The following is a 72,089-nucleotide window of genomic DNA, read 5'->3' as shown; positions in this document are numbered from 1 at the left end:
GAAGCAGAGAACGTGAAGATCATTGCTGAGAGAGATCATTATATTGCTGAGAGAGATCATTATATTGCTGAGAAAGATCATTATCTTGCTGAGAGGGATCATTACTTCCGACAGATGAAGATTCACCAGAAGGAGGTGGGGAGATTGCAGCAGGAGAACACCGAGCTCAGGTTCGCCGCGAAGTTTACCAGGATGGTTGATGATGTAGGGCCCTCTGTGGGACCTTCGTCAGTTTAGACCTTTCTTATTTGTGTTGGATTACCGTCAGGCATGTTGACGGAATTCACTTGCTTGTATTTCCTTTCTGTTTTTGGAGAATTGTAATTTGATTTGTATCAGACTTGATGTATGACTCTCGCACATATTGTGCACTTTTGGTATACAGTGGTTATTTTCATTCAGTGATCGATCTTCAAGCTTTATTTGCTTTGCCATTGCTTCACTCACACAACACACACATGGTTGGGTGATATCTTTGCTAAATCATAATTCTCTGCTTTGAATGGCAAAATCAGATGATTGATGTCAGAATGTTGCTGTCAGATTATTATCTGTCTCGATGAAATCAGGATCGAAAGACAGAGGGTTCCTCATATGGATAGACATTGCATTCATGCATAATGATAACTTGTCTTCTATTTTGCAGGTGTCGGTTTCTAACGTGCTTGATTGTTTCAGGAATCATTGCTCGCGCACGTAGAATCATTCCTTTGCACGCAGCACATCCGCACAGATATCCTACTAGACGCAACACATCCAGGCTGATGGATCTACCCAACGCAGATATTCTTGAGCTGAAGGAGAAGATGAATGAACTGATCAATGTTATGCAAGGGTTTGCCGTGGGGCAAAAAGCACTTGCTGATAAAGTGGAGAAGCTCGAGCGGGCTTCAGCTGCTAATAGTGGTGTCAATTTAGAAGGTGTCTCCAACCACGGTCTTGGTGGTTCTAGGGATGGAGAAGATCCCAGAAAAAAACAACTGCTGGTGTGGTGGTTAATAATGGGGGTGGTTTTGGTGTTGCCACAGGCGGTGGACCGGGTCCGATGGGCAACAATTTGAAGGACAGTCTGTTTCCTCCTTTCTTCGGGACCGAGGAAGATAGAGAAGAAGATCAGTTCTCCGTGCTTAATGAACAGTTCGGTCAATATGGTGTCCAACCACCAAACAAAGAGATTCAGGTGCTGGCGGAGAAAATTAGGGCTCTTGAGAGTTATGCTACTCTGGAGGTTGTTAACATGTCGAACATGGGGCTGGTTGAGGGGATTGTGATCCCGCAAAAGTTTAAAGCGCCTGCGTTTGACAAATACAATGGGAGTTCTTGCCCGGAAACTCATCTCCAGGCCTTCGTTCGAAAGATTTCTTGTTATACAATGGACCAGAAGCTGTGGATGTACTTCTTCCAGAACAGTCTGTCTGGGGGGTCTTTGGAGTGGTACACCAAATTGAAATCTTCGGATATCAAAAGCTGGCAGGATCTTGGGGACGCTTTCTTTAAACAATACCAATTTAATGCTGATATGGCTCCTAGCCGTACCCAATTGCAGGGTATGTCTCAGAAGCCTAATGAGGGGTTTAAAGAATATGCGCATAGGTGGAGGGAGCTGGCTGCCCGAGTCCAACCTCCGTTGGTAGACCGAGAAATGTCAGATTTGTTTATGGGTACCCTTCAAGGGACATTTGCTGAAAGAATGGTTGGATGCCCGGTTACTAACTTTGCTGATATTATGGTGGCCGGAGAAAGAATAGAGAGCTGGTTAAAGATGGGAAAGATTCAGGGTAGTGCTTCGTCATCTGGATCGAAGAAGCCCTTTGGGAATGGTCAGAGGAAGAAGGAGGGTGACACCAGTGCAGTGTATGCTCAGAGGGGGCAGAGCAGGGATCGTTACTACCAGCACACTGCTGCGGTAACTATTCCTGCTGATAATCAACAACAGCAACAGCAACAACCGCAACAACAACGACAGCCATTTCAACAGAGACCGCAGAGGGCCGGGTATCAAGTAAGAGGACGAATGACTGATCGTCAATTTGATAGGCCACCTGTGACCTATTCATTCTTGTTGAAAAAGTTGAAGGACTTAGGGTTGGTTCAGCTGAGGACCTTGGCTCCAGTGAGACCCGATCAGAGGCCTCCTAGCTATGATGAGAACGCCAAGTGCGAATTCCACTCAGGTGCCCCTGGACACAATATGGAAAATTGTAAAGCTTTTAAGCATGTGGTCCAGGACTTGGTGGATTCTAAAGCTATCAACTTTGCACCATCTCCAAATGTTAATGCTAATCCCATGCCTGCGCATGGTCAAATGGGGGTGAATGCAATTTCTGAAGAGGGCAGAATCGGGCTGATGAATGTGGACCAGTTGAAGACTCCGTTGGCTGAGGTCAAAAGACAATTGTTGAAGAATGGGGTCTTCCCGGGCTGTGATGATTGTTGTGCTGCATGCACCGTTGTTCCCAATGGGTGTGTATTGTTGAGGGAGGTTGTCCAGAGGCTGATGGATGAGGGAAGCCTCAGATTTGAAAAGATTGATTTGGTGAAGGAAGATGTCTCCACCATCACCATTTACTTCGACCCGGTTGATTTGTCAACGCTGGCAGATGCGGCTCCAGTTACTATCACGGTACCTGGGCCAATTCCTTATGACAAAGATGAAGCCGTGCCGTGGCATTATGGTGGAGAAGTATATTGTAATGAGGAGAAGTTGAAGGATCAGGCTGCAAGTGAAACCACCGTTTCAAAGGTGGATAATGCCGGACCCAATGGTTTCACTCGCAGTGGAAGGTTGTTTGCACCTGGTGCTTTGAGGAATGGGGATGGAGAGAAAGAAAAGAAAGAAAAGGTCGAGGCTTTAGCCAGGGCGAGAGGGAAACAAGCGGTAAATGAGGGTACTCCTGTGGTGACACCGGCGCCTGTGGGGTCGGAGAAAGAACTTGATGATGAAGCTGAAGAATTTTTGAGAATCATCAAGAAGTCAGAGTACAAGCTTGTTGACCATCTGCAACAAACGCCATCCAAGATCTCAATTCTGTCATTATTGCTGAGCTCCGAGGGGCATAGAGAGGCTTTGCTGAAATTCCTGAAGAGAGCCTATGTTCCTCAGGAGATAACAATCAATCAGTTAGAGACGGTGGTGTCAAATGTCAATGCCAGCAATGGGCTGGGTTTCACTGATCTTGATCTGACTGTGGATGGGCGGAATCATAATAGGGCATTACACATTGCTATGGAGTGTAAAGGAGTCGTGCTCTCGCAGTGTTGGTTGATACCGGCTCATCCTTAAATGTGTTGCCAAAGAAAGCCCTTGCGAAGCTAGACTGTGATGGGTTAGTGCTGAGGCCTACAGATTTGGTGGTGAGAGCTTTCGACGGTTCAAAGCGGGCTGTGTTTGGGGAAGTGGAGCTCCCTGTGAAGATCGGGCCCGAGGTGTTCAAGTCGGTATTTTATGTCATGGATATTCAGCCGGCATACAGTTGCTTGTTGGGTAGGCCGTGGATTCATGCTGCTGGGGCAGTGACTTCGACTTTGCACCAGAAATTGAAGTACATCTGGGACGGGCAGGTCGTCACAGTTTGTGGAGAGGAAGACATCTTCGTCAGCCATCTATCATCGTTCAAATACGTGGAAATGGACGGTGAAATTGTTGAAACACCAAGTCAAGCATTCGAAACCGTCAAGGTGGAGAATGCTCTTTTTGCCAAAGAAGAGGAAAAGCCGTCCATTTCTTCGCATAAACAGGCTGCTGAGGTGGTGAAGAATGGAGAAGCTCCAGGTTGGGGGAAGATGATGGACATCTCCGCCAAGAAAGACCGATTTGGGGTTGGTTATCAGCCGGGCCGAGGCTCGTCTGGACAGGGCAGAGGACGTCGTACGTCATTCACGTTCACCAGTGCTGGAATGCTGGATCCAGATCACATCTGCATGGTGGGTGAAGAAGATGACAGTGACTGTGAGATAGATCAATGGATAAAGCCGTGCGTACCAGGGATGGAAGTCCAGAACTGGAAGGCCGAAAAGATCATCACTGTCACTCTACTTGAAGAGTAATATTTCCTGTTTTTCAATTCTATTTGCATGGAAGCCATACGTTTTGCCCGAAACGTAATGGTTCATTGTAAGGGCCACCTCATGTTTCATTTTGCAATTTTTTGCATCATAAATAAAAGGATGTTTTTCAATTAAAAGCGGTGTTCCCTGTCTTTCATTTATTTTTGCAGTTTAATAAAAACAAAAACAAAAATGGCAATGTTTGTTTTCATTCTTCTTTGAAATTGTTTCACTCCGGTTCTAAAGCAGTGCATGAATCAACATTCATGCAGATGCGATCTTTCTCCGGATCTCATTGATAACAATCCTGTTACACCCTCATATGACTTCGACAATCCGATCTATCATGCCGAAGAAGAAGGCGAAGAAGATTGTGAACTGCTGGAGGAATTAGCCAGGTTGTTGAAACAAGAGGAGAAGGTGATTCAACCGCACGAGGAGCAAGTTGAGGTTGTGAATCTGGGTACCGAGGAGGTCAGAAAGGAAGTGAAAGTTGGGGCTGCTTTGGAGGAAAGTGTCAAGAGCAGAATGGTAGCCCTGTTGAAAGAGTATGTTGATATCTTCGCCTGGTCTTATCAAGATATGCCAGGGTTGGATACCGATATTGTTGTGCACAAGCTACCATTGAGAGCAGATTGTCCTCCAGTGAAGCAGAAGTTGCACAGAACTCGACCCGAGATGGCCATGAAAATTAAAGAGGAGGTTCAGAATCAGTTGGATGTTGGTTTCCTCGCTGTCACTAATTATCCGCCTTGGGTCGCAAATATTGTGCCAGTGCCGAAGAAGGATGGGAAGGTGAGAATGTGTGTGGACTACCGGGATTTGAACAGAGCTAGCCCGAAGGATGATTTCCCGTTACCTCACATTGATGTGTTGGTAGATAATACAACTCAGTTCTCGGTGTTTTCCTTCATGGATGGCTTTTCTAGCTATAATCAAATCAAAATGTCGCCAGATGATATGGAGAAAACAACGTTCATCACACCATGGGGTACTTTCTGCTATAAGGTGATGCCATTCGGTCTCAAGAACGCCGGTGCTACTTATCAGAGGGCTATGGTGACTTTGTTTCATGATATGATTCATCATGAAATCGAATGCTATGTTGATGACATGATAGCAAAGTCCCAAACAGAAGAGGGGCATTTGGTAGATCTGGCCAAGTTGTTTGACCGGTTGAGACAATTCAGACTGAGGTTGAATCCGAATAAGTGCACTTTCGGAGTACGGTCCGGTAAATTGCTGGGGTTTATCGTAAGTGAAAGAGGAATCGAGGTTGATCCTGCTAAAGTAAAAGCAATACGAGAAATGCCTGAGCCGAGAACAAAAAAAGAGGTTCGTGGTTTCTTAGGTAGATTGAACTACATTTCGCGGTACATATCTCATTTAACAGCCACGTGCGAACCTATATTCAAATTGTTGAGAAAAGATCAAACGGTCAGGTGGAATAATGATTGCCAAGCGGCATTTGAAAAGATAAAAGAGTATTTGCAGGAGCCTCCGATTCTGATGCCTCCTGTGGAGGGACGACCGTTAATTCTGTACTTGACAGTCCTCGAGGGGTCTATGGGGTGTGTACTGGGGCAGCATGACGAGTCTGGTCGAAAAGAGCATGCCATATACTACCTTAGCAAAAAGTTTACCGACTGTGAAACAAGATATTCACTGCTCGAGAAAACTTGCTGTGCTTTGGTTTGGGCTGCTCGCCGACTGAGACAGTATATGCTGGTTCATACCACTTTATTGATTTCCAAGATGGATCCAATCAAGTATATTTTTGAGAAGCCAGCATTGACCGGACGGGTTGCGAGATGGCAAATGATTTTGACCGAATATGATATACAGTATACCTCTCAGAAAGCAATCAAGGGGAGTGTATTGTCTGATTACCTCGCCCAGCAACCCATTGAGGATTATCAACCGATGAAGTTTGAATTCCCTGATGAGGACATCATGTTTCTCAAATCGAAAGATTGTGAGGAACCAATCCCGGAGGAGGGGCCTGACCCTGAATCCGAATGGATTTTGATGTTTGATGGGGCCGTTAACGTGAATGGTAGCGGAGTTGGTGCTGTTTTGGTTACGCCGAAAGGGTCCCACATTCCTTTTGCTGCCCGGCTAACATTTGAGTGCACCAACAACGCGGCTGAATACGAAGCTTGTATCTTGGGGATTGAAGAGGCGATTGATTTGCGGATCAAGAACCTTGTTATTTATGGAGATTCAGCTTTGGTTGTGAATCAGGTTAACGGGAAATGGTATACGCATCAATCTCATTTAATTCCATATCGGGATTATACGAGGAGATTGTTGACGTTTTTCACCAAGGTAGTGTTGCATCATGTGCCTAGAGAAGAGAATCCTTTGGCAGATGCTTTGGCTACTCTGGCCGCCTTGATTAAGGTGCAGTGGTGGAATCAGTTCCCCAATGTTGAGGTGGGACGTCTGGATAGACCGGCTTATGTGTTTGCTGTTGACACAGCGCCTGATGATGAGAAGTCGTGGTATTACGATATCAAGCGCTATTTGGAAACCCAAGAGTATCCTGAGGGAGCATCCAAGAAGGACCGAAAGACTCTGCGGAGGTTGGCCATGGTGTTCTACTTGAATAAGGATGGGGTTTTGTACAAGAGAAATTTCGATTGGGTTTTGCTCAGATGTGTTGATGATAAAGAAGCAAGCCAATTGATGAAAGAGGTTCACGAGGGGTTGTTCGGTACCCATGCCAGTGGGAATGCAATGGTGAAGAAGCTGCTGAGGGCAGGTTATTATTGGATGACAATGGAGGCTCAATGTTTCAATTTTGTGCGGAAGTGTCATAAATGCCAGATTTATGCCGACAAGGTGCACGTGCCTCCAAATCCATTGAGCTTGATGTCGTCTCCGTGGCCGTTTGCTATGTGGGGCATTGATATGATTGGGAAGATTGAGCCTACGACTTCGAATGGGCACCGGTTCATATTAGTGGCTATTGATTACTTCACCAAGTGGGTGGAAGCAGCCTCTTACGCAAATGTGACGAAACAGGTCGTTGCCAGATTCCTGAAGAGAGACATCATTTGCAGATATGGGGTTCCCGAAAGAATCATTACTGATAATGGTTCTAATCTCAACAATAAGATGATGGCAGAACTGTGCCGGGAATTCAAGATTGAGCATCACAATTCTTCTCCTTATCGTCCGAAGATGAATGGGGCGGTCGAGGCAGCCAATAAGAATATCAAGAAGATTGTGCAGAAGATGGTCGTGACCTACAAGGATTGGCACGAGATGTTGCCATTTGCATTGCATAAGTATCGAACCTCGGTGCGCACGTCTACTGGGGCAACGCCTTTCTCGCTTGTGTATGGAATGGAAGTCGTGCTACCGGTTGAGGTTCAAATTCCTTCTTTGAGAGTCCTGATGGACGTAAAATTGCAAGAGGCTGAATGGGTAAGGACTCGGTATGAAGAGTTGAGCCTGATCGAGGAAAAGAGGCTGGCGGCCATCTATCATGGGCAGTTGTACCAGCAGCGGATGAAGCGTGCTTTTGACCGAAAGGTGCGACCTCGTGTGTATCACGTAGGAGATCTGGTGCTGAAAAGGATCCTTCCTCCTCAAAAAGATCGTAGGGGCAAGTGGACACCTAATTATGAAGGTCCATTCGTGGTGAAGAAGGTTTTCTCTGGCGGAGCCTTGTTGTTAACGACCATGGATGGCGAGGATTTTCCATCCCTTGTGAATGCAGACGCAGTTAAAAAATACTTCGTATAAAGAGACCCGCTGGACGAAAAGAATAAAATAGTCCAGGCAAAAATGGGCATCCCGGCGAACCGAAAAAAAAATGAAAAAGGTTCGGGCAAAAATTAGGGATTAAAAGGAAAAAACTGTACACCCGGCAAGTCGAAAACCTGAAAAGGCGGCTTGGGCAAAAAAGGGTATCCCGGTGGACTGAAAACCCGAAAGGGAGGTCCAGGCAAAAGAGGGATTGAAACGAACAACTGCGTCTGGCATGATCGTTTACGCTTTGGTTATGACACCTGGATAATCCCTGGCAGGGATCAGTCGGAAACGTCTTGTTCAGAAGGCGGAAAGTGCGGAGAGTCTGAGGACATATGGGGTGTAACCGAGTTGGAACTCGATGAGATCACGGTTTCACATTGCCATTAGGATAGATTTTCCTTTTGTGCGCAATTACCTTTTTTAGGAATTGCTTCCTTTGTATTGCTCGGTTTTGAGCCACCTTTTTCAATCAATAAAATGCATATTCAGTCAAATAATTTTTGTTTTTGTTTTCATTTCCGCTTTGATTACAAAAACATCCGTTTATTGTGATAAAGAATCTTTGCATTTTAAGACATACAGGTTCCTTCCGATGCATGTTTATAAGATTGAAAACCTGAAATCTTATTTGGAAGGTTGAGTGACTCAGGTGTTGAAATCTTGGCACGCCTGGGGCACGTTTTTGTCTAACGATCTCTTTTGCAGGTGCTGTTAGATTAGTTTCACTCACTTGCAGGTTGCGATGTGAGGTTTTTTGACAAAAGATCCCCGTAGAGTCCAATCAGGGACAAGGGATTGAGGAATGGTGAAAAGACGATGGAAGACGTGCGACGATCCTTGAGAATTAATCAAGAAGACTCTTCAAAGTCTGAGGACTGGAAAGTTTGTTTGAATCCAGGGAGTGCGATCTCCGTGGAGTACGGAGAAGTCGAGAATACAAGGTGATGAATCAGAAAAGTCCAGACGAGTCTGGGAGCTCTCAAAAGTGGAAAGCTGATACTGTGGTTAGATGGTGAATACCGGGGTTCGGCGAGTCGACGGGTGTTCTGTGCCAGACTTTCCTGGTTTCCCCAAGCAGAGGCGGAATTGTTATCTCCCCAGCAGATTCAAGGTCTGAGTCTTCCCTAGCAGGGTCGGGATGGTTATCTCCCCAGCAGGTTTTAGATCGATGTTTCCTCAGCAGCCAGGCCTGAAGGTTGCTGTTTCCCCAGCGGAGGTGTCCGTTGCTGGCATTTCCCCAGCAAGTCAGAGACTGTTGTTTTCCCCGCAGAGTGCGGTGGTGGTTTCTTCCCCAGCGAAATCCCCAAGCGGGTCGGGTTCAGTGGAGGTCATCCCTGGCAAGGGTGGTCTCTTTCCCCAGCAGCGGTGCTATTCCCCAGCAGGGTGGAGATTAGAGTGTTAGCGGGTTCCTCAGCAGAGTGCCTTGAGCTCCCCAGAAGAGTCCCTTGAGAGGGATACTTTTTATGCATTCATCATTTAGATAAGCATATCATATTGCATACCTAATTGCGTAGCATTTCCATAATTATGGAGCATTACGCTGTAAAAAAAATCATCATGCATCATCATTGCAAGCATAAGCTAGTCTAAAGCCGTGGTTACCGTTTGAGATTCGGTTTCGCCGGTTGGTGAAGATGCTACTCAAGCCATGGTTACCGTTTGAGAAGTGGTTTCGCTGGTTGGAAGATTAGCCTCAGCATTGCAAGCATCAGACTCAAGTCGTGGTTACCGTTTGAGATTTGATTTCGCCGGGTGGTGGAGATGTTACTCCAAGGAGTTCAGCATCATGACGTTGGATAAACTAGACTCAAGCCGTGGTTACCGTTTGAGATTTGATTTCGCCGGGTGGTGGAGATGTTACTCCGAGGAGTTCAGCATCGTGACGTTGGGTCAACGGTATTCACCAGTAGTGCGATACTGGAGGAGATTTCTGTCGTGCGAGATGGAAGTTGGAAGATGTTACTCTGAGGAGTTTGGCATCGTGATTTTGAATTAACAAGTATTCCCCAGTAGTGCGATATTGGAGGAAGAGTTTCTGTCAGGCGGAGATGGAAATGATAATCAAAGAAGTTTTGGGGTTCAAAAAAGGCAAAAAAAAAGAGAAAGAGAATAATCCTCAGCTGAGCGCAAATTGTTCGTTTGCTAGGGTTGAATAGAGGATAGCATTCTCATGGCTCGTTATCCCCAGCATGGGTCGTTGGCACGCGTGCCGCCTCATTTATCACTGTCCCTTATTTCTGCCGATGCTGACAGGCATGGCTAGTTTTTTCGGGTATTCAGACCGATGCGGCATTCAGGCCAGGTTTCCGGTGTTCAGGCCGAGGTGGGTATTCAGACCAGTTTCCGATTTTCAGATCGAAGAAGCTTCCGAAGTTCAGATCGATGCAGCTTGCGGCATTCAGGCCAGGTTTCCGGTGTTCAGACCGAGGTGGGTGTTCAGACCAGATTTTCCGATTTTCAGATCGAAGAAGTTTCCGACGATCAGGTTGAAGTACTTGTGGCATTCAGGCCAATTTCCCGGTATCCAGACCGAATTGGTATTCAGACCGAAGTGGCATTCAGGCCAGTTTTCCGGTGTCCAGACCGAAGTGGTATCCAGACCGAAGTGGTATCCAGACCGAAGTGGCGTTCAGGCCAGTTTTTCAGGCATGCAGGCCAATCTCTCGGTGTTCAGACCGACGTTAATACTCTCATGTTCCGATGCTCAGTATTCAGACTGACGAGCGGCGTTCAGGCCATGGGTATTCCTGTGTTGCCATTTATTTTGGTATCCAGGTCAACGTTTCTTTTCGGTATTCATCCGACTTTCTCCGTACCAGACGGATTCTTCTTTTGAGATTGCTTCTTTGCCGATTCTGACGGGCATTGTTAATTATTTCCCATCAGAGCGCAAATTGTTCGTCTGTTCTTGGTATTCAATCACTCTTCACCCTGATCATCTAAAAGCCGAGGTTGTTCATATCGACAGGTTCACAGTGGATTGAATAGGGGCAGCTGTAACACCTCAAAATTTGCCCTCCTCTCTTGGGACTAGCTTAGCATATTGCATTTCATTTTTTAGGGCATTAGGCATTTGCATATTGCATATCATGTGGAATAGATAAGTCATCCCCTAAAATTCTTTCTCAGAAGATAGAGAGGTTAAGAGATGCAAGCCTGAGGGTCTCATAAATTGATCACTAATCATCTGAGGGTTTGTGCTTCAATTAGGGTTTCTTGTTCCTTCAAGGAGTTTGAGCATTATCTTATTGGCAAGGGTACATCATCATCATGGTTGTGTCATCCTCAAGGGGCTCATTGTTCATGCTCAGATTCTTTGGGATTAGGGTTTAGACTTTTGGTCAACCCTAATCAGTTGCATTCTACCAGTCAGGGTTTTTCAAGGAGATGAGGTCTTTATTGAGATGGAGATCATAATATGATTTTATTGAGCTTGTATAAGCTAGGGTTTCATTTTGGAGTTATTTCATCAAGTGGTTGAGGCTCAAAATCATCTGTGCATGTTCAAGTCATCTGTCAACCATAAAAGTCAACAGAAAGTCAACTCAGGGCTAGGAGGTGGAGAAATGAGTTTCAACATCTCATTCATGTTCAAAGGGGGCTTATTCATCATGTCAAATGCATATCTTGAAGAATTTGAGGCCAGATCAAAAGTTTCCAAAAATGGAAAGTGGCCTGTAATTGGAAGTTTCCAAAAATGGAAAGTTTTTGGTTCAAATTCAACTTGATCTTGCATCATCAAATAAGCTTCAAATGAAATTTTGTCCAACATGAAAGTTGAAGATCTCTCTCTCCTATTTCCAAAAAGTCCAGGATCATGAATTTATGATGAATGGTTGAGGAGATATGGTCCAATCATTACCAAGGATGCATGGAACTTCAAAAGGCCATAACTTTTGATTCATAACTCCAAATTTGGTGGTTCTTTTTGCAAAATGCTTGTCATGACATGAAGTTTCCAAAACATCCATCACATTGCATGAATTTCCAACATATGATCATTTGTGCTTTCAAGTCAATTTTGGAGGGAAATTGCAAAATTTAAAATTGATGCATCATGGGAACAAATGACCATTGCTAATATGTGCATGGAGTGTTTTTAAGTGCATTTGATCATTGGTTTGGTACTGTTCACGTCCATTTATTACATGCACCATGCAAATTTCCAATTTTTGCCATGCACCCTTATTTTGCTTAATCTCTAATTAACTTTGATTAATTTTAATTAAAATAGGATTAGGACATGGTATATATAGATAATTGTAACAAATTTGAAGAGGTTAATCACAATTCACCATTTCTAGATCTAAGAATTTTTTCCCTCCAAAATTTTCTTCCAATCTTAATTCAAATTTTTCTCACATAAGCCTTGAATCTTCTTCCATATTCTGGTTCTCTAGTGTTGATTTAGCAGAGATCAAGCCTTGGATCATCAAGTTTGGACCAGAATTGTGCATGTGAAGTTCAAGAACTCAAAAATGGCAAATGAAAATTGAGCTAGATCTACACGTTTCCAAGCCTCAATTTCATCATCAAACTTCATAACAAGTGATTTGGAGTGGATTTGCATGCTTGCTTGGCCTTGGATCTGCAGAATTCGCCAACTATTCTTCAAGAGGTCACATTTTTTATCCTCTTAATTCTCTGTTTTATGTACATAATCTTGTAGATCTTGTTGTGGTGAGAATTCTGATATAAATTTTGTGGAATTTGGATGAAAATTGAGTGAGATATAATGATTTCAAGTTTAGATCTAGAAACTTCTTTGCTTCGATTCAGAAAATCCATGGAGATTTAGGCTTAGATAATATGATATTTGAACTCTACATTGAAAGAGCTTTCCAACGATATATAATTTGTAAAATTCTGAGCAATTCTGGAAAATCTGGAAATTTGTGATGAACTTCATCACTGTTCTTCATCGCCTTCGTGAGGAAGATGAAGATCTTCACTTTACGTCGGTTTTGCTTCGCTTTGCGTCGGTTTGGACCGTCGCTAGCTTGAGGCTAGGGTTCGCTGCAAAACGGCGCCGTTTCATTGAGGCGCGCTCATATTCAAATTCGGACCAAGTTCGAATCCTGGTGGCAACATTAATTCAAATTAATTCCTATTTCCCTCCAATTTCATGTATGCTTCATTTTCTTTTCAAATTTTTTTATGCTAACTTCCAAAATTCATAACAAATTGAAAAAAGCCTCAAATAATTCCAAATGTTTTGCTACTTGTTCCTTAGAATGTCTAGTTTTTTATGATGATGAATTTTGAAGTTGTGCATGGCTGGATTTCTGTTTGTGTTAGAATGATTGAACATATGTGCATTTGTGACCTTGCTCCACTCTTTCTATTGTGAAATGCTTGATTTTAATCCAATGGACATGAAATTTTGCATGATGATTCTAGACACATTGCTGGATGTTTTAGGCTTGGTTTGGTATTTTTCTAATTTACCATTTCTGTTTTATGCACATGTTTGTGAGGTGTGACAATTTGTGTCACACATTTGGTTGATCAACTTATGCAATTTAATTTCCATTTCAAATGACCTCTAATGCTTCTGAATTTTTGTATTATGATCATGTTGGAGGTGTAGAATGCTCATGATTTTTTCCAGAATTATTGGAATCATTTCTGTTTTGATTTGGATTTTTCATTCTCAATGTCCATTTGTGAGCCTTAAAATTGTCTTTGACTTCCTTTGCTTATTACATGGCCTTGCTTGATGATTTTGACTTGGTCCTTTTTATGACATGTTAATATGTGTTTTAAGTTGCATTGTGTTGAATTTCAGCTCCTGTTTTGAATTTTTTCTTCACCTTTGACCCTAGGCTTTGACCTAGTGGTTTGTTACTTACATGTGAGCTTTGAATTTCAGGATCAAGCACTTAATCTCCATGGTTGATGATGCTTCATCATTTAAATGTTGATATTTGCTATTGATTGCTAACATTTGCTGTTTTGTAGGTTGATGATAACTCACTTGAGTTTGCCTTAGGGTTTATTTGTTGTACATTGGGATTGCCTGTTTGATATTGACTGTTGTCTGTTTGTCTGAATTCTGTACTGATTGGTTTAGTTGTTTACACAGGTACTTTAGCCGCTTTAACTCATTATTTGAGTTGCTTTGCTTTGCTTGTGGTTGGCATACCACTTAGGTAACTTCCTTGATCTCCATGTAGTCTGGAAGACCTGTCATGTTATTTTGGCAGGCACCTGTCTGAAGCCCTCCTTAAGAGGCAATGTTTGTGCTTGTTTATCTTTGTGCCTTGTACATATAAAGACCTCCTAAGTGAAGAGGCATTGGCAGATAGAAGGGATGTGCAATCCATCCCCTGCTATTCAGTTGTGTCATGCATCCTGCTCACACCATGTGTTGATGCACTTTGAATAAGAACCCAAGATCTTGTTGTGTCAGTCATGTGGAGAAGAGTTCCTACATTCTGAACTCCCACACTTTCTAGTTGATTCAAGCTCTCCCAGGCCAGGGATAAGAGCTATGAGGCATAACCCTCATCTCCATTTCATCTGCTTCACCCTAACTCTCAATGTTAGGGTTAAGAGCTAAAAACACCCCATTCCAGTTGGCTTGTTTCTACAGCCTAGCCTTGTGTGAGCCACTTGTTTGCATATAGTGTGTGTGCTTGCTCTCTTGTGAATGCTTGTTTGCTGTTTATTTGCTGTTTCAACTTGCTGCCTGTGCGAGTTAGGTTCTGTTTAGATGCCTCAACCTAGGACTATTGTGGATTGCATGACAACTATTAGGCTCGAGTCAGCCTCCCTTTTAGTTTGTTATTTCCCGGTCTCTGGTTAGGAGAGAGTTTCTCCCCTGTTAAGGGGAACTACGTTGCCCTGATCCTCATACCAGATGAGGTACGTAGGCAGGAGATCGTGCGAGATCTCTCCGGGCACCCTTTTCCTTTTTTGTGTGTGTTTGCTTGACAGATAGCAGGCTCGAGTACCAGACTCCCTGTTAGCTTGTTTGTTCACCTTTTTTGTTGTTTTTGACGACTCAGCGTCCGGTTAACCTCTTGTTTGCTTGGAGTCTGACGTAAGTCCAGCGATTGGTAGTCGGTTTCCTGTGTTTGTTTGTGTGGAGTCTGACGTAAGTCCAGCGATTGGCAGTCGGTTTCCTGTGTTTGTTTGTGTGGAGTCTGGCGTAAGTCCAGCGATTGGCGGTCGGTTTCCTGTGGGTGTTTGTGTGCTTGGAGTCTGATGTAAGTCCAGCGATTGGCATTCGGTTTCCTTGTTTGTGTTTGTTGTTTGGAGTCGGACGTAAGACCAGCCATTGGCAGTCTGTTTCCATTTGCGTGTTTGCTTTGACGTCTCAGCGTCTTGGTATGGTGTTTGTTGCGGCGTGCGTTAGCCGAACTACGGTAGCTCTAATTCTCATTCCAGATGAGATACGTAGGCATAGGATGCGATATCCTAGCGAGCCCGTTCCCATTTTCCCCGAACTACGTCGACTCTGATGTTTGTTTCTGACAAACTACGTAGGCCCAGGATGCGACATCCTGCCGAGTCTCCTTCCTCCATCTTCTTCCGCCTGTTTTATTATTCCAGTGTGTGTGCATTCTTTGAGCAGTTTATCAGCAACCTTATCCTATTCTTCTGAGCGTGGATCCCGTCGAGTACGACGGACGTGAGGGGTGCTAATACCTTCCCCTTGCGTAACCGACTCCCGATCCTTGCATCTCCGGTCGTAAGACCATTTCCTTTCCAGGTTTACTTCGAGCGTTTCCTTTCCCTCCTTTGGGATAAATAACGCACGGTGGCGGCTCTGTTTGTTTGCTTTTTCCCACCGGTTGTTTTTCGCGGATGCGACAGTCGGTTCTCGGAGAACATTGTTACAAGACGTAAGCAAGTCGGATCTGATCACATAGTGACTCTACTCTAGTATATGAATAAGTCGGAAACGGTCTCTGGAAGGGTGTCAGGGGGCAACATGATGTTGGTGTAAGCCCTAGAGGCCAATACTTTTGGTACTTGTATCGAATTATTTATTAATAATAAAAGGCATTTTCTTTATTATGGTTGATTAATAAAGTCCCTGGAATAGATAGTCCGTTTAATGTATTAAGTGTGACTTAATCATGAGAGCACATTAAACATAAGGACACTATTCTTAAAGTATCCGTAGTCGAGCTTTATTATGAAGTGGGATAACATTAAAGCATTGAGACTATTACATTTGTAGACTGGTGATCACATCTCATGGATCATGGATAAAAAGTTATCAAGTCTTAAACATAGGTATGAATATTAAGAGTAATATTTATACCGGATTGACCCGCTATGAGAATACTATATAGAAAGTTATGCAAAGTGTCATAAGTAATTCTCATGGTGATAATGGTGTATACCACTCTATATTGACATCATTTTTATCACATATAACTATGCCAAATCCTCTGCTAAGTCTGCGAGGCCAGAAAATTCTTGCTTTAACTTCAGGAAATAAAAATGTTTTATCCCCTCCCATAGCTGATTGTGAAGGAAGTATTTTCAAGTTCGAGCCGCAAAACTCGTCTCCATCCAGCTCAACGGCTCTTTTGGCAGCATCAGGGGACAAAAATGTTATCTTGCCCCACTTTTCTCTATCTGGAGGATCCTTCCCCATTCCTTGGAACTTGTACACAGCACATATAGAACCTGAGGTATTCTTTTCAAAAAACATCAGGAGCTCCTTGTCATCAATTGCATTTATGTTTGAGTGATACACATCAACACTCAGGGAATGCTTCTCGAGTTCCAGATGCTTTATCTCAGCACCAGACCCAAACAAAGCCATAGGTGATGCAAAACCAGACCCGTGATACAAACATTTTTCCATACATTCTGTGCGTAACCTCTTTTTCTCGTATTCTAAAACATCACTCACCAACATAGTAGCTGTATTCATATCGTGTGAAGCGGCATATAACTGGATGAGATTCTCGTCAACTTTCACTTCAACAAAGATTCTTTCATCCAAACAAGCTTTCCTAATACGTGAAACATGACCAAGCAAATTACTGTTGGATTTCCCACAAAATCTTTTGAGAAGAATAGTGCCAAAACCAGTCAATGTCTTAGTTTGCAACTTCCGTTCTTCCATCTTGGATACATCAAACGAGGGAGGGGGTTGAAGGTCGTATAATGATTGAAACTCAACAGCACTAACACAGACCAGATATTCATTAGACACTGAGAGAAGGTCACCGAAAACCACCCAACTAGGCTTCTGAGCAAACACGAGCAAGGAAGAAGATGGATGCAGTTGAACATGTTGTCCAGTTTGCGCTACTTCATAACCAAGTTGATTGCGTCCAGAAAACATGGCTACATTTTCAGAAAGTGAGGCCAGTATAACCTTTTTCATATTCTTATCATGAACAGAAGGTGTATGAGGATCCCAACGCCGGTAACTTGGAACAACAAAGCCATGTTCACGCTCTAGAAATGATTCTAACTCGAAAACTGTGTCTTGGCATCTCCTCATAGATTTAGCATTGATGCTATTTTCCCAACACCACTTATTCCTCCTCTCTTGAGGCAGAGCCTCCCATTCTTTGTACACAGAGAGAAGTGTAAAAAGGTCACCATCAGAATGGCAAAATTGCACTTTGAGACAATCAGATCTTTGCTTATCACCTCATCAATGTAGTTTCTTAGAGCCTTGAGATGAAAACCCCATACTGCAGAATTTATAAATTCTCATTTATCATAGACTCCATCCCACTACAGCACAAAAAACAATAAAAAAAACATGAGTATTACATATCAAAACAGGGGAATAGAACACCATACTATAACAGGTCTCATTTATTCTTCTCAATTCTTACTCTTTTTATCCCTATGTTTCTTAAATTACATTAAGATATCTCACTATACTGCTGCAAATCATCCTTTGTCCCGTTCATAAAGAGCATTAGAATTTATAAACCACCTTAAGCTCTTAATAAGAGTTTGGTATAAAACATCAAAATGATACAATTGTCACTCCTATGATTCTATGAACCTAACAATAACAACAAAACAAAACAAAAAAAGTTATAACCATGAAATAGAAACTATAAACTTAGAAATAATCAATTGATCTTTTTGTTCATATGCTTCACAAGCTGACCCATCTGAAACCTCCAATACACAAAATACACCATGCCAAATCCAATCATCACATAAAGCCAAACATTCTCTCCCTCACTCTCCTTTGGTGACATAATCTCCTCAATTCTAAAACCCTCCCTCTCTGAATTCCCCAAAAGACCCTCAAAAAATACCCATACAACACATACATCTTATCCCTCCCTCTCGAAACAACCGAAGTAGGGTACCCTTCACTCTCAAGGTCAATTTTGTCATAAACCACACCCTCCCCCCATCCATTATTACTCTTCAGAAGCCACAACTTATTCGCTTGCGGTGAAACCACCAAAACGACACTGTCACTTCTAAAAACGACGCCATCAGGATGCGTGAGATCCTCGTTGAGAAGTACGTGCCTGGCTGTACCGTCGTCCGCATCAACCTTGAAAACCTTACCTGTATTGGATTGCACCACCAAGAGATAATCCCCGTCGCTGACGTAAGCAATACCGTTGAGCCCGATGTAACTATACGGTGTGTCGCGGTCCACCGGATGTTCGGTGAACCTCGGCGATTTTGAGAAGATTGAAGCTTCTCCTTTCACGTTGACTTTCCAGATGTAGTTGCCGATGGAGTTCGTGACGTAAGCGTTGCCGTTGTAATCAACAGCGACGTCGTTTGCGAGGGCTTATTCATCGGTGGGGAGAGGGGAGAGGAAGAGGCGGTTGCCGGATTTTAGGCCGTAGGCGGCGAGAGCGTTGAAAGGAGGAAGAGGTTTGACGGCGTGGATTACAGCGAGGACGCGGTTGTTGCGTGAATCGACTGTTATACCTACAACGATGACGTTTTCGGGGAGAGAGGTATCGGAGATAAGGGTTTCGGTTATGCCAGCGTCGGAGGTTGATGAGATGGTGCGGTGACAGAGGGATCCGACGAGGAAGTGTTGTTTTAAAGGGTCCACGCTAGGGATTCTGGATAGAGGTTTGGTGATTGGAAATTGATGACGTGGGAGTTTTCGGCGAGGGCTTTGATTATCGGAGTTGAACTTTGGAGGAAGAGGAGGAGGACGACGACGACGATGGTGTATGAAGTAAGGGAGTGATTGGATGAGTGAATTGGCATGGTGAGGTTTTGAGAGCTGTGTTTTTGGGTTTGAAACTTTATTCCAAGTAGCGGCTGAAGTTAAGTGTATGGGTCTTCATCTCATGATGATCTATCTATAAAATTATACTATATTCTTTAATCGGAGAGGATTTTGAATCTTTAGAGTTTGAAAAAGAGAAATTAAAGGTCAGATTGTTTTGCTTTTAAAAAATGATTTTTATACTATTTATTTTTTTAAAAAAATTGTAAATAAAAAAATTATAAAAAATTACTTTTAATAATTATTCTAAAAATATTATTTTAGATATTTAATTATTTTATTTAAAAAAATTAGATATTAAATATTTTTAAATTATTTAATTTTGAAACTATTTTTCAAATAGTATTTTATAAAAATCATTTTTGAGATATAACTTTTTAATACATTGTATTTCGATTATATTTTGATCTTCAATAATTATGTTTATATTATTATACATCTTAGAATTCTCAAAGACCGAGCTTTTCTAGGTCGAGTATAAAAAGGCGAACAAGTCGGATTGCATAAATCGTTAGTAGGTCGGTTCTCGGAGAACATTGTTACAAGACGTAAGCAAGTCGGATCTAATCACATAGTGACTCTACTCTAGTATATGAATAAGTCGGAAACGGTCTCTGGAAGGGTGTCAGGGGGCAACATGATGTTGGTGTAAGCCCTAGAGGCCAATACTTTTGGTACTTGTATCGAATTATTTACTAATAATAAAAGGCATTTTCTTTATTATGGTTGATTAATAAAGTCCCTGGAATAGATAGTCCGTTTAATGTATTAAGTGTGACTTAATCATGAGAGCACATTAAACATAAGGACATTATTCTTAAAGTATTCGTAGTCGAGCTTTATTGTGAAGTGGGATAACATTAAAGCATTGAGACTATTATGTTTGTAGACTGGTGATCACATCTCATGGATCATGGATAAAAAGTTATCAAGTCTTAAACATAGGTATGAATATTAAGAGTAATATTTATACCGGATTGACCCGCTATGAGAATACTATATAGAAAGTTATGCAAAGTGTCATAAGTTATTCTCATGGTGATAATGGTGTATACCACTCTATATTGACATCATTTTTATCACATATAACTATGCCAAATCCTCTGCTAAGTCTGCGAGGCCAGAAAATTCTTGCTTTAACTTCAGGAAATAAAAATGTTTTATCCCCTCCCATAGCTGATTGTGAAGGAAGTATTTTCAAGTTCGAGCCGCAAAACTCGTCTCCATCCAGCTCAACGGCTCTTTTGGCAGCATCAGGGGACAAAAATGTTATCTTGCCCCACTTTTCTCTATCTGGAGGATCCTTCCCCATTCCTTGGAACTTGTACACAACACATATAGAACCTGAGGTATTCTTTTCAAAAAACATCAGGAGCTCATTGTCATCAATTGCATTTATGTTTGAGTGATACACATCAACACTCAGGGAATGCTTCTCGAGTTCCAGATGCTTTATCTCAGCACCAGACCCAAACAAAGCCATAGGTGATGCAGAACCAGACCCGTGATACAAACATTTTTCCATACATTCTGTGCGTAACCTCTTTTTCCCGTATTCTAAAACATCACTCACCAACATAGTAGTTGTATTCATATCGTGTGAAGCGGCATATAACTGGATGAGATTCTCGTCAACTTTCACTTCAACAAAGATTCTTTCATCCAAACAAGCTTTCCTAATACGTGAAACATGACCAAGCAAATTACTGTTGGATTTCCCACAAAATCTTTTGAGAAGAATAGTGCCAAAACCAGTCAATGTCTTAGTTTGCAACTTCCGTTCTTCCATCTTGGATACATCAAACGAGGGAGGGGGTTGAAGGTCGTATAATGATTGAAACTCAACAACACTAACACAGACCAGATATTCATTAGACACTGAGAGAAGGTCACCGAAAACCACCCAACTAGGCTTTTGAGCAAACACGAGCAAGGAAGAAGATGGATGCAGTTGAACATGTTGTCCAGTTTGCGCTACTTCATAACCAAGTTGATTGCGTCCACAAAACATGGCTACATTTTCAGAAAGTGAGGCCAGTATAACCTTTTTCATATTCTTATCATGAACAGAAGGTGTATGAGGATCCCAACGCCGGTAACTTGGAACAACAAAGCCATGTTCACGCTCTAGAAATGATTCTAACTCGAAAACTGTGTCTTGGCATCTCCTCATAGATTTAGCATTGATGCTATTTTCCCAACACCACTTATTCCTCCTCTCTTGAGGCAGAGCCTCCCATTCTTTGTACACAGAGAGAAGTGTAAAAAGGTCACCATCAGAATGGAAAAATTGCACTTTGAGACAATCAGATCTTTGCTTATCACCTCATCAATGTAGTTTCTTAGAGCCTTGAGATGAAAACCCCATACTGCAGAATTTATAAATTCTCATTTATCATAGACTCCATCCCACTACAGCACAAAAAACAATAAAAAAAACATGAGTATTACATATCAAAACAGGGGAATAGAACACCATACTATAACAGGTCTCATTTATTCTTCTCAATTCTTACTCTTTTTATCCCTATGTTTCTTAAATTACATTAAGATATCTCACTATACTGCTGCAAATCATCCTTTGTCCCGTTCATAAAGAGCATTAGAATTTATAAACCACCTTAAGCTCTTAATAAGAGTTTGGTATAAAACATCAAAATGATACAATTGTCACTCCTATGATTCTATGAACCTAACAATAACAACAAAACAAAACAAAAAAAGTTATAACCATGAAATAGAAACTATAAACTTAGAAATAATCATATGATCTTTTTGTTCATATGCTTCACAAGCTGACCCATCTGAAACCTCCAATACACAAAATACACCATGCCAAATCCAATCATCACATAAAGCCAAACATTCTCTCCCTCACTCTCCTTTGGTGACATAATCTCCTCAATTCTAAAACCCTCCCTCTCTGAATTCCCCAAAAGACCCTCAAAAAATACCCATACAACACATACATCTTATCCCTCCCTCTCGAAACAACCGAAGTAGGGTACCCTTCACTCTCAAGGTCAATTTTGTCATAAACCACACCCTCCCCCCATCCATTATTACTCTTCAGAAGCCACAACTTATTCGCTTGCGGTGAAACCACCAAAACGACACTGTCACTTCTAAAAACGACGCCATCAGGATGCGTGAGATCCTCGTTGAGAAGTACGTGCCTGGCTGTACCGTCGTCCGCATCAACCTTGAAAACCTTACCTGTATTGGATTGCACCACCAAGAGATAATCCCCGTCGCTGACGTAAGCAATACCGTTGAGCCCGATGTAACTATACGGTGTGTCGCGGTCCACCGGATGTTCGGTGAACCTCGGCGATTTTGAGAAGATTGAAGCTTCTCCTTTCACGTTGACTTTCCAGATGTAGTTGCCGATGGAGTTCGTGACGTAAGCGTTGCCGTTGTAATCAACAGCGACGTCGTTTGCGAGGGCTTATTCATCGGTGGGGAGAGGGGAGAGGAAGAGGCGGTTGCCGGATTTTAGGCCGTAGGCGGCGAGAGCGTTGAAAGGAGGAAGAGGTTTGACGGCGTGGATTACAGCGAGGACGCGGTTGTTGCGTGAATCGACTGTTATACCTACAACGATGACGTTTTCGGGGAGAGAGGTATCGGAGATAAGGGTTTCGGTTATGCCAGCGTCGGAGGTTGATGAGATGGTGCGGTGACAGAGGGATCCGACGAGGAAGTGTTGTTTTAAAGGGTCCACGCTAGGGATTCTGGATAGAGGTTTGGTGATTGGAAATTGATGACGTGGGAGTTTTCGGCGAGGGCTTTGATTATCGGAGTTGAACTTTGGAGGAAGAGGAGGAGGACGACGACGACGATGGTGTATGAAGTAAGGGAGTGATTGGATGAGTGAATTGGCATGGTGAGGTTTTGAGAGCTGTGTTTTTGGGTTTGAAACTTTATTCCAAGTAGCGGCTGAAGTTAAGTGTATGGGTCTTCATCTCATGATGATCTATCTATAAAATTATACTATATTCTTTAATCGGAGAGGATTTTGAATCTTTAGAGTTTGAAAAAGAGAAATTAAAGGTCAGATTGTTTTGCTTTTAAAAAATGATTTTTATACTATTTATTTTTTTAAAAAAATTGTAAATAAAAAAATTTATAAAAAATTACTTTTAATAATTATTCTAAAAATATTATTTTAGATATTTAATTATTTTATTTAAAAAAATTAGATATTAAATATTTTTAAATTATTTAATTTTGAAACTATTTTTCAAATAGTATTTTATAAAAATCATTTTTGAGATATAACTTTTTAATACATTGTATTTCGATTATATTTTGATCTTCAATAATTATGTTTATATTATTATACATCTTAGAATTCTCAAAGACCGAGCTTTTCTAGGTCGAGTATAAAAAGGCGAACAAGTCGGATTGCATAAATCGTTAGTAGGTCGGTTCTCGGAGAACATTGTTACAAGACGTAAGCAAGTCGGATCTAATCACATAGTGACTCTACTCTAGTATATGAATAAGTCGGAAACGGTCTCTGGAAGGGTGTCAGGGGGCAACATGATGTTGGTGTAAGCCCTAGAGGCCAATACTTTTGGTACTTGTATCGAATTATTTACTAATAATAAAAGGCATTTTCTTTATTATGGTTGATTAATAAAGTCCCTGGAATAGATAGTCCGTTTAATGTATTAAGTGTGACTTAATCATGAGAGCACATTAAACATAAGGACATTATTCTTAAAGTATCCGTAGTCGAGCTTTATTGTGAAGTGGGATAACATTAAAGCATTGAGACTATTATGTTTGTAGACTGGTGATCACATCTCATGGATCATGGATAAAAAGTTATCAAGTCTTAAACATAGGTATGAATATTAAGAGTAATATTTATACCGGATTGACCCGCTATGAGAATACTATATAGAAAGTTATGCAAAGTGTCATAAGTTATTCTCATGGTGATAATGGTGTATACCACTCTATATTGACATCATTTTTATCACATATAACTATGCCAAATCCTCTGCTAAGTCTGCGAGGCCAGAAAATTCTTGCTTTAACTTCAGGAAATAAAAATGTTTTATCCCCTCCCATAGCTGATTGTGAAGGAAGTATTTTCAAGTTCGAGCCGCAAAACTCGTCTCCATCCAGCTCAACGGCTCTTTTGGCAGCATCAGGGGACAAAAATGTTATCTTGCCCCACTTTTCTCTATCTGGAGGATCCTTCCCCATTCCTTGGAACTTGTACACAGCACATATAGAACCTGAGGTATTCTTTTCAAAAAACATCAGGAGCTCATTGTCATCAATTGCATTTATGTTTGAGTGATACACATCAACACTCAGGGAATGCTTCTCGAGTTCCAGATGCTTTATCTCAGCACCAGACCCAAACAAAGCCATAGGTGATGCAGAACCAGACCCGTGATACAAACATTTTTCCATACATTCTGTGCGTAACCTCTTTTTCCCGTATTCTAAAACATCACTCACCAACATAGTAGTTGTATTCATATCGTGTGAAGCGGCATATAACTGGATGAGATTCTCGTCAACTTTCACTTCAACAAAGATTCTTTCATCCAAACAAGCTTTCCTAATACGTGAAACATGACCAAGCAAATTACTGTTGGATTTCCCACAAAATCTTTTGAGAAGAATAGTGCCAAAACCAGTCAATGTCTTAGTTTGCAACTTCCGTTCTTCCATCTTGGATACATCAAACGAGGGAGGGGATGAAGGTCGTATAATGATTGAAACTCAACAACACTAACACAGACCAGATATTCATTAGACACTGAGAGAAGGTCACCGAAAACCACCCAACTAGGCTTTTGAGCAAACACGAGCAAGGAAGAAGATGGATGCAGTTGAACATGTTGTCCAGTTTGCGCTACTTCATAACCAAGTTGATTGCGTCCACAAAACATGGCTACATTTTCAGAAAGTGAGGCCAGTATAACCTTTTTCATATTCTTATCATGAACAGAAGGTGTATGAGGATCCCAACGCCGGTAACTTGGAACAACAAAGCCATGTTCACGCTCTAGAAATGATTCTAACTCGAAAACTGTGTCTTGGCATCTCCTCATAGATTTAGCATTGATGCTATTTTCCCAACACCACTTATTCCTCCTCTCTTGAGGCAGAGCCTCCCATTCTTTGTACACAGAGAGAAGTGTAAAAAGGTCACCATCAGAATGGAAAAATTGCACTTTGAGACAATCAGATCTTTGCTTATCACCTCATCAATGTAGTTTCTTAGAGCCTTGAGATGAAAACCCCATACTGCAGAATTTATAAATTCTCATTTATCATAGACTCCATCCCACTACAGCACAAAAAACAATAAAAAAAACATGAGTATTACATATCAAAACAGGGGAATAGAACACCATACTATAACAGGTCTCATTTATTCTTCTCAATTCTTACTCTTTTTATCCCTATGTTTCTTAAATTACATTAAGATATCTCACTATACTGCTGCAAATCATCCTTTGTCCCGTTCATAAAGAGCATTAGAATTTATAAACCACCTTAAGCTCTTAATAAGAGTTTGGTATAAAACATCAAAATGATACAATTGTCACTCCTATGATTCTATGAACCTAACAATAACAACAAAACAAAACAAAAAAAGTTATAACCATGAAATAGAAACTATAAACTTAGAAATAATCATATGATCTTTTTGTTCATATGCTTCACAAGCTGACCCATCTGAAACCTCCAATACACAAAATACACCATGCCAAATCCAATCATCACATAAAGCCAAACATTCTCTCCCTCACTCTCCTTTGGTGACATAATCTCCTCAATTCTAAAACCCTCCCTCTCTGAATTCCCCAAAAGACCCTCAAAAAATACCCATACAACACATACATCTTATCCCTCCCTCTCGAAACAACCGAAGTAGGGTACCCTTCACTCTCAAGGTCAATTTTGTCATAAACCACACCCTCCCCCCATCCATTATTACTCTTCAGAAGCCACAACTTATTCGCTTGCGGTGAAACCACCAAAACGACACTGTCACTTCTAAAAACGACGCCATCAGGATGCGTGAGATCCTCGTTGAGAAGTACGTGCCTGGCTGTACCGTCGTCCGCATCAACCTTGAAAACCTTACCTGTATTGGATTGCACCACCAAGAGATAATCCCCGTCGCTGACGTAAGCAATACCGTTGAGCCCGATGTAACTATACGGTGTGTCGCGGTCCACCGGATGTTCGGTGAACCTCGGCGATTTTGAGAAGATTGAAGCTTCTCCTTTCACGTTGACTTTCCAGATGTAGTTGCCGATGGAGTTCGTGACGTAAGCGTTGCCGTTGTAATCAACAGCGACGTCGTTTGCGAGGGCTTATTCATCGGTGGGGAGAGGGGAGAGGAAGAGGCGGTTGCCGGATTTTAGGCCGTAGGCGGCGAGAGCGTTGAAAGGAGGAAGAGGTTTGACGGCGTGGATTACAGCGAGGACGCGGTTGTTGCGTGAATCGACTGTTATACCTACAACGATGACGTTTTCGGGGAGAGAGGTATCGGAGATAAGGGTTTCGGTTATGCCAGCGTCGGAGGTTGATGAGATGGTGCGGTGACAGAGGGATCCGACGAGGAAGTGTTGTTTTAAAGGGTCCACGCTAGGGATTCTGGATAGAGGTTTGGTGATTGGAAATTGATGACGTGGGAGTTTTCGGCGAGGGCTTTGATTATCGGAGTTGAACTTTGGAGGAAGAGGAGGAGGAGGACGACGACGATGGTGTATGAAGTAAGGGAGTGATTGGATGAGTGAATTGGCATGGTGAGGTTTTGAGAGCTGTGTTTTTGGGTTTGAAACTTTATTCCAAGTAGCGGCTGAAGTTAAGTGTATGGGTCTTCATCTCATGATGATCTATCTATAAAATTATACTATATTCTTTAATCGGAGAGGATTTTGAATCTTTAGAGTTTGAAAAAGAGAAATTAAAGGTCAGATTGTTTTGCTTTTAAAAAATGATTTTTATACTATTTATTTTTAAAAAAATTGTAAATAAAAAAAATTAATAAAAAATTACTTTTAATAATTATTCTAAAAATATTATTTTAGATATTTAATTATTTTATTTAAAAAAATTAGATATTAAATATTTTTAAATTATTTAATTTTGAAACTATTTTTCAAATAGTATTTTATAAAAATCATTTTTGAGATATAACTTTTTAATACATTGTATTTCGATTATATTTTGATCTTCAATAATTATGTTTATATTATTATACATCTTAGAATTCTCAAAGACCGAGCTTTTCTAGGTCGAGTATAAAAAGGCGAACAAGTCGGATTGCATAAATCGTTAGTAGGTCGGTTCTCGGAGAACATTGTTACAAGACGTAAGCAAGTCGGATCTGATCACATAGTGACTCTACTCTAGTATATGAATAAGTCGGAAACGGTCTCTGGAAGGGTGTCAGGGGGCAACATGATGTTGGTGTAAGCCCTAGAGGCCAATACTTTTGGTACTTGTATCGAATTATTTACTAATAATAAAAGGCATTTTCTTTATTATGGTTGATTAATAAAGTCCCTGGAATAGATAGTCCGTTTAATGTATTAAGTGTGACTTAATCATGAGAGCACATTAAACATAAGGACATTATTCTTAAAGTATCCGTAGTCGAGCTTTATTGTGAAGTGGGATAACATTAAAGCATTGAGACTATTATGTTTGTAGACTGGTGATCACATCTCATGGATCATGGATAAAAAGTTATCAAGTCTTAAACATAGGTATGAATATTAAGAGTAATATTTATACCGGATTGACCCGCTATGAGAATACTATATAGAAAGTTATGCAAAGTGTCATAAGTTATTCTCATGGTGATAATGGTGTATACCACTCTATATTGACATCATTTTTATCACATATAACTATGCCAAATCCTCTGCTAAGTCTGCGAGGCCAGAAAATTCTTGCTTTAACTTCAGGAAATAAAAATGTTTTATCCCCTCCCATAGCTGATTGTGAAGGAAGTATTTTCAAGTTCGAGCCGCAAAACTCGTCTCCATCCAGCTCAACGGCTCTTTTGGCAGCATCAGGGGACAAAAATGTTATCTTGCCCCACTTTTCTCTATCTGGAGGATCCTTCCCCATTCCTTGGAACTTGTACACAACACATATAGAACCTGAGGTATTCTTTTCAAAAAACATCAGGAGCTCCTTGTCATCAATTGCATTTATGTTTGAGTGATACACATCAACACTCAGGGAATGCTTCTCGAGTTCCAGATGCTTTATCTCAGCACCAGACCCAAACAAAGCCATAGGTGATGCAGAACCAGACCCGTGATACAAACATTTTTCCATACATTCTGTGCGTAACCTCTTTTTCTCGTATTCTAAAACATCACTCACCAACATAGTAGTTGTATTCATATCGTGTGAAGCGGCATATAACTGGATGAGATTCTCGTCAACTTTCACTTCAACAAAGATTCTTTCATCCAAACAAGCTTTCCTAATACGTGAAACATGACCAAGCAAATTACTGTTGGATTTCCCACAAAATCTTTTGAGAAGAATAGTGCCAAAACCAGTCAATGTCTTAGTTTGCAACTTCCGTTCTTCCATCTTGGATACATCAAACGAGGGAGGGGGTTGAAGGTCGTATAATGATTGAAACTCAACAGCACTAACACAGACCAGATATTCATTAGACACTGAGAGAAGGTCACCGAAAACCACCCAACTAGGCTTTTGAGCAAACACGAGCAAGGAAGAAGATGGATGCAGTTGAACATGTTGTCCAGTTTGCGCTACTTCATAACCAAGTTGATTGCGTCCAGAAAACATGGCTACATTTTCAGAAAGTGAGGCCAGTATAACCTTTTTCATATTCTTATCATGAACAGAAGGTGTATGAGGATCCCAACGCCAGTAACTTGGAACAACAAAGCCATGTTCACGCTCTAGAAAAGATTCTAACTCGAAAACTGTGTCTTGGCATCTCCTCATAGATTTAGCATTGATGCTATTTTCCCAACACCACTTATTCCTCCTCTCTTGAGGCAGAGCCTCCCATTCTTTGTACACAGAGAGAAGTGTAAAAAGGTCACCATCAGAATGGCAAAATTGCACTTTGAGACAATCAGATCTTTGCTTATCACCTCATCAATGTAGTTTCTTAGAGCCTTGAGATGAAAACCCCATACTGCAGAATTTTTAATTCTCATTTATCATAGACTCCATCCCACTACAGCACAAAAAACAATAAAAAAAACATGAGTATTACATATCAAAACAGGGGAATAGAACACCATACTATAACAGGTCTCATTTATTCTTCTCAATTCTTACTCTTTTTATCCCTATGTTTCTTAAATTACATTAAGATATCTCACTATACTGCTGCAAATCATCCTTTGTCCCGTTCATAAAGAGCATTAGAATTTATAAACCACCTTAAGCTCTTAATAAGAGTTTGGTATAAAACATCAAAATGATACAATTGTCACTCCTATGATTCTATGAACCTAACAATAACAACAAAACAAAAAAAAAAAGTTATAACCATGAAATAGAAACTATAAACTTAGAAATAATCAATTGATCTTTTTGTTCATATGCTTCACAAGCTGACCCATCTGAAACCTCCAATACACAAAATACACCATGCCAAATCCAATCATCACATAAAGCCAAACATTCTCTCCCTCACTCTCCTTTGGTGACATAATCTCCTCAATTCTAAAACCCTCCCTCTCTGAATTCCCCAAAAGACCCTCCAAAAAATACCCATACAACACATACATCTTATCCCTCCCTCTCGAAACAACCGAAGTAGGGTACCCTTCACTCTCAAGGTCAATTTTGTCATAAACCACCCCCCCCCATCCATTATTACTCTTCAGAAGCCACAACTTATTCGCTTGCGGTGAAACCACCAAAACGACACCGTCACTTCTAAAAACGACGCCATCAGGACGCGTGAGATCCTCGTTGAGAAGTACGTGCCTGGCTGTACCGTCGTCCGCATCAACCTTGAAAACCTTACCTGTATTGGATTGCACCACCAAGAGATAATCCCCGCTGCTGACGTAAGCAATACCGTTGAGCCCGATGTAACTATACGGTGTGTCGCGGTCCACCGGATGTTCGGTGAACCTCGGCGATTTTGAGAAGATTGAAGCTTCTCCTTTCACGTTGACTTTCCAGATGTAGTTGCCGATGGAGTTCGTGACGTAAGCGTTGCCGTTGTAATCAACAGCGATGTCGTTTGCAAGGGCTTCTTCATCGGTGGGGAGAGGGGAGAGGAAGAGGCGGTTGCCGGATTTTAGGTCGTAGCCGGCGAGAGCGTTGAAAGTAGAAAGAGGTTTGACGGCGTGGATTACAGCGAGGACGCGGTTGTTGCGTGAATCGACTGTTATACCTACAACGGTGACGTTTTCGGGGAGAGAGGTATCGGAGATTAGGGTTTCGATTATGCCAACATCGGAGATTGATGAGATGGTGCGGTGACGGAGGGATCCGACGAGGAAGTGTTGTTTTAAAGGGTCCCACGCTAGGGATTCTGGATTGAGGTTTGGAGGAAGAGGAGGAGGAGGACGACGACGGTGGTGTTGAAGTAAGGGAGTGATTGAAGGAGTGAATTGGCATGGTGAGGTTTTGAGAGCTGTGTTTTTGGGTTTGAAACTTTATTCCAAGTAGCAGCTGAAGTTAAGTGTATGGGTCTTCATCTCATGATGATCTATCTCTAAAATTATACTATATTCTTTAATCGGAGAGGATTGATTTTGAATCTTTAGAGTTTGAAAAAGAGAAATTAAAGGTCAAATTGTTTTGTTTTGTTTTGCTTTTAAAAAATGATTTTTATACTATTTATTTTTTAAAAGAAATTGTAAATGAAAAAAATTAATAAAAAATTACTTTTAATAATTATTCTAAAAATATTATTTTAGATATTTAATTATTTTATTTAAAAAAATTAGATATTAAATATTTTTAAATTATTTAATTTTGAAACTATTTTTCAAATAGTATTTTATAAAAATCATTTTTGAGATATAACTTTTTAATACATTGTATTTCGATTATATTTTGATCTTCAATAATTATGTTTATATTATTATACATCTTAGAATTCTCAAAGACCGAGCTTTTCTAGGTCGAGTATAAAAAGGCGAACAAGTCGGATTGCATAAATCGTTAGTAGGTCGGTTCTCGGAGAACATTGTTACAAGACGTAAGCAAGTCGGATCTGATCACATAGTGACTCTACTCTAGTATATGAATAAGTCGGAAACGGTCTCTGGAAGGGTGTCAGGGGGCAACATGATGTTGGTGTAAGCCCTAGAGGCCAATACTTTTGGTACTTGTATCGAATTATTTATTAATAATAAAAGGCATTTTCTTTATTATGGTTGATTAATAAAGTCCCTGGAATAGATAGTCCGTTTAATGTATTAAGTGTGACTTAATCATGAGAGCACATTAAACATAAGGACACTATTCTTAAAGTATCCGTAGTCGAGCTTTATTGTGAAGTGGGATAACATTAAAGCATTGAGACTATTATGTTTGTAGACTGGTGATCACATCTCATGGATCATGGATAAAAAGTTATCAAGTCTTAAACATAGGTATGAATATTAAGAGTAATATTTATACCGGATTGACCCGCTATGAGAATACTATATAGAAAGTTATGCAAAGTGTCATAAGTTATTCTCATGGTGATAATGGTGTATACCACTCTATATTGACATCATTTTTATCACATATAACTATGCCAAATCCTCTGCTAAGTCTGCGAGGCCAGAAAATTCTTGCTTTAACTTCAGGAAATAAAAATGTTTTATCCCCTCCCATAGCTGATTGTGAAGGAAGTATTTTCAAGTTCGAGCCGCAAAACTCGTCTCCATCCAGCTCAACGGCTCTTTTGGCAGCATCAGGGGACAAAAATGTTATCTTGCCCCACTTTTCTCTATCTGGAGGATCCTTCCCCATTCCTTGGAACTTGTACACAACACATATAGAACCTGAGGTATTCTTTTCAAAAAACATCAGGAGCTCCTTGTCATCAATTGCATTTATGTTTGAGTGATACACATCAACACTCAGGGAATGCTTCTCGAGTTCCAGATGCTTTATCTCAGCACCAGACCCAAACAAAGCCATAGGTGATGCAGAACCAGACCCGTGATACAAACATTTTTCCATACATTCTGTGCGTAACCTCTTTTTCTCGTATTCTAAAACATCACTCACCAACATAGTAGCTGTATTCATATCGTGTGAAGCGGCATATAACTGGATGAGATTCTCGTCAACTTTCACTTCAACAAAGATTCTTTCATCCAAACAAGCTTTCCTAATACGTGAAACATGACCAAGCAAATTACTGTTGGATTTCCCACAAAATCTTTTGAGAAGAATAGTGCCAAAACCAGTCAATGTCTTAGTTTGCAACTTCCGTTCTTCCATCTTGGATACATCAAACGAGGGAGGGGGTTGAAGGTCGTATAATGATTGAAACTCAACAGCACTAACACAGACCAGATATTCATTAGACACTGAGAGAAGGTCACCGAAAACCACCCAACTAGGCTTTTGAGCAAACACGAGCAAGGAAGAAGATGGATGCAGTTGAACATGTTGTCCAGTTTGCGCTACTTCATAACCAAGTTGATTGCGTCCAGAAAACATGGCTACATTTTCAGAAAGTGAGGCCAGTATAACCTTTTTCATATTCTTATCATGAACAGAAGGTGTATGAGGATCCCAACGCCAGTAACTTGGAACAACAAAGCCATGTTCACGCTCTAGAAAAGATTCTAACTCGAAAACTGTGTCTTGGCATCTCCTCATAGATTTAGCATTGATGCTATTTTCCCAACACCACTTATTCCTCCTCTCTTGAGGCAGAGCCTCCCATTCTTTGTACACAGAGAGAAGTGTAAAAAGGTCACCATCAGAATGGCAAAATTGCACTTTGAGACAATCAGATCTTTGCTTATCACCTCATCAATGTAGTTTCTTAGAGCCTTGAGATGAAAACCCCATACTGCAGAATTTATAAATTCTCATTTATCATAGACTCCATCCCACTACAGCACAAAAAACAATAAAAAAAACATGAGTATTACATATCAAAACAGGGGAATAGAACACCATACTATAACAGGTCTCATTTATTCTTCTCAATTCTTACTCTTTTTATCCCTATGTTTCTTAAATTACATTAAGATATCTCACTATACTGCTGCAAATCATCCTTTGTCCCGTTCATAAAGAGCATTAGAATTTATAAACCACCTTAAGCTCTTAATAAGAGTTTGGTATAAAACATCAAAATGATACAATTGTCACTCCTATGATTCTATGAACCTAACAATAACAACAAAACAAAACAAAAAAAGTTATAACCATGAAATAGAAACTATAAACTTAGAAATAATCAATTGATCTTTTTGTTCATATGCTTCACAAGCTGACCCATCTGAAACCTCCAATACACAAAATACACCATGCCAAATCCAATCATCACATAAAGCCAAACATTCTCTCCCTCACTCTCCTTTGGTGACATAATCTCCTCAATTCTAAAACCCTCCCTCTCTGAATTCCCCAAAAGACCCTCCAAAAAATACCCATACAACACATACATCTTATCCCTCCCTCTCGAAACAACCGAAGTAGGGTACCCTTCACTCTCAAGGTCAATTTTGTCATAAACCACACCCCCCCCCATCCATTATTACTCTTCAGAAGCCACAACTTATTCGCTTGCGGTGAAACCACCAAAACGACACCGTCACTTCTAAAAACGACGCCATCAGGACGCGTGAGATCCTCGTTGAGAAGTACGTGCCTGGCTGTACCGTCGTCCGCATCAACCTTGAAAACCTTACCTGTATTGGATTGCACCACCAAGAGATAATCCCCGCTGCTGACGTAAGCAATACCGTTGAGCCCGATGTAACTATACGGTGTGTCGCGGTCCACCGGATGTTCGGTGAACCTCGGCGATTTTGAGAAGATTGAAGCTTCTCCTTTCACGTTGACTTTCCAGATGTAGTTGCCGATGGAGTTCGTGACGTAAGCGTTGCCGTTGTAATCAACAGCGACGTCGTTTGCGAGGGCTTCTTCATCGGTGGGGAGAGGGGAGAGGAAGAGGCGGTTGCCGGATTTTAGGTCGTAGGCGGCGAGAGCGTTGAAAGGAGGAAGAGGTTTGACGGCGTGGATTACAGCGAGGACGCGGTTGTTGCGTGAATCGACTGTTATACCTACAACGATGACGTTTTCGGGGAGAGAGGTATCGGAGATTAGGGTTTCGATTATGCCAGCGTCGGAGGTTGATGAGATGGTGCGGTGACAGAGGGATCCGACGAGGAAGTGTTGTTTTAAAGGGTCCACGCTAGGGATTCTGGATAGAGGTTTGGTGATTGGAAATTGATGACGTGGGAGTTTTCGGCGAGGGCTTTGATTATCGGAGTTGAAGTTTGGAGGAAGAGGAGGACGATGACGACGACGGTGGTGTATGAAGTAAGGGAGTGATTGGATGAGTGAATTGGCATGGTGAGGTTTTGAGAGCTGTGTTTTTGGGTTTGAAACTTTATTCCAAGTAGCGGCTGAAGTTAAGTGTATGGGTCTTCATCTCATGATGATCTATCTATAAAATTATACTATATTCTTTAATCGGAGAGGATTTTGAATCTTTAGAGTTTGAAAAAGAGAAATTAAAGGTCAGATTGTTTTGTTTTGTTTTGCGTTTAAAAAATGATTTTTATACTATTTATTTTTTTAAAAAAATTGTAAATAAAAAAAATTAATAACAAATTACTTTTAATAATTATTCTAAAAATATTATTTTAGATATTTAATTATTTTATTTAAAAAAATTAGATATTAAATATTTTTAAATTATTTAATTTTGAAACTATTTTTCAAATAGTATTTTATAAAAATCATTTTTGAGATATAACTTTTTAATACATTGTATTTCGATTATATTTTGATCTTCAATAATTATGTTTATATTATTATACATCTTAGAATTCTCAAAGACCGAGCTTTTCTAGGTCGAGTATAAAAAGGCGAACAAGTCGGATTGCATAAATCGTTAGTAGGTCGGTTCTCGGAGAACATTGTTACAAGACGTAAGCAAGTCGGATCTGATCACATAGTGACTCTACTCTAGTATATGAATAAGTCGGAAACGGTCTCTGGAAGGGTGTCAGGGGGCAACATGATGTTGGTGTAAGCCCTAGAGGCCAATACTTTTGGTACTTGTATCGAATTATTTATTAATAATAAAAGGCATTTTCTTTATTATGGTTGATTAATAAAGTCCCTGGAATAGATAGTCCGTTTAATGTATTAAGTGTGACTTAATCATGAGAGCACATTAAACATAAGGACACTATTCTTAAAGTATCCGTAGTCGAGCTTTATTGTGAAGTGGGATAACATTAAAGCATTGAGACTATTATGTTTGTAGACTGGTGATCACATCTCATGGATCATGGATAAAAAGTTATCAAGTCTTAAACATAGGTATGAATATTAAGAGTAATATTTATACCGGATTGACCCGCTATGAGAATACTATATAGAAAGTTATGCAAAGTGTCATAAGTTATTCTCATGGTGATAATGGTGTATACCACTCTATATTGACATCATTTTTATCACATATAACTATGCCAAATCCTCTGCTAAGTCTGCGAGGCCAGAAAATTCTTGCTTTAACTTCAGGAAATAAAAATGTTTTATCCCCTCCCATAGCTGATTGTGAAGGAAGTATTTTCAAGTTCGAGCCGCAAAACTCGTCTCCATCCAGCTCAACGGCTCTTTTGGCAGCATCAGGGGACAAAAATGTTATCTTGCCCCACTTTTCTCTATCTGGAGGATCCTTCCCCATTCCTTGGAACTTGTACACAACACATATAGAACCTGAGGTATTCTTTTCAAAAAACATCAGGAGCTCCTTGTCATCAATTGCATTTATGTTTGAGTGATACACATCAACACTCAGGGAATGCTTCTCGAGTTCCAGATGCTTTATCTCAGCACCAGACCCAAACAAAGCCATAGGTGATGCAGAACCAGACCCGTGATACAAACATTTTTCCATACATTCTGTGCGTAACCTCTTTTTCTCGTATTCTAAAACATCACTCACCAACATAGTAGCTGTATTCATATCGTGTGAAGCGGCATATAACTGGATGAGATTCTCGTCAACTTTCACTTCAACAAAGATTCTTTCATCCAAACAAGCTTTCCTAATACGTGAAACATGACCAAGCAAATTACTGTTGGATTTCCCACAAAATCTTTTGAGAAGAATAGTGCCAAAACCAGTCAATGTCTTAGTTTGCAACTTCCGTTCTTCCATCTTGGATACATCAAACGAGGGAGGGGGTTGAAGGTCGTATAATGATTGAAACTCAACAGCACTAACACAGACCAGATATTCATTAGACACTGAGAGAAGGTCACCGAAAACCACCCAACTAGGCTTTTGAGCAAACACGAGCAAGGAAGAAGATGGATGCAGTTGAACATGTTGTCCAGTTTGCGCTACTTCATAACCAAGTTGATTGCGTCCAGAAAACATGGCTACATTTTCAGAAAGTGAGGCCAGTATAACCTTTTTCATATTCTTATCATGAACAGAAGGTGTATGAGGATCCCAACGCCAGTAACTTGGAACAACAAAGCCATGTTCACGCTCTAGAAAAGATTCTAACTCGAAAACTGTGTCTTGGCATCTCCTCATAGATTTAGCATTGATGCTATTTTCCCAACACCACTTATTCCTCCTCTCTTGAGGCAGAGCCTCCCATTCTTTGTACACAGAGAGAAGTGTAAAAAGGTCACCATCAGAATGGAAAAATTGCACTTTGAGACAATCAGATCTTTGCTTATCACCTCATCAATGTAGTTTCTTAGAGCCTTGAGATGAAAACCCCATACTGCAGAATTTATAAATTCTCATTTATCATAGACTCCATCCCACTACAGCACAAAAAACAATAAAAAAACATGAGTATTACATATCAAAACAGGGGAATAGAACACCATACTATAACAGGTCTCATTTATTCTTCTCAATTCTTACTCTTTTTATCCCTATGTTTCTTAAATTACATTAAGATATCTCACTATACTGCTGCAAATCATCCTTTGTCCCGTTCATAAAGAGCATTAGAATTTATAAACCACCTTAAGCTCTTAATAAGAGTTTGGTATAAAACATCAAAATGATACAATTGTCACTCCTATGATTCTATGAACCTAACAATAACAACAAAACAAAACAAAAAAAGTTATAACCATGAAATAGAAACTATAAACTTAGAAATAATCAATTGATCTTTTTGTTCATATGCTTCACAAGCTGACCCATCTGAAACCTCCAATACACAAAATACACCATGCCAAATCCAATCATCACATAAAGCCAAACATTCTCTCCCTCACTCTCCTTTGGTGACATAATCTCCTCAATTCTAAAACCCTCCCTCTCTGAATTCCCCAAAAGACCCTCCAAAAAATACCCATACAACACATACATCTTATCCCTCCCTCTCGAAACAACCGAAGTAGGGTACCCTTCACTCTCAAGGTCAATTTTGTCATAAACCACACCCTCCCCCCATCCATTATTACTCTTCAGAAGCCACAACTTATTCGCTTGCGGTGAAACCACCAAAACGACACTGTCACTTCTAAAAACGACGCCATCAGGATGCGTGAGATCCTCGTTGAGAAGTACGTGCCTGGCTGTACCGTCGTCCGCATCAACCTTGAAAACCTTACCTGTATTGGATTGCACCACCAAGAGATAATCCCCGTCGCTGACGTAAGCAATACCGTTGAGCCCGATGTAACTATACGGTGTGTCGCGGTCCACCGGATGTTCGGTGAACCTCGGCGATTTTGAGAAGATTGAAGCTTCTCCTTTCACGTTGACTTTCCAGATGTAGTTGCCGATGGAGTTCGTGACGTAAGCGTTGCCGTTGTAATCAACAGCGACGTCGTTTGCGAGGGCTTCTTCATCGGTGGGGAGAGGGGAGAGGAAGAGGCGGTTGCCGGATTTTAGGCCGTAGGCGGCGAGAGCGTTGAAAGGAGGAAGAGGTTTGACGGCGTGGATTACAGCGAGGACGCGGTTGTTGCGTGAATCGACTGTTATACCTACAACGATGACGTTTTCGGGGAGAGAGGTATCGGAGATAAGGGTTTCGGTTATGCCAGCGTCGGAGGTTGATGAGATGGTGCGGTGACAGAGGGATCCGACGAGGAAGTGTTGTTTTAAAGGGTCCACGCTAGGGATTCTGGATAGAGGTTTGGTGATTGGAAATTGATGACGTGGGAGTTTTCGGCGAGGGCTTTGATTATCGGAGTTGAACTTTGGAGGAAGAGGAGGAGGAGGACGACGACGATGGTGTATGAAGTAAGGGAGTGATTGGATGAGTGAATTGGCATGGTGAGGTTTTGAGAGCTGTGTTTTTGGGTTTGAAACTTTATTCCAAGTAGCGGCTGAAGTTAAGTGTATGGGTCTTCATCTCATGATGATCTATCTATAAAGTTATACTATATTCTTTAATCGGAGAGGATTTTGAATCTTTAGAGTTTGAAAAAGAGAAATTAAAGGTCAGATTGTTTTGTTTTGTTTTGCTTTTAAAAAATGACTTTTATACTATTTATTTTTTATAAAAAAATTGTAAATAAAAAAAATTAATAAAAAATTACTTTTAAGAATTATTTTAAAAATATTATTTTAGATATTTAATTATTTTATTTAAAAAATTAGATATTAAATATTTTTAAATTATTTAATTTTGAAACTATTTTTCAAATAGTATTTTATAAAAATCATTTTTGAGATATAACTTTTTAATACATTGTATTTCGATTATATTTTGATCTTCAATAATTATGTTTATATTATTATACATCTTAGAATTCTCAAAGACCGAGCTTTTCTAGGTCGAGTATAAAAAGGCGAACAAGTCGGATTGCATAAATCGTTAGTAGGTCGGTTCTCGGAGAACATTGTTACAAGACGTAAGCAAGTCGGATCTGATCACATAGTGACTCTACTCTAGTATATGAATAAGTCGGAAACGGTCTCTGGAAGGGTGTCAGGGGGCAACATGATGTTGGTGTAAGCCCTAGAGGCCAATACTTTTGGTACTTGTATCGAATTATTTACTAATAATAAAAGGCATTTTCTTTATTATGGTTGATTAATAAAGTCCCTGGAATAGATAGTCCGTTTAATGTATTAAGTGTGACTTAATCATGAGAGCACATTAAACATAAGGACATTATTCTTAAAGTATCCGTAGTCGAGCTTTATTGTGAAGTGGGATAACATTAAAGCATTGAGACTATTATGTTTGTAGACTGGTGATCACATCTCATGGATCATGGATAAAAAGTTATCAAGTCTTAAACATAGGTATGAATATTAAGAGTAATATTTATACCGGATTGACCCGCTATGAGAATACTATATAGAAAGTTATGCAAAGTGTCATAAGTTATTCTCATGGTGATAATGGTGTATACCACTCTATATTGACATCATTTTTATCACATATAACTATGCCAAATCCTCTGCTAAGTCTGCGAGGCCAGAAAATTCTTGCTTTAACTTCAGGAAATAAAAATGTTTTATCCCCTCCCATAGCTGATTGTGAAGGAAGTATTTTCAAATTCGAGCCGCAAAACTCGTCTCCATCCAGCTCAACGGCTCTTTTGGCAGCATCAGGGGACAAAAATGTTATCTTGCCCCACTTTTCTCTATCTGGAGGATCCTTCCCCATTCCTTGGAACTTGTACACAACACATATAGAACCTGAGGTATTCTTTTCAAAAAACATCAGGAGCTCCTTGTCATCAATTGCATTTATGTTTGAGTGATACACATCAACACTCAGGGAATGCTTCTCGAGTTCCAGATGCTTTATCTCAGCACCAGACCCAAACAAAGCCATAGGTGATGCAGAACCAGACCCGTGATACAAACATTTTTCCATACATTCTGTGCGTAACCTCTTTTTCTCGTATTCTAAAACATCATCACCAACATAGTAGATGTATTCATATCGTGTGAAGCGGCATATAACTGGATGAGATTCTCGTCAACTTTCACTTCAACAAAGATTCTTTCATCCAAACAAGCATTCCTAATACGTGAAACATGACCAAGCAAATTACTATTGGATTTCCCACAAAATCTTTTGAGAAGAATAGTGCCAAAACCAGTCAATGTCTTAGTTTGCAACTTCCGTTCTTCCATTTTGGATACATCAAACGAGGGAGGGGGTTGAAGATCGTATAAAATGATTGAAACTCAACAGCACTAACACAGACCAGATATTCATTAGACACTGAGAGAAGGTCACCGAAAACCACCCAACTAGGCTTCTGAGCAAACACGAGCAAGGAAGAAGATGGATGTAGTTGAACATGTTGTCCTGTTTGCGCTACTTCATAACCAAGTTGATAGCGTCCAGAAAACATGGCTACATTTTCAGAATGTGAGGCCAGTATAACCTTTTTCATATTCTTATCATGAACAGAAGGTGTATGAGGATCCCAACGCCAGTAACTTGGAACAAAAAAGCCATGTTCACGCTCTAGAAAAGATTCTAACTCGAAAACTATGTCTTGGCATCTCCTCATAGATTTAGCATTGATGCTATTTTCCCAACACCACTTATTCCTCCTCTCTTGAGGCAGAGCCTCCCATTCTTTGTACACAGAGAGAAGTGTAAAAAGATCACCATCAGAATGGCAAAATTGCACTTTGAGACAATCAGATCTTTGCCTATCACCTCATCAATGTAGTTTCTTAGAGCCTTGAGATGAAAACCCCATACTGCAGAATTTTTAATTCTCATTTATCACAGACTCCATCCCACTACAGCACAAAAAAGAATAAAAAAACATGAGTATTACATATCAAAATAGGGGAATAGAACACCATACTATAACAGGTCTCATTTATTCTTCTCAATTCTTACTCTTTTTATCCCTATGTTTTTTAAATTACATTAAGATATCTCACTATACTGTTTTAAATCATCCTTTGTCCCGTTCATAAAGAGCATTAGAATTTATAAACCACCTTAAGCTCTTAATAAGAGTTTGGTATAAAACATCAAAATGATACAATTGTCACTCCTATGATTCTATGAACCTAACAATAACAACAAAACAAAACAAAAAAAAGTTATAACCATGAAATAGAAACTAAAAACTTAGAAATAATCAATTGATCTTTTTGTTCATATGTTTCACAAGCTGACCCATCTGAAACCTCCAATACACAAAATACACCATGCCAAATCCAATCATCACATAAAGCCAAACATTCTCTCCCCCACTCTCCTTTGGTGACATAATCTCCTCAATTCTAAAACCCTCCCTCTCTGAATTCCCCAAAAGGCCCTCCAAAAAATACCCATACAACACATACATCTTATCCCTCCCTCTCGAAACAACCGAAGTAGGGTACCCTTCACTCTCAAGGTCAATTTTGTCATAAACCACACCCCCCATCCATTATTACTCTTCAGAAGCCACAACTTATTCGCTTGCGGTGAAACCACCAAAATGACACTGTCACTTCTAAAAACGACGCCATCAGGACGCGTGAGATCCTCGTTGAGAAGTATGTGCCTGGCTGTACCGTCGTCCGCATCAACCTTGAAAACCTTACCTGTATTGGATTGCACCACCAAGAGATAATCCCCGCTGCTGACGTAAGCAATACCGTTGAGCTCGATGTAACTATATGGTGTGTCGCGGTCCACCGGATGTTCGGTGAACCTCGGCAATTTTGAGAAGATTGAAGCTTCTCCTTTCACGTTGACTTTCCAGATGTAGTTGCCGATGGAGTTCGTGACGTAAGCGTTGCCGTTGTAATCAACAGCGATGTCGTTTGCAAGGGCTTTTTCATCGGTGGGGAGAGGGGAGAGGAAGAGGCGGTTGCCGGATTTTAGGTCGTAGGCGGCGAGAGCGTTGAAAGTAGGAAGAGGTTTGACGGCATGGATTACAGCGAGGACGCAGTTGTTGCGTGAATCGACTGTTATACCTACAACGGTGACGTTTTCGGGGAGAGAGTTATCGGAGATTAGGGTTTCGATTATGCCAGCATCGGAGATTGATGAGATGGTGCGGTGACGGAGGGATCCGACGAGGAAGTGTTGTTTTAAAGGGTCCCACGCTAGGGATTCTGGATTGAGGTTTGGTGATTGGAAATTGATGACGTGGGAGTTTTCGGCGAGGGCAATGATTATTGGAGTTGAAGTTTGGAGGAAGAGGAGGAGGACGACGACGACGGTGGTGTATGAAGTAAGGGAGTGATTGAAGGAGTGAATTGGCATGGTGAGGTTTTGAGAGCTGTGTTTTTGGGTTTGAAACTTTATTCCAAGTAGCAGCTGAAGTTAAGTGTATGGGTCTTCATCTCATGATGATCTATCTCTAAAATTATACTATATTCTTTAATCGGAGAGGATTGATTTTGAATCTTTAGAGTTTGAAAAAGAGAAATTAAAGGTCAAATTGTTTTGTTTTGTTTTGCTTTTAAAAAATGATTTTTATACTATTTATTTTTAAAAAAAAATTGTAAATGAAAAAAATTAATAAAAAATTACTTTTAATAATTATTCTAAAAATAATATTTTAGATATTTAATTATTTTATTTAATAAAATTAGATATTAAATATTTTTAAATTATTTAATTTTGAAACTATTTTTCAAATAGTATTTTATAAAAATCATTTTTGAGATATAACTTTTTAATACATTGTATTTCGATTATATTTTGATCTTCAATAATTATGTTTATATTAGTATACATCTTAGAATTCTCAAAGACCGAGCTTTTCTAGGTCGAGTATAAAAAGGCGAACAAGTCGGATTGCATAAATCGTTAGTAGGTCGGTTCTCGGAGAACATTGTTACAAGACGTAAGCAACTCGGATCTGATCACATAGTGACTCTACTCTAGTATATGAATAAGAAGGAAACGGTCTCTGGAAGGGTGTCAGGGGGCAACATGATGTTGGTGTAAGCCCTAGAGGCCAATACTTTTGGTACTTGTATCGAATTATTTATTATTAATAAAAGGCATTTTCTTTATTATGGTTGATTAATAAAGTCCCTGGAATAGATAGTCCGTTTAATGTATTAAGTGTGACTTAATCATGAGAGCACATTAAACATAAGGACACTATTCTTAAAGTATCCGTAGTCGAGCTTTATTGTGAAGTGGGATAACATTAAAGCATTGAGACTATTATGTTTGTAGACTGGTGATCACATCTCATGGATCATGGATAAAAAGTTATCAAGTCTTAAACATAGGTATGAATATTAAGAGTAATATTTATACCGGATTGACCCGCTATGAGAATACTATATAGAAAGTTATGCAAACACTACGCCAAAAACTGGAATAGACAGCGCCCCTTAGAGGGCGCTTTATTACAAAAGCGCACTCTAAAGTGAAGAGAAAAAATAAGGAGCATACTACTAGAATAGACAGCGCACTTTAGAGGGCGCTTTTGTAACAAAGCGCACTCTAAAGTGAAGCGAAAAAATAATGAGGAAATGAAGGGACACCAATAGAGGACGCTTTATTGAAAGCGCCCTCTAAGGGTAACCTTAGAGGGCGCTTCTAAAAAAGCGCTCTCTATGTCCATGTACATTTCCAGTTTATAAGGCGCTTTTGGAAAGCCTTAGAGAGCGCTTTTATAAGCGCCCTCTTAGACCCCCTTTAGAGGGCGCTTTTGTAACAAAGCGCCCTCTAAAGTGAAGCCAAAAAAAAAATGGAGGGACAACAATAGAGGGCGCTTTTGTGAAAGCGCCCTCTAAGGTTACCCTTAGAGGGCGCTTTTGAAAAAGCGCTCTCTAAGTCCATGTACATTTCCAGTTTAGAAGGCGCTTTTGGAAAGCCTTAGAGAGCGCTTTCAGAAGCGCCCTCTTAGGTCCCCTTTAGAGGGCGCTTTTTTTAAAAAAGCGCCCTCTAAGGTCCCCTTTAGTAAACATTAAAATTATAACATATACTGCATGTCTCTTTATTTTCCCTCTCCATAAGCTATTTCGTTTACGTAACTGGGTTTTCTCTCTACTGCGTCCACCGTCTACTGCGATTACTCTCGTCATCCGTTCGTTCTCCCTCCCTCACCGTCATCGTCACCGTTCGTTCTCCCTCCCTCACCGTTCACGTTCACTGCGTTATCCTCTTCCACCGTCACTGTTCACTTTCTTCTCCATCGTTACCGTCACCTTTAAGGTATTTCTCTTCTCTATCGTTACCGTTCACTTTCTTCATGTGTTTGATTAGGGCATTTTCTAAACTTAGTTTTTCATTTTGTGCATTATGTTGATTAATGTTGTTTAGGGCAAACTGAGTTTTTTATTTCTGATTGAAAACTGATATATTTGAAGTGTGTTTGAGCTTGTGCTTGGAAGAGTTTAGATTGTTGAAGTGTGTTTGAGCTTGTGCTTGGAAGAGTTTAGATTGTTGAAGTGTGTTTGAGCTTGTGCTTGGAAGAGTTTAGTTTGCATTGGTCTTTTGCATGCAGTAGGTGTGTGTGAGTTTGTATTCAATAATGATAAAAAAAAGAGTTTAGATTGTTGCATGCATTGGTATATGAATGTGTTCACGTATTGAATCATTGTCTTACTTGGGTCTTATTGAATCATTTCTATATTACAGATAAAATGGCTAACCAAGACGATACCAATGCCGCGAATGAATCACGTAATAATGTTGAAAAAGAAATCAAACGAGGATTGACTGTTATGAAGTCAATCATTCGTGCAAGAGACAAGGGTGTAAAATTTGAAGTACATTGGAGTGCTGAAGACCAACTAATTGAGCCTAACGGTTCAATGTTGGCAAGTTACATTGGTTTCCTTGTTCGCCAACATATTCCGATTACATGTGATAATTGGAGAAGTCCGGACTTGAAGGTTGGCAAGGAAAAAATATGGTCGGAGATAAAGGTACTTACCATATATTGTTATATGTTTTTTTTGTTGACTATTTGTTAACCATATATTGTTATAATATTACTTTATAATAACACACTCCATTTGTATGTTTTTTAGAGATCCTTTCACATCGATGAAAGCCGGCAAAAATATTGTATTCAATTGGCCGGAAAAAGACTCCGAGGATTTCGATCCTTTTTGTGCAACAAATTTCTCAAGGATGAGGAAGGAAAATTTGTTGAAGGAGAACGGCCAATGAAGTATGCCGCGATTATTTCAGCCGATGAATGGGATAACTTTGTCGCCAAACGAAGAAACGAAAAATTCCATGTAATGTCTATTAATTATGCTATTATACAATTGTTAAGTTACTTGGTTCTAATATGCCTTAAACTTTTTTATCCAGGAAGTAAGCGACATAAATAGGAAAAGGGCATCAAAACCCGCGTATCCGTACAAAAAAGGGCGTACGGGTTATGCACGGTTACAACAAAGAATTGTGAGTATATTCAAATGCTATGAGCTTATACATTGTCACAATATGTTATAATTGATGATCTTATAATCTAATTCAATGTGTAGCTAGCCGAGGAGAAAAGTGACGCAACATCTCTTCCGGAGCACGTATTATGGAAGGCTGCTCGGGTTGGGAAGGATGGGGCTGTCGTTGAAGCGGTCCAAAATGTTTATGACGAATGTGTAAGTATATGAAACATTATTTCTTTAATTATATCGAAAATTTTGTTAGACATATAATTCATTTTTAATCTCCTCTAATAATATTTCAGGAGACTTTATCCCAAACCGTACCTTCAACCAAGGTCCAGGATTGCAGGAGCGTACTTAGTCGAGTACTAAATGTTCCTGAGTATTCCGGTCGTGTGAGGGGTAAGGGTTTTGGTGTGACTCCGTCGTCATTTTATAAAAAAACAAAAACAAAAAATCCTACCAACAAAGAGGTGATGGAGACCTTGGCGGAGTTAAGGGCACAAGTACTCCAACTGCAAAACGAGAATGCAAGGTATAGAGAGGAAAGGTGCGCTTCCGAGGCAAAAGATACTAGTGACCGAGCTAGTATCAATCATCAACCGAAATTTCCTGAGGTAATTATATATGTTATTATGAAATTAAAATAGCACTTTTTTACTTGACACATATACAAGTTAACAATAACATTTATTATTGGTTTAGGGCATTTCACCTTGTCAGCTGTATCTATCGTCACCAACTTATCGCATGGTTGGCAAGGGAAAAGTGCACAATACTTCGGGTGAATTACTTCACCATAATCCCCTCCCGGTGGGATTTATGAAAGTTTCGGTTGACCTCGTATTCGATACGGACGCCCGTCTACCATTACCTGACGTTGTTTCAGAGACAACGTTGATGCAAGATGCAGTCGGATCCTTTGTTGGTTGGCCGTCAGATCTAATTTTCCCTGATGCCGAGGTATATATGTTCTAAATGATTATGAATATTTAGTATTCACATTTCAATTCAGCTACAATTATGATATTTAATCAATCCTTATTACATGGTAATGTTAGACTCCTACAAGACCCACCCCTAAAGCTGGTAAAGGGATTCCAAGACGCATCGAGTCGGTTGCATCTCAAAAAGAGGTACAAATATATATACCCATTGAATTATATACACAACGATTCTGTTGCATCACAAAAAGTCATGATTTAATTTATATGAATTTTTAGGTTCCCGGTCGAAAGTTGAAAAAAGCTGGTAAGGATATTCCAACGAAGGATATTCCTACGAAGGATATTCCAACGAAGGATATTCCAACGACGTCCGGGACAAAATCTCAAATTTTGATGCGTCTTGAGAAAATGGTGGAGGAGTCCGATATTATGCATGAGGGGGCCATTCGTACTATAAATTTTGATGAAGGTGTTTTCGGAGCTGCTCATTTCGAAATAATTGGAAAGGAGGACTTCCAACAACTTTTTGAACACACCGAATTGGGCATCGCTGTCATCCATACATACATATGGTACTCCGATCAATCTATAATTTACTTAGTTGAACAATTTATTTACACATTTCAATGAGTAGTCTAATGTTTATTATGTTTCTATTTAAGGTATATGTATGTAACATTGATGCGGGGAACTGAATTGTGTAACCGTTTCAAGTTTATTGCTGCTTCCCGTTTCAATGCAACGTTAATAACGAATAATCCAACATCCGTAAAGAATGATCTAGTCGAGAGATTCATGGCGGCCGATGATAATACACCCAATTTGTATTTTATACCGTTTAATTCTGGCAACGGGTTAGATTTTCTTCCTAATAATTTCATTCTAATCTATGTATATCTTTTACGTAGAAAATTTTCAATTATCTAAATTTTTGTTTTATTTTACAGTGGTCACTGGGTGTTGGTTGCTATGGATCTTTCGAGACTAATAGTGTATTATCTCGATTCTTTATCGGGTGATTGGACGAAATATCCGAATATGAAGAAGACGGTTGACGCGTAAGTGAAATTCCCTTAAATATTCGTGTGTATTTGTATATTTAATTATGTCTGTCAGATTGATCTCAATATACGTTTTTATTTTGTTAGGGCAATACTAAAATTTAGATTGAAAAAGAAATACCGCAATAGGAAGGACATTACCTGGATCAGAGTTCAGGTATATATTAAGTATCTTATTTTTGCTTATAATAGTGTTTGTTTTTTTGCTTATAATAGTGTTTGTAAGAAATTAACTATATATATATATTGTTTGTTTTTCTGTGTAGTGTCCTCAGCAAAATAATTCGGTCGATTGCGGATTTTTTGTAATGAGATTTATGAGAGACATCATTGCGTTGAATCGTATAGACATCCCAAAAATGGTATGGAATAATAACTTAGGGTTTATTTTAATACTATCGGATATTTCATCTAATTTGTTACTAAATCATGAATATTTTTTATTCTCTTAATTGTAGTACTTTGAGGAATACAAGACATACTCAAGAGCTCATTTGGATGAAATCAAGGATGAATTGTGTCAATTCATTGTTGATCAAAGAATCATATAGCTAGGTTGTATATTGTTGTACATATATGTATGGAATGTTGTTGTTGTTGTATGTTGTTGTTGTATATATGTTGTATATTGTTGTTGTAATTTTACTAAATCATGATGTTGTTGTATATTGTTGATCAAAGAATCATATATTAATGTTGTATATATGGAGGATTAATGTTGTATATAAATGGATTCATGTTGTATATATCAATGGATTAATGGTGTATAACATTGGATTAAAGGATGAAATCAATATGAATTTTACACTTTTGCAGCATGCGCTTTACAGGTTACAGGTTACCAATATGAATTACAACACTTTTGCGCTTTACAGGTTACCAATTAAATATCCACTGTTTTTCAAACAATTTTTTTTAAAATAACTAACACTTTAGAGGGCGCTTTGTCCAGAAAGCGCCCTCTAAACACTTTACATTGACAACTTTAGAGGGCGCTTTTCCTGAAAGCGCCCTCTAAACACTTTACATTGTCAACTTTAGATGGCGCTTTGTCCAGAAAGCGCCCTCTAAACACTTTACATTGACAACTTTAGAGGGCGCTTTTTCCTGAAAGCGCCCTCTAAACACTTTACATTGAAAACTTTAGAGGGCGCTTTTTCCTGAAAGCGCCCTCTAAACACTTTACATTGACAACTTTAGAGGGCGCTTTTTCCAGAAAGCGCCCTCTAAGGTGTCCCTTTATGGACCACTCCAGAGGGCGCTTTTTTCTGGAAGCGCACTATAATGTGGCCACTTTAGACAGCGCTTTCTCCAAGAAAACAAAGCGCTGTCTTTACCTATGCCAGCGCCAGATTAGAGGGCGCTTAAAAGCGCTGTTATAGGCCAAAAAAAGCGCCCTCTTTTCCCTTATTTGGCGTAGTGAAAGTGTCATAAGTTATTCTCATGGTGATAATGGTGTATACTACTCTATATTGACATCATTTTTATCACATATAACTATGCCAAATCCTCTGTTAAGTCTGCGAGGCCAGAAAATTCTTGCTTTAACTTCAGGAAATAAAAATGTTTTATCCCCTCCCATAGCTGATTGTGAAGGAAGTATTTTCAAGTTCGAGCCGCAAAACTCGTCTCCATCCAGCTCAACGGCTCTTTTGGCAGCATCAGGGGACAAAAATGTTATCTTGCGCCACTTTTCTCTATCTGGAGGATCCTTCCCCATTCCTTGGAACTTGTACACAACACATATAGAACCTGAGGTATTCTTTTCAAAAAAACATCAGGAGCTCCTTGTCATCAATTGCATTTATGTTTGAGTGATACACATCAACACTCAGGGAATGCTTCTCGAGTTCCAAATGCTTTATCTAAGCACCAGACCCAAACAAAGCCATAGGTGATGCAGAACCAGACCCGTGATACAAACATTTTTCCATACATTCTGTGCGTAACCTCTTTTTATCGTATTCTAAAACATCACTCACCAACACAGTAGCTGTATTCATATCGTGTGAAGCGGCATATAACTGGATGAGATTCTCGTCAACTTTCACTTCAACAAAGATTCTTTCATCCAAACAAGCTTTTCTAATACGTGAAACATGACCAAGCAAATTACTGTTGGATTTCCCACAAAATCTTTTGAGAAGAATAGTGCCAAAACCAGTCAATGTCTTAGTTTGCAACTTCCGTTCTTCCATCTTGGTTACATCAAACGAGGGAGGGGGTTGAAGGTCATATAATGATTGAAACTCAACAGCACTAACACAGACCAGATATTCATTAGACACTGAGAGAAGGTCACCGAAAACCACCCAACTAGGCTTTTGAGCAAACACGAGCAAGGAAGAAGATGGATGCAGTTGAACATGTTGTCCAGTTTGCGCTACTTCATAACCAAGTTGATTGCGTCCAGAAAACCTGGCTACATTTTCAGAAAGTGAGGCCAGTATAACCTTTTTCATATTCTTATCATGAACAGAAGGTGTATGAGGATCCCAACGCCAGTAACTTGGAACAACAAAGCCATAATCACGCTCTAGAAAAGATTCTAACTCGAAAACTGTGTCTTGGCATCTCCTCATAGATTTAGCATTGATGCTATTTTCCCAACACCACTTATTCCTCCTCTCTTGAGGCAGAGCCTCCCATTCTTTGTACACATAGAGAAGTGTAAATAGGTCACCATCAAAATGGCAAAATTGCACTTTGAGACAATCAGATCTTTGCTTATCACCTCATCAATGTAGTTTCTTAGAGCCTTGAGATGAAAACCCCATACTGCAGAATTTATAAATTCTCATTTATCATAGACTCCATCCCACTACAGCACAAAAAACAATAAAAAAAACATGAGTATTACATATCAAAACAGGGGAATAGAACACCATACTATAACATGTCTCATTTATTCTTCTCAATTCTTACTCTTTTTATCCCTATGTTTCTTAAATTACATTAAGATATCTCACTATATTGCTGCAAATCATTCTTTGTCCCGTTCATAAAGAGCATTAGAATTTATAAACCACCTTAAGCTCTTAATAAGAGTTTGGTATAAAACATCAAAATGATACAATTGTCACTCCTATGATTCTATGAACCTAACAATAACAACAAAACAAAACAAAAAAAGTTATAACCATGAAATAGAAACTATAAACTTAGAAATAATCAATTGATCTTTTTGTTCATATGCTTCACAAGCTGACCCGTCTGAAACCTCCAATACACAAAATACACCATGCCAAATCCAATCATCACATAAAGCCAAACATTCTCTCCCTCACTCTCCTTTGGTGTCATAATCTCCTCAATTCTAAAACCCTCCCTCTCTGAATTCCCCAAAAGACCCTCCAAAAAATACCCATACAACACATACGTCTTATCCCTCCCTCTCGAAACAACCGAAGTAGGGTACCCTTCACTCTCAAGGTCAATTTTGTCATAAACCACACCCTCCCCCCATCCATTATTACTCTTCAGAAGCCACAACTTATTCGCTTGCGGTGAAACCACCAAAACGACACCGTCACTTCTAAAAACGACGCCATCAGGACGCGTGAGATCCTCGTTGAGAAGTACGTGCCTGGCTGTACCGTCGTCCGCATCAACCTTGAAAACCTTACCTGTATTGGATTGCACCACCAAGAGATAATCCCCGCTGCTGACGTAAGCAATACCGTTGAGCCCGATGTAACTATACGGTGTATCTCGGTCCACTGGATGTTCGGTGAACCTCGGCGATTTTGAGAAGATTGAAGCTTCTCCTTTCACGTTGACTTTCCAGATGTAGTTGCCGATGGAGTTCGTGACGTAAGCGTTGCCGTTGTAATCAACAGCGACGTCATTTGCGAGGGCTTCTTCATCGGTGGGGAGAGGGGAGAGGAAGAGGCGGTTGCCGGATTTTAGTTTGTAGGCGGCGAGAGCGTTGAAAGGAGGAAGAGGTTTGACAGCATGGATTACAGCGAGGATGCAGTTGTTGCATGAATCGACTGTTATACCTACAATGATGACGTTTTCGGGGAGAGAGGTATCGGAGATTAGGGTTTCGATTATGCCAGCGTCGGAGGTTGATGAGATGGTGCGGTGACAGAGGGATCCGACGAGGAAGTGTTGTTTTAAAGGGTCCACGCTAGGGATTCTGGATAGAGGTTTGGTGATTGGAAATTGATGACGTGGGAGTTTTCGGCGAGGGCTTTGATTATCGGAGTTGAAGTTTGGAGGAAGAGGAGGACGACGACGACGGTGGTGTATGAAGTAAGGGAGTGATTGGATGAGTGAATTGTCATTGTGAGGTTTTGAGAGCTGTGTTTTTGGGTTTGAAACTTTATTCCAAGTAGCGGCTGAATATAAGTGTATGGGTCTTCATCTCATGATGATATATCTATAAAATTATACTATATTCTTTAATCGGAGAGGATTTTGAATCTCTAGAGTTTGAAAAAGAGAAATTAAAGGTCAGATTGTTTTGTTTTGTTTTGCTTTTAAAAAATGATTTTTATACTATTTATTTTTTAAAAAAAATTGTAAATAAAAAAAATTAATAACAAATTACTTTTAATAATTATTCTAAAAATATTATTTTAGATATTTAATTATTTTATTTAAAAAAATTAGATATTAAATATTTTTAAATTATTTAATTTTGAAACTATTTTTCAAATAGTATTTTATAAAAATCATTTTTGAGATATAACTTTTTAATACATTGTATTTCGATTATATTTTGATCTTAAATAATTATGTTTATATTATTATACATCTTAGAATTCTCAAAGACCGAGCTTTTCTAGGTCGAGTATAAAAAGGCGAACAAGTCGGATTGCATAAATCGTTAGTAGGTCGGTTCTCGGAGAACATTGTTACAAGACGTATGCAAGTCGGATCTGATCACATAGTGACTCTACTCTAGTATATGAATAAGTCGGAAACGGTCTCTAGAAGGGTGTCAGGGGGCAACATGATGTTGGTGTAAGCCCTAGAGGCCAATACTTTTGGTACTTGTATCGAATTATTTATTAATAATAAAAGGCATTTTCTTTATTATGGTTGATTAATAAAGTCCCTGGAATAGATAGTCCGTTTAATGTATTAAGTGTGACTTAATCATGAAAGCACATTAAACATAAGGACACTATTCTTAAAGTATCCGTAGTCGAGCTTTATTGTGAAGTGGGATAACATTAAAGCATTGAGACTATTATGTTTGTAGACTGGTGATCACATTTCATGGATCATGGATAAAAAGTTATCAAGTCTTAAACATAGGTATGAATATTAAGAGTAATATTTATACCGGATTGACCCGCTATGAGAATACTATATAGAAAGTTATGCAAAGTGTCATAAGTTATTCTCATGGTGATAATGGTGTATACCACTCTATATTGACATCATTTTTATCACATATAACTATGCCAAATCCTCTGCGAAGTCTGCGAGGCCAGAAAATTCTTGCTTTAACTTCAGCAAATAAAAATGTTTTATCCCCTTCCATAGCTGTTTGTGAAGGAAGTATTTTCAAGTTCGAGCCGCAAAACTCGTCTCCATCCAGCTCAACGGCTCTTTTGGCAGCATCAGGGGACAAAAATGTTATCTTGCCCCACTTTTCTCTATCTGGAGGATCCTTCCCCATTCCTTGGAACTTGTACACAGCACATATAGAACCTGAGGTATTCTTTTAAAAAAACATCAGGAGCTATTTGTCATCAATTGCATTTATGTTTGAGTGATACACATCAACACTCAGGGAATGCTTCTCGAGTTCCAAATGCTTTATCTCAGCACCAGACCCAAACAAAGCCATAGGTGATGCAGAACCAGACCCGTGATACAAACATTTTTCCATATATTCTGTGCGTAACCTCTTTTTCTCGTATTCTAAAACATCACTCACCAACATAGTAGCTGTATTCATATCGTGTGAAGCGGCATATAACTGGATGAGATTCTCGTCAACTTTCACTTCAACAAAGATTCTTTCATCCAAACAAGTTTTCCTAATACGTGAAACATGACCAAGCAAATTACTGTTGGATTTCCCACAAAATCTTTTGAGAAGAATAGTGCCAAAACCAGTCAATGTCTTAGTTTGCAACTTCCGTTCTTCCATCTTGGATACATCAAACGAGGGAGGGGGTTGAAGGTCATATAATGATTGAAACTCAACAGCACTAACACAGACCAGATATTCATTAGACATTGAGAGAAGCTCACCGAAAACCACCCAACTAGGCTTCTGAGCAAACACGAGCAAGGAAGAAGATGGATGCAGTTGAACATGTTGTCCAGTTTGCGCTACTTCATAACCAAGTTGATTGCATCCAGAAAACCTGGCTACATTTTCAGAAAGTGAGGCCAGTATAACCTTTTTCATATTCTTATCATGAACAGAAGGTGTATGAGGATCCCAACGCCAGTAACTTGGAACAACAAAGCCATGTTCACGCTCTAGAAAAGATTCTAACTCGAAAACTGTGTCTTGGCTCTAGAAACCCAACACCACTTATTGCTCCTCTCTTGAGGCAGAGCCTCCCATTCTTTGTACACAGAGAGAAGTGTAAAAAGGTCACCATCAGAATGGCAAAATTGCACTTTGAGACAATCAGATCTTTGCTTATCACCTCATCAATGTAGTTTCTTAGAGCCTTGAGATGAAAACCCCATACTGCAGAATTTATAAATTCTCATTTATCATAGACTCCATCCCACTACAGCACAAAAAACAATAAAAAAAACATGAGTATTACATATCAAAACAGGGGAATAGAACACCATACTATAACAGGTCTCATTTATTCTTCTCAATTCTTACTCTTTTTATCCCTATGTTTCTTAAATTACATTAAGATATCTCACTATACTGCTGCAAATCATCCTTTGTCCCGTTCATAAAGAGCATTAGAATTTATAAACCACCTTAAGCTCTTAATAAGAGTTTGGTATAAAACATCAAAATTGAAATTCTAGTTATCAGACTTTTGATGTCACACGGGTTGTTATGACATCCAATTCTGCACAGACAAGAATTATGCAGAACTTAAAAGTAAGTGCAGTAAATAACACAAGTAATTGTTTACCCAGTTCAGTCCAACATGACCTACGTCTGGGGGCTACCAAGCCAGGGAGGAAATCCACTATCAGTAGTATTAATTCAAAGCTAAACTCACCCGTTTACAACTCTTCACTTAATCCCTACCCAATGCAATTTCAATCTTACACTAAGATCAGAGTTCCTACTCACTCCCCCTCAATCACCTCAGTGATTACTACCTTTAATCAATATTAAAGACAATTTTGAAGTCACACTTCAAACAATTCTTGATTGTGCTTAAAAGCTTTAATGAAGATACACAACACTCACGCTTAAAAGCTTAGAGTGACACAACACTTACAACTCAATGAACACCCTATACCAAAGCAATCATCTACGTGATAATAGCTTGGTTTACAAGATATGTCTAATACAAGACTCACAAAAATACAGCAGTGAAGTATGATGGACACACTAAATCTTCACGCCTCAAAATCCCCAGTTCTGAATGAAGGAACGACTTCCTTTTATATTGCAGTACTTGGGCCTTTGCACTTGTATTCTCCAGAATTTAAGGTCACGCGAGTTTCCCTAAATTCCACATCTAGGTTACTAACAAATAGGCTATTTGTTAGGTTCATTAATTGTAGCTTGGTTGTTGATTTCTTGGATTTTCTCTCAGCTGTTGAATCCCTGAAGAATAGCCTGAGAAAAAGCTGAAACAGAAAACTAAACAACCTACAATATAGCATATGCTGTCAGGATTGAATGTCACAACATTCAGCTTGACATCAAGGACCATATGCTAAGTCTGTTTTTCCTGAAAACAGACTGTACAAATTTGCTGAACTGTACAGGACCAAACTGTCCATTCTACAGTAGCAGCTTACATTAATACATGTCAAAGTATCCAATTTGACATTTACACATTTAGCCTTAAGTCAGTCCTGTTAACCTTTTGAAGAACAGACTGAGAAACATACTGAAGTGTAGCAGAACTCCACTCTGTCTATTGTTCAGTATATGCTGTCCATGATGAATGTCATAACATCCAGTTTGACATTCAGATAGTAGGCCTTATGCCAGGTCTGGTACTTCCTTGATAACCAGACTGGAAATGAATACTGAGCTCTAACAGAACACCAACTGTTCTATTCCTCAGTATCTGCTGACAGGGATGAATGTCACCACATCCAATTTGACATTCAATAAATCATGTATTAGCTAATCCTGCATTAAGCTACTCAAGTATGTCATGACATTAGTCAAGACATCAGAGTACAGTTAGATATTCTAACCTACAATGCAGTTACACAAACGCCTTCACAACATGTCATGACATCAGTCAAGACATTAGAATCCAGCTAGTGTTTTACCATACAATGCAGCCAATTAAACACCTACAAACTCCCCCTTTGGCAAATTTTTGGCTAAAACACTTTGATCCCCATAACAGAGTTTATAGCAGCGGAAATCACACATCTAGCAGGAAATAGACCTAGCTAATACACTCAGAGTGACAGCACACTCACACAGATGGAAGTTAAATAAAAACTTCACACACAAACAGAAGTTAAATGAAACTTCATCACACATCAGCTGCAGGGGAGGGAATCTTGAATCTGTCATGAATATCTGTTGTCCTGGGGTATCACCTTTACTCCCCCTTTTTGTCAAAAATGTTGCCAAAGCAACAGACCACAGAAAAAGAACAGAATAACACACAAATGACAGAATTACAGACTTGGTTTTCTGTCAGTTTCAACCAAGTTAGCACCCACTTGATCTTGCTTCACAGCTTTGATCAAGTAATCACCCACTTTTGCTTTACAGTAGGTACAGCCATGTCAGATGCCATGACTTTGTTTCTGACATCCAGAACCACTCCTGCATGAACAACGTCCTTGAACTCCTGCAGGTGCATAGATCGCCTCACGTTAGGATATCTCCTTATCCTCTTGTTGTCACACTTGTTGTAAGTGGCATAGCTATGATCTGGTGACCAATCAGAGCATAGTTCGAATTGTTTAATAGGCAGAGATATTAAACAATACATTCCAAACATCATTGGTTGCTATAAGTTCTCAGAGAGACATATTCCCAGTTTGCCCTTTAGGTTTTCAAACTGAGTAGCATCCAGAGCCTTTGTAAATATGTCAGCCAGTTGAAGTTCAGTGGCTACATGTACCAAGGTAATCACCTTGTCTTCCACCAGATCTCTGATGAAATGATGTCTAATGTCAATATGTTTGATCCTACTGTGTTGGATGGGATTCTTGGAAATATTGATGGCACTGAGATTGTCACAGAACAATGTCATGACATTTTGAGTGACATTGTACTCAGTGAGCATCTGTTTCATCCAAACCAGTTGGGAACAACTGCTTCCAGCAGCTATGTATTCAGCCTCAGCAGTGGACAGGGATACACAATTCTGCTTCTTGCTGAACCAAGATATGAGATTGTCTCCCAAGAAGAAACAACCCCCTGATGTGCTTTTTCTGTCATCAGCACTCCCAGCCCAGTCAGCATCATAGTACCCAGATAGGACAGGCTCAGACCCATGTGAGTACAACATCCCATAGTCACAAGTCCCATTGATGTACTTGAGAATCCTTTTGACTTGATTCAAGTGGCTCACTTTAGGCTCTGCTTGGTATCTAGCACACACTCCAACTGCATAAGAGATGTCAGGTCTACTTGCAGTTAGGTATAGTAGACTGCCTATCATGCTTCTATACAGACATTGATCAACACTAGCCCCTCCATCATCTTTGGTTAACTTTAGATGAGTAGGAGCAGGAGTTCTCTTGTGCCTAGCATTATCCATACCAAACGTCTTGACTATGTTTTTGGCATACTTGCTTTGAGAGAGAAACATAGAGTTCTCCATTTGGTTGACTTGCATTCCAAGAAAGTAAGTCAGCTCCCCAACCAGACTCATTTCAAACTCAGATTGCATTTGGTGAACAAAATGTTTTACCATTTGTTCTGACATTCCACCAAAGACTATATCATCCACATAGATTTGAGCAATCATGATTTTCCCTTCTTCATCTTTCACAAACAAGGTTTTATCTATCCCACCTTTTCTGTATCCATATGAGGTTAGAAATTCAGTCAACCTCTCATACCATGCTCTAGGAGCTTGCTTCAACCCATACAAGGCTTTCTTCAACTTGTACACGTGCTTAGGTTGGTTAGGATCACAGAACCCTTTAGGTTGTTCCACATAGACTTCTTCATTCAAGTAGCCATTCAAGAATGCACTCTTCACATCCATTTGGAACAGTTTAAACTTCAGAATACATGTTACACCTAACAGCAATCTGATGGACTCAAGCCTGGTAACAGGGGCAAACGTCTCATCAAAATCAACCCCTTCAACTTGGGTATATCCTTGAGCTACTAGTCTTGCTTTATTCCTAGTAATTACTCCTTTCTCATCAGACTTGTTTTTGTAGATCCACTTGGTACCAATGATGTTGGTCCCTTCAGGTCTTGGAACTAGCTCCCATACTTCATTCCTTTTAAACTGCTCAAGTTCCTCTTGCATGGCATTGATCCAGTATTCGTCAGTCAGGGCTTCTTTCACATTCTTTGGTTCAACCTTGGATACAAAACAGGAATTTGAGCTTATTCCCCTTGACCTGGTAGTCACACCACTATTGGGATCCCCTATGATAAGATCCTTAGGATGGTCTTTCTGAATTCTGATAGATGGCATTTTGGTGGTTGCATCTACTTCACATTCAGGAGGAGGTTCCTGTACTTCTTCAGACTTGACTGGAATGTCTGTTGAACTGTCAAGGAATGTTTCAACATCCTCTATGACATCGATTCCTTCCTCTTTATCATCCACAATAACATTTATGGATTCCATCAGGACATTGGTCCTGTAGTTGAATACTCTGTAAGCTCTGCTGTTAGTGGAGTATCCTAGAAATATACCCTCATCACTTTTGGGATCCAGTTTCCTTCTCTGTTCACGATCTGTGAGAATGTAACATTTACTTCCAAAGATATGAAAGTACTTCACAGTGGGTTTTCTGCCTTTCCATATTTCATACAGAGTGGAGGAGGTTCCTTTTCTCAAGGTGACTCTGTTGTGAACATAGCACGCGGTATTCATAGCTTCAGCCCAAAAGTGCATAGGGAGCTTCTTTGCATGAATCATAGCTTTGGCAGATTCTTGAATAGTTCTATTTTTCCTTTCAACTATTCCATTCTGCTGGGGAGTTATAGGGGAGGAGAACTCATGACTTATTCCTTCAGACGAGCAAAACTCATCAAACTTGGAATTTTTGAATTCCGTACCATGATCACTCCTAATTCGGACAACACAACTGTCCTTTTCCCTTTGGAGTCTGATGCACAGGTCTTTGAAGACATCAAATGTATCTGACTTCTCTCTGATAAAGCTTATCCACGTGTATCTGGAATGATCATCAACCACCACGTATGCATATCTCTTTCCACCCAGACTTTCAACCTGCATAGGTCCTATTAAGTCCATGTGCAACAGTTCCAGAACTCTAGAAGTTGTAGGATGTCCCAGCTTCGGATGTGACATCTTGGTTTGCTTGCCCACCTGGCATTCTCCACAGACTCTTCCTTCATCAATAAGCAGCTTTGGAATTCCTCTTACTGCTTCCTTGGATATGATCTTCTTCATTCCCCGTAAGTGGAGATGTCCAAGGCGTCTATGCCACAGCTTCACCTCCTGTTCTTCCTTGGCTGGAGAGCAGATTGTGGAGAAGTTTGAGACTTTAGGTTCCCACAGATAGTAGTTATCTTTGGACCTGGATCCTCTCATAACTTCCTGATTGTCACCATTCGTCACAATACATAGCTCCTTAGTAAACTGAACATAGAACCCTAGATCACACAGCTGGCTTATGATGACGAGGTTTGCAGTTAGTCCTCTTACTAACAACACATTATTCAGTTTTGGAACTCCAGAGCAGTCCAGCTTACCCACACCTTTTATTTTTCCTTTAGCACCATCACCAAAGGTCACATAGCTGGTAGTGTGAGGTTGAATATCTACCAATAGATTTTCCATCCCAGTCATATGTCTTTAGCATCCACTGTCAAAGTACCAGTCTTCTTTGGTAGAAGCCCTTAGAGCTGTGTGAGCTAACCTAGCATACCATTGTCTCTTCTTGTTGGGGACATGGTGCCTATATGTCTTATGCTTAGGCCTGACATGGGGGACTTGGTTCGGGTAGCCCTGAAGCCTGTAGCAGAAGGCTTTTATATGCCCAAGCCTTCCACAGTGGTGACATCTCCATCTCTGGAATTTCCTCTTCTGATGATTATTCATCCTGGCTCCCCGATGTTGAGACATTGGATGTGACCTCCGCTTGAATTTCTGAACTTTAGCCTTTGGGCGTTTGCGTTCAGCTGAGGATCTTTTCCCAAAGCCTAAACCAGATGTGGTTCCAGACTTCCGTCCCACCTTTAGGATCTCTTCCAAGGTGTCAGTTCCTTTATTCATCATTCTGATGGATTTAGTCATCTGATTCAGCTTGGAGGTCAGCAGGGTTATCTCATCATTTAGACCCTCTATGGCCGTCAGATGCTTCTATCTCTCATCTTCCAGCTCCTTGATGAATTTCTTCTGCTTTTCTCCCTGTACCCGCACTTCTGCACTGGTGACACACAGCTTCTTATAAGCTGCAGCAAGTTCATCAAAGGTCAGTTCATCTGCACTTGAGTCATCATCAGAGGCACAAACACTGGTTAGTGCAGTGACATGTTTAGCAGATTCTCCTTCAGATTCACTTTCAGAATCTCCTTCAGACCATGTGATAGCTAGCCCCTTCTTTTGCATCTTGAGGTAAGTAGGGCATTCAACTCTGACGTGTCCATACCCTTCACAACCATGACACTTGATTCCCTTGCCTTGGTTGAACTTTTCTTCAGAAGTTGATCTTTTCTTGATGTCAGACGAGATGTTCTTGACATTAGGTCTACCTCTTTGATCAATCTTCTTCACGAACTTGTTGAATTGTCTCCCAAGCATGGCTAAGGATTCTGATATGCTTTCATCACCTCCAGTATATCCTGCTTCTAACTCCTCTTCAACATTAGATACAAAAGCTACACTTTTGTTTTTCTTTTCTGCATTCTCACACAAGCCCATTTCAAAGGTTTGGAGAGAACCAATGAGCTCATCCACCTTCATATTGCAGATGTCCTGAGCCTCCTCTATGGTTGTGACCTTCATAGTAAATCTGTTAGGCAAGGACCTGAGAATCTTTCTTACAAGTTTCTCTTCAGCCATTTTCTCACCTAATCCATCAGAGGTGTTTGCAATTTCAAGAATATTCATGTGAAAGTCATGAATAGTCTCATCCTCTTTCATCCTCAGATTTTCAAACTTGGTGGTCAGCATCTGAAGTTTGGACATCTTCACCTTGGAAGTACCTTCATGAGTTATCTTGAGGGTATCCCAAACTTCCTTAGCTAGCTCACAGTGGTGTATCAGCCTGAAGATGTTCTTACTGATTCCATTGAACAATGCATTCAAGGCCTTAGAATTTCCAAGGGCTAATGCCTCTTGTTCCTTGTCCCATTCTTCTTCAGGAATTTGCACACTGCCTCCATCTTCACCTGTCTTCGTTGGATGTTCCCATCCTTTGTTGACAGCTCTCCATACTTTGCTATCTAGAGACCTTAAGAAGGCTATCATACGAGGCTTCCAGTCATCATAGTTAGAGCCATCCAACATGGGTGGTCTATTTGAGTGTCCTATATCCTTGTCCATGGTACTAGAAAGTAACTTCCCTAGATCTCACCCAGAAATTAACAGGCAGGGTGCCTGCTCTGATGCCAATTGAAATTCTAGTTATCATACTTTCGATGTCACACGGGTTGTTATGACATCCAATTCTGCACAGACAAGAATTATGCAGAACTTAAAAGTAAGTGCAGTAAATAACACAAGTAATTGTTTACCCAGTTCAGTCCAACATGACCTACGTCTGGGGGCTACCAAGCCAGGGAGGAAATCCACTATCAGTAGTATTAATTCAAAGCTAAACTCACCCGTTTACAACTCTTCACTTAATCCCTACCCAATGCAATTTCAATCTTACACTAAGATCAGAGTTCCTACTCACTCCCCCTCAATCACCTCAGTGATTACTACCTTTAATCAATATTAAAGACAATTTTGAAGTCACACTTCAAATAATTCTTGATTGTGCTTAACAGCTTTAATCAAGATACACAGCACTCACGCTTAAAAGCTTAGAGTGACACAACACTTACAACTCAATGAACACCATATACCAAAGCAATCATCTACGTGATAATAGCTTGGTTTACAGGATACGTCTAATACAAGACTCACAAAAATACAGCAGTGAAGTATGAGGGACACACTAAATCTTCACGCCTCAAAATCCCCAGTTCTGAATGAAGGAACGACTTCCTTTTATATTGCAGTACTTGGGCCTTTGCACTTGTATTCTCCTGAATTTAAGGTCACGCGAGTTCCCCTAAATTCCACATCTAGGTTACTAACAAATAGGCTATTTGTTAGGTTGATTAATTGTAGCTTGGTTGTTGATTTCCTGGATTTTCTCTCAGCTGTTGAATCCCTGAAGAATAGCCTGAGAAAAAGCAGAAACAGAAAACTAAACAACCTACAATATAGCATATGCTGTCAGGAATGAATGTCACAACATTCAGCTTGACATCAAGGACCATATGCTAAGTCTGTTTTTCCTGAAAACAGACTGTACAAATTTGCTGAATTGTACAGGACCAAATTGTCTATTCTACAATAGCAGCTTACATTAATACTTGTCAAAGTATCCAATTTGACATTTACACATTTAGCCTTAAGTCAGTTCTGTTAACCTTTTGAAGAACAGACTGAGAAACATACTGAAGTGTAGCAGAACTCCACTCTGTCTATTGTTCAGTATATGATGTCCATGATGAATGTCATAACATCCAGTTTGACATTCAGATAGTAGGCCTTATGCCAGGTCTGGTACTTCCTTGATAACCAGACTGGAAATGAATACTGAGCTCTAACAGAACACCAACTGTTCTATTCCTCAGTATCTGCTGACAGGGATGAATGTCACCACATCCAATTTAACATTCAATAAATCCTGTATTAGCTAATCCTGCATTAAGCTACTCAAGTATGTCATGACATTAGTCAAGACATCAGAGTACAGTTAGATATTCTAACCTACAATGCAGTTACACAAACGCCTTCACAACATTTCATGACATCAGTCAAGACATTAGAATCTAGCTAGTGTTTTACCATACAATGCAGCCAATTAAACACCTACAAAAATGATACAATTGTCACTCCTATGATTCTATGAACCTAACAATAACAACAAAACAAAACAAAAAAAGTTATAACCATGAAATAGAAACTATAAACTTAGAAATAATCAATTGATCTTTTTGTTCATATGCTTCACAAGCTGACCCATCTGAAACCTCCAATACACAAAATACACCATGCCAAATCCAATCATCACATAAAGCCAAACATTCTCTCCCTCACTCTCCTTTGGTGACATAATCTCCTCAATTCAAAAACCCTCCCTCTCTGAATTCCCCGAAAGACCCTCCAAAAAATACCCATACAACACATACATCTTATCCCTCCCTCTCGAAACAACCGAAGTAGGGTACCCTTCACTCTCAAGGTCAATTTTGTCATAAACCACACCCTCCCCCCATCCATTATTACTCTTCAGAAGCCACAACTTATTCGCTTGCGGTGAAAACACCAAAACGACACCGTCACTTCTAAAAACGACGCCATCAGGACGCGTGAGATCCTCGTTGAGAAGTACGTGCCTGGTTGTACCGTCGTCCGCATCAACCTTGAAAACCTTACCTGTATTGGATTGCACCACCAAGAGATAATCCTCGCTGCTAACGTAAGCAATACCGTTGAGCCCGATGTAACTATACGGTGTGTCGCGGTCCACCGGATGTTCGGTGAACCTCGGCGATTTTGAGAATATTGAAGCTTCTCCTTTCACGTTGACTTTCCAGATGTAGTTGCCGATGGAGTTTGTGACGTAAGCGTTGCCGTTGTAATCAACAGCGACGTCGTTTGCGAGGGCTTCTTCATCGATGGGGAGAGGGGAGAGGAAGAGGCGGTTGCCGGATTTTAGGTCGTAGGCGGCGAGAGCGTTGAAAGGAGGAAGTGGTTTGACGGCGTGGATTACAGCGAGGACGCGGTTGTTGCGTGAATCTACTGTTATACCTATAACGGTGACGTTTTCGGGGAGAGAGGTATCGGAGATTAGGGTTTCGATTATGCCAGTGTCGGAGATTGATGATATGGTGCGGTGACAGAGGGATCCGACGAGGAAGTGTTGTTTTAAAGGGTCCCACGCTAGGGATTCTGGATAGAGGTTTGGTGATTGGAAATTGATGACGTGGGAGTTTTCGGCGAGGGCTTTGATTATCGGAGTTGAAGTTTGGAGGAAGAGGAGGAGGACGACGACGGTGGTGGTGTATGAAGTAAGGGGTGATTGGATGAGTGAATTGGCATGGTGAGGTTTTGAGAGTTGTGTTTATGGGTTTGAAACTTTATTCCAAGTAGCGGCTGAAGTTAAGTGTATGCGTCTTCATCTCATGATGATCTATCTATAAAATTATACTATATTCTTTAATCGGAGAGGATTTTGAATCTTTAGAGTTTGAAAAAGAGAAATTAAAGGTCAGATTGTTTTGTTTTGTTTTGCTTTTAAAAAATGATTTTTATATTATTTATTTTTTAAAAAAAATTGTAAATAAAAAAAATTAATAAAAAATTACTTTTAATAATTATTCTAAAAATATTATTTTAGATATTTAATTATTTTATTTAAAAAATTAGATATTAAATATTTTTAAATTATTCAATTTTGAAACTATTTTTCAAATAGTATTTTATAAAAATCATTTTTGAGATATAACTTTTTAATACATTGTATTTCGATTATATATTGATCTTCAATAATTATGTTTATATTATTATACATCTTTGAATTCTCAAAGACCGAGCTTTTCTAGGTCGAGTATAAAAAGGCGAACAAGTCGGATTGCATAAATCGTTAGTAGGTCGATTCTCGGAGAACATTGTTACAAGACGTAAGCAAGTCGGATCTGATCACATAGTGACTCTACTCTAGTATATGAATAAGTCGGAAACGGTCTCTAGAAGGGTGTCAGGGGGCAACATGATGTTGGTGTAAGCCCTAGAGGCCAATACTTTTGGTACTTGTATCGAATTATTTTTTAATAATAAAAGGCATTTTCTTTATTATGGTTGATTAATAAAATCCCTGGAATAGATAGTCCGTTTAATGTATTAAGTGTGACTTAATCATGAGAGCACATTAAACATAAGGACACTATTCTTAAAGTATCCGTAGTCGAGCTTTATTGTGAAGTGGGATAACATTAAAGCATTGAGACTATTATGTTTGTAGACTGGTGATCACATCTCATGGATCATGGATAAAAAGTTATCAAGTCTTAAACATAGGTATGAATATTAAGAGTAATATTTATACCGGATTGACCCTCTATGAGAATACTATATAGAAAGTTATGCAAAGTGTCATAAGTTATTCTCATGGTGATAATGGTGTATACCACTCTATATTGACATCATTTTTATCACATATAACTATGCCAAATCCTCTACTAAGTCTGCGAGGCCAGAAAATTCTTGCTTTAACTTCAGGAAATAAAAATGTTTTATCCCCTCCCATAGCTGATTGTGAAGGAAGTATTTTCAAGTTCGAGCCGCAAAACTCGTCTCCATCCAGCTCAACGGCTCTTTTGGCAGCATCAGGGGACAAAAATGTTATCTTGCCCCACTTTTCTCTATCTGGAGGATCCTTCCCCATTCCTTGGAACTTGTACACAGCACATATAGAACCTGAGGTATTCTTTTCAAAAAACATCAGGAGCTCCTTGTCATCAATTGCATTTATGTTTGAGTGATACACATCAACACTCAGGGAATGCTTCTCGAGTTCCAGATGCTTTATCTCAGCACCAGACCCAAACAAAGCCATAGGTGATGCAGAACCAGACCCGTGATACAAACATTTTTCCATACATTCTGTGCGTAACCTCTTTTTCTCGTATTCTAAAACATCACTCACCAACATAGTAGCTGTATTCATATCGTGTGAAGCGGCATATAACTGGATGAGATTCTCGTCAACTTTCACTTCAACAAAGATTCTTTCATCCAAACAAGCTTTCCTAATACGTGAAACATGACCAAGCAAATTACTGTTGGATTTCCCACAAAATCTTTTGAGAAGAATAGTGCAAAACCAGTCATTGTCTTAGTTTGCAACTTCCGTTCTTCCATCTTGGATACATCAAACGAGGGAGGGGGTTGAAGGTCGTATAATGATTGAAACTCAACAACACTAACACAGACCAGATATTCATTAGACACTGAGAGAAAGTCACCGAAAACCACCCAACTAGGCTTTTGAGCAAACACGAGCAAGGAAGAAGATGGATGCAGTTGAACATGTTGTCCAGTTTGCGCTACTTCATAACCAAGTTGATTGCGTCCAGAAAACATGGCTACATTTTCAGAAAGTGAGGCCAGTATAACCTTTTTCATATTCTTATCATGAACAGAAGGTGTATGAGGATCCCAACGCCAGTAACTTGGAACAACAAAGCCATGTTCACGCTCTAGAAAAGATTCTAACTCGAAAACTGTGTCTTGGCATCTCCTCATAGATTTAGCATTGATGCTATTTTCCCAACACCACTTATTCCTCCTCTCTTGAGGCAGAGCCTCCCATTCTTTGTACACAGAGAGAAGTGTAAAAAGGTCACCATCAGAATGGCAAAATTGCACTTTGAGACAATCAGATCTTTGCTTATCACCTCATCAATGTAGTTTCTTAGAGCCTTGAGATGAAAACCCCATACTGCAGAATTTATAAATTCTCATTTATCATAGACTCCATCCCACTACAGCACAAAAAACAATAAAAAAAACATGAGTATTACATATCAAAACAGGGGAATAGAACACCATACTATAACAGGTCTCATTTATTCTTCTCAATTCTTACTCTTTTTATCCCTATGTTTCTTAAATTACATTAAGATATCTCACTATACTGCTGCAAATCATCCTTTGTCCCGTTCATAAAGAGCATTAGAATTTATAAACCACCTTAAGCTCTTAATAAGAGTTTGGTATAAAACATCAAAATGATACAATTGTCACTCCTATGATTCTATGAACCTAACAATAACAACAAAACAAAACAAAAAAAGTTATAACCATGAAATAGAAACTATAAACTTAGAAATAATCAATTGATCTTTTTGTTCATATGCTTCACAAGCTGACCCATCTGAAACCTCCAATACACAAAATACACCATGCCAAATCCAATCATCACATAAAGCCAAACATTCTCTCCCTCACTCTCCTTTGGTGACATAATCTCCTCAATTCTAAAACCCTCCCTCTCTGAATTCCCCAAAAGACCCTCCAAAAAATACCCATACAACACATACATCTTATCCCTCCCTCTCGAAACAACCGAAGTAGGGTACCCTTCACTCTCAAGGTCAATTTTGTCATAAACCACACCCTCCCCCCATCCATTATTACTCTTCAGAAGCCACAACTTATTCGCTTGCGGTGAAACCACCAAAACGACACCGTCACTTCTAAAAACGACGCCATCAGGACGCGTGAGATCCTCGTTGAGAAGTACGTGCCTGGCTGTACCGTCGTCCGCATCAACCTTGAAAACCTTACCTGTATTGGATTGCACCACCAAGAGATAATCCCCGCTGCTGACGTAAGCAATACCGTTGAGCCCGATGTAACTATACGGTGTGTCGCGGTCCACCGGATGTTCGGTGAACCTCGGCGATTTTGAGAAGATTGAAGCTTCTCCTTTCACGTTGACTTTCCAGATGTAGTTGCCGATGGAGTTCGTGACGTAAGCGTTGCCGTTGTAATCAACAGCGACGTCGTTTGCGAGGGCTTCTTCATCGGTGGGGAGAGGGGAGAGGAAGAGGCGGTTGCCGGATTTTAGGTCGTAGGCGGCGAGAGCGTTGAAAGGAGGAAGAGGTTTGACGGCGTGGATTACAGCGAGGACGCGGTTGTTGCGTGAATCGACTGTTATACCTACAACGGTGACGTTTTCGGGGAGAGAGGTATCGGAGATTAGGGTTTCGATTATGCCAGCGTCGGAGATTGATGAGATGGTGCGGTGACGGAGGGATCCGACGAGGAAGTGTTGTTTTAAAGGGTCCCACGCTAGGGATTCTGGATAGAGGTTTGGTGATTGGAAATTGATGACGTGGGAGTTTTCGGCGAGGGCTTTGATTATCGGAGTTGAAGTTTGGAGGAAGAGGAGGAGGACGACGACGACGGTGGTGTATGAAGTAAGGGAGTGATTGGATGAGTGGATAGGCATGGTGAGGTTTTGAGAGCATTGTTTTTGGGTTTGAAACTTTATTCCAAGTAGCGGCTGAAGTTAAGTGTACGGGTCTTCATCTCATGATGATCTGTCTATAAAATTATACTATATTCTTTAATCGGAGAGGATTTTGAATCTTTAGAGTTTGAAAAAGAGAAATTAAAGGTCAGATTGTTTTGTTTTGTTTTGCTTTAAAAAATGATTTTTATACTATTTATTTTTAAAAAAATTGTAAATAAAAAAATTAATAAAAAATTACTTTTAATAATTATTCTAAAAATATTATTTTAGATATTTAATTATTTTATTTAAAAAATTAGATATTAAATATTTTTAAATTATTTAATTTTGAAACTATTTTTCAAATAGTATTTTATAAAAATCATTTTTGAGATATAACTTTTTAATACATTGTATTTCGATTATATTTTGATCTTCAATAATTATGTTTATATTATTATACATCTTAGAATTCTCAAAGACCGAGCTTTTCTAGGTCGAGTATAAAAAGGCGAACAAGTCGGATTGCATAAATCGTTAGTAGGTCGGTTCTCGGAGAACATTGTTACAAGACGTAAGCAAGTCGGATCTGATCACATAGTGACTCTACTCTAGTATATGAATAAGTCGGAAACGGTCTCTGGAAGGGTGTCAGGGGGCAACATGATGTTGGTGTAAGCCCTAGAGGCCAATACTTTTGGTACTTGTATCGAATTATTTATTAATAATAAAAGGCATTTTCTTTATTATGGTTGATTAATAAAGTCCCTGGAATAGATAGTCCGTTTAATGTATTAAGTGTGACTTAATCATGAGAGCACATTAAACATAAGGACACTATTCTTAAAGTATCCGTAGTCGAGCTTTATTGTGAAGTGGGATAACATTAAAGCATTGAGACTATTATGTTTGTAGACTGGTGATCACATCTCATGGATCATGGATAAAAAGTTATCAAGTCTTAAACATAGGTATGAATATTAAGAGTAATATTTATACCGGATTGACCCGCTATGAGAATACTATATAGAAAGTTATGCAAAGTGTCATAAGTTATTCTCATGGTGATAATGGTGTATACCACTCTATATTGACATCATTTTTATCACATATAACTATGCCAAATCCTCTGCTAAGTCTGCGAGGCCAAAAATTCTTGCTTTAACTTCAGGAAATAAAAATGTTTTATCCCCTCCCATAGCTGATTGTGAAGGAAGTATTTTCAAGTTCGAGCCGCAAAACTCGTCTCCATCCAGCTCAACGGCTCTTTTGGCAGCATCAGGGGACAAAAATGTTATCTTGCCCTACTTTTCTCTATTTGGAGGATCCTTCCCCATTCCTTGGAACTTGTACACAGCACATATAGAACCTGAGGTATTCTTTTCAAAAAACATCAGGAGCTCCTTGTCATCAATTGCATTTATGTTTGAGTGATACACATCAACACTCAGGGAATGCTTCTCGAGTTCCAGATGCTTTATCTCAGCACCAGACCCAAACAAAGCCATAGGTGATGCAGAACCAGACCCGTGATACAAACATTTTTCCATACATTCTGTGCGTAACCTCTTTTTCTCGTATTCTAAAACATCACTCACCAACATAGTAGTTGTATTCATATCGTGTGAAGCGGCATATAACTGGATGAGATTCTCGTCAACTTTCACTTCAACAAAGATTCTTTCATCCAAACAAGCTTTCCTAATACGTGAAACATGACCAAGCAAATTACTGTTGGATTTCCCACAAAATCTTTTGAGAAGAATAGTGCCAAAACCAGTCAATGTCTTAGTTTGCAACTTCCGTTCTTCCATCTTGGATACATCAAACGAGGGAGGGGGTTGAAGGTCGTATAATGATTGAAACTCAACAGCACTAACACAGACCAGATATTCATTAGACACTGAGAGAAGGTCACCGAAAACCACCCAACTAGGCTTTGAGCAAACACGAGCAAGGAAGAAGATGGATGCAGTTGAACATGTTGTCCAGTTTGCGCTACTTCATAACCAAGTTGATTGCGTCCAGAAAACATGGCTACATTTTCAGAAAGTGAGGCCAGTATAACCTTTTTCATATTCTTATCATGAACAGAAGGTGTATGAGGATCCCAACGCCAGTAACTTGGAACAACAAAGCCATGTTCACGCTCTAGAAAAGATTCTAACTCGAAAACTGTGTCTTGGCATCTCCTCATAGATTTAGCATTGATGCTATTTTCCCAACACCACTTATTCCTCCTCTCTTGAGGCAGAGCCTCCCATTCTTTGTACACAGAGAGAAGTGTAAAAAGGTCACCATCAGAATGGCAAAATTGCACTTTGAGACAATCAGATCTTTGCTTATCACCTCATCAATGTAGTTTCTTAGAGCCTTGAGATGAAAACCCCATACTGCAGAATTTATAAATTCTCATTTATCATAGACTCCATCCCACTACAGCACAAAAAACAATAAAAAAAACATGAGTATTACATATCAAAACAGGGGAATAGAACACCATACTATAACAGGTCTCATTTATTCTTCTCAATTCTTACTCTTTTTATCCCTATGTTTCTTAAATTACATTAAGATATCTCACTATACTGCTGCAAATCATCCTTTGTCCCGTTCATAAAGAGCATTAGAATTTATAAACCACCTTAAGCTCTTAATAAGAGTTTGGTATAAAACATCAAAATGATACAATTGTCACTCCTATGATTCTATGAACCTAACAATAACAACAAAACAAAACAAAAAAAGTTATAACCATGAAATAGAAACTATAAACTTAGAAATAATCAATTGATCTTTTTGTTCATATGCTTCACAAGCTGACCCATCTGAAACCTCCAATACACAAAATACACCATGCCAAATCCAATCATCACATAAAGCCAAACATTCTCTCCCTCACTCTCCTTTGGTGACATAATCTCCTCAATTCTAAAACCCTCCCTCTCTGAATTCCCCAAAAGACCCTCCAAAAAATACCCATACAACACATACATCTTATCCCTCCCTCTCGAAACAACCGAAGTAGGGTACCCTTCACTCTCAAGGTCAATTTTGTCATAAACCACACCCTCCCCCCATCCATTATTACTCTTCAGAAGCCACAACTTATTCGCTTGCGGTGAAACCACCAAAACGACACCGTCACTTCTAAAAACGACGCCATCAGGACGCGTGAGATCCTCGTTGAGAAGTACGTGCCTGGCTGTACCGTCGTCCGCATCAACCTTGAAAGCCTTACCTGTATTGGATTGCACCACCAAGAGATAATCCCCGCTGCTGACGTAAGCAATACCGTTGAGCCCGATGTAACTATACGGTGTGTCGCGGTCCACCGGATGTTCGGTGAACCTCGGCGATTTTGAGAAGATTGAAGCTTCTCCTTTCACGTTGACTTTCCAGATGTAGTTGCCGATGGAGTTCGTGACGTAAGCGTTGCCGTTGTAATCAACAGCGACGTCGTTTGCGAAGGCTTCTTCATCGGTAGAGAGAGGGGAGAGGAAGAGGCGGTTTCCGGATTTTAGGTCGTAGGCGGCGAGAGCGTTGAAAGGAGGAAGAGGTTTGACGGCGTGGATTACAGCGAGGACGCGGTTGTTGCCTGAATCGACTGTTATACCTACAACGGTGACGTTTTCGGGGAGAGAGGTATCGGAGATTAGGGTTTCGATTATGCCAGCGTCGGAGATTGATGAGATGGTGCGGTGACGGAGGGATCCGACGAGGAAGTGTTGTTTTAAAGGGTCCCACGCTAGGGATTCTGGATAGAGGTTTGGTGATTGGAAATTGATGACGTGGGAGTTTTCGGCGAGGGCTTTGATTATCGGAGTTGAAGTTTGGAGGAAGAGGAGGACGACGACGACGACGGTGGTGTATGAAGTAAGGGAGTGATTGGATGAGTGAATTGGCATGGTGAGGTTTTGAGAGCTGTGTTTTTGGGTTTGAAACTTTATTCCAAGTAGCGGCTGAAGTTAAGTGTATGGGTCTTCATCTCATGATGATCTATCTATAAAATTATACTATATTCTTTAATCGGAGAGGATTTTGAATCTTTAGAGTTTGAAAAAGAGAAATTAAAGGTCAGATTGTTT

At 39.8% G+C, this 72,089-nt stretch overlaps 1 protein-coding gene and 2 long non-coding RNA genes across 4 annotated transcripts; 1 reads left to right on the top strand and 2 right to left on the bottom strand.

Annotated features, from left to right (window-relative positions):
- Positions 1-24,080: 24,080 nt before the first annotated feature.
- LOC127112483 (uncharacterized) lies at positions 24,081-32,138 on the top strand. Of its 2 annotated transcripts, none has more exons than XR_007798818.1 (2): positions 24,081-24,269; positions 32,025-32,138. It is a non-coding gene; the product is annotated as an uncharacterized LOC127112483 (long non-coding RNA). The 2 variants fall into 2 exon arrangements; XR_007798819.1 differs by lacking the exon at positions 32,025-32,138 and adding an exon at positions 28,173-28,286.
- Positions 32,139-41,131: 8,993 nt separating this feature from the next.
- LOC127112484 (uncharacterized) lies at positions 41,132-50,925 on the bottom strand. The gene is made up of 2 exons (XR_007798820.1): positions 50,720-50,925; positions 41,132-41,318 (listed from the first exon to the last, which is right to left on the bottom strand). It is a non-coding gene; the product is annotated as an uncharacterized LOC127112484 (long non-coding RNA).
- A 15,927-nt stretch (positions 50,926-66,852) lies between these two features.
- On the bottom strand, positions 66,853-67,998 carry LOC127112485 (uncharacterized). Its single transcript, XM_051046352.1, has one exon. It carries the CDS (start codon positions 67,996-67,998, stop codon positions 66,877-66,879), a length of 1,122 nt encoding a protein of 373 aa, XP_050902309.1. The 3' UTR covers positions 66,853-66,876.
- Between the last annotated feature and the right edge of the window lie 4,091 nt (positions 67,999-72,089).

This window comes from Lathyrus oleraceus, unplaced genomic scaffold (assembly GCF_024323335.1).
Source record: "Lathyrus oleraceus cultivar Zhongwan6 unplaced genomic scaffold, CAAS_Psat_ZW6_1.0 chrUn0136, whole genome shotgun sequence".
Lineage (NCBI taxonomy): Eukaryota > Viridiplantae > Streptophyta > Magnoliopsida > Fabales > Fabaceae > Lathyrus > Lathyrus oleraceus.
This window is presented reverse-complemented; position numbering and strand designations above follow the sequence as displayed.

What these genes read in the sequence shown, in the direction of transcription:
- LOC127112485 (XM_051046352.1), bottom strand. Translation starts at nt 67,998, where the DNA reads ATGCCTATCCACTCATCCAATCACTCCCTTACTTCATACACCACCGTC.